This window comes from Trachemys scripta, chromosome 1 (assembly GCF_013100865.1).
Source record: "Trachemys scripta elegans isolate TJP31775 chromosome 1, CAS_Tse_1.0, whole genome shotgun sequence".
In the NCBI taxonomy this organism is placed as follows: Eukaryota; Metazoa; Chordata; order Testudines; family Emydidae; genus Trachemys; species Trachemys scripta.
The window spans coordinates 206695027-206767115 of record NC_048298.1 but is presented as its reverse complement, the minus strand read 5'-3'; the positions used below and the strand labels follow the sequence as shown (position 1 = coordinate 206767115).

General features: G+C 44.9%; 1 protein-coding gene across 1 annotated transcript; it reads left to right on the top strand.

Moving 5' to 3' along the window:
• The first annotated feature begins 30856 nt into the window (after positions 1–30856).
• On the top strand, positions 30857–70825 carry LOC117868782 (organic solute transporter subunit alpha-like). The gene is made up of 8 exons (XM_034755015.1): positions 30857–31477; positions 51266–51417; positions 51543–51616; positions 59727–59885; positions 61800–61911; positions 62569–62715; positions 66278–66383; positions 70025–70825. Exons 1-8 carry the CDS (start codon positions 31411–31413, stop codon positions 70210–70212), a joined length of 1005 nt encoding a protein of 334 aa, XP_034610906.1. The 5' UTR covers positions 30857–31410; the 3' UTR covers positions 70213–70825.
• Positions 70826–72089: the final 1264 nt, after the last annotated feature.

The following is a 72089-nucleotide window of genomic DNA, read 5'->3' as shown; positions in this document are numbered from 1 at the left end:
CAAATATTTAATAGTGGCCTCTTCAATCTAGCATTGAAAAGTATAACATAGTCCAGTGGCTGGAAGGTGAAGCTGGACAAAATCAGATTGCTGGAAGTAAGGCATACGTTTTTAACAGTGACAGTAAGGAACCTTTGGAACAATTTACCAAGGGTCATGGTGGATTCTCCATCATTGACCATTTTTAAATGAAGATTGGATGTTTTTCTAAAAGATCTGCACTAGGAATTATTTTGGGGGAAGCTCTGTGGCCTGTGTAATACAAGAGGTCCGATAGATGATCATAATGGTCTCTTCTGACCTTGGAACCTATGAATCTATCAATTCCCTGCTGCCCAGGAGGAGATCTTGAACTGGACAAATTTGTCCTGAAAGCGAGACTAAAAGAAACACAGAAGTTTAATCATATCCAGTTCCAGGGTTAAGCAGCGTTTCAGTGAAAGGACGGAGGAACTGTACTCCTGAGCAGGGCTCAGACTGGCTTTGCAGATGCTGAAAGTAAACTCCACATCCTGGATGTACTTTCTCCCTGAGAGCCTGTTCCTGCAGATCTTACTCAGGCAAAAATCCTGTGGAATTGAATGAGCTCACACCTCCTTTCCATTGCTACAACACCAGTAGTGTGAAAAAGGAGTAAGCTTGGAAAGACATAAATGTGATTTGCAGTTTTCCTGTAGCCATGTTGGTCTCACAATACTAGATAGGGTGGGTGAGGTAGTACTTTTTATTAGACCAACTTCCGTTGGTGAGAGAGACTTTTGAGCTTGCACAACTGACCTGAAGAAGAGTTCTGCGAAGCTTGAAAGCATGTCTCTCTCACCAACAGAAGTTGGTCCAATAAAAGATATTATCTCACCCACCTTGTCTCTCATAAATGTGGCTTGGAAAAATATCTTTCCACTAAACCTTGGGCAGCAGCAGCGTGATCATCATCAGCCATCTTTTATAACCAGAGTCAAACAAACACCACTTACCTCCTTTCTTGAGTTCAAGCAAGGCTCACTTCAGCTCGCTATTCTGCCCGCACAATGTCCAGACACTGCAGAGGGAGCACCACAGAGCATATTTCCCTGCTTTATCCCCCACCATGCCATCATTTCAGATTGCTTTGTGGTTTTGATGGGGTTTAGTAGGTGTATCCCTGTAATCAATGAGTGCACTGCTGCACATGCTACCTGAGACAAAAGGAACCTTTCTAGCTTGTTACTCAGGGAGCTGTAACTAGAAATCAGCCCCAGATTTGGGGTTAGTGATTAGTGTAAAATGCATCACATGCATCGGCAGTAGAAATGCTCTCCCTAGTTTGTAGCTTGCACGTAATTTGAACCCTACCCATATACTCCCATTAAAATATCTGAACATTATATCCAGAATGCAGAGTAGGGCTAGGATTTATTACCATGGGAGGGTTACTCTTTCTCAAAATAGTGAGCCCAACCTTTGTTCAAAGTGCAGGCCCACGCCCAGAACATGTAACTTTCAAAGTATGTCAAATATGAAAATCAGCTATTTGCCCTTTCCCAAGAGCAGTCTATTTAAATTGTGGAAGTTCAGGAATAGGATGACCAGATGTCCCGATTTTATAGGGATAGTCCCGATTTTTGGGTCTTTTTCTTATATAGGCTCCTATTACCCCCAACCCCCATCCCAATTTTTCACACTTGCTGTCTGGTCACCCTATTTGGGAAGTACTAGTGTGGCTGCATTCTGCACATTGGACAACTGATGTTTATGGCTAGTAAAACCTAGTAGGGGGTGGCTGAGTCCTCTGGCCTGGTGTTGGAAACTGATTACTTCCTTGTGGAAGGGAAGGTGCCAGCATCCCCAAGTAAGTAGTCATCAGTTCCTTGTTCAAGAAACCAGGTCTTAGGGCTGGTCCACACTAACCCCCCACTTCGAACTAAGATACGCAACATCAGCTACGTGAATAACGTAGCTGAAGTCGAAGTACCATAGTTTGAACTTACCGCGGGTCCAGATTTGGCAGGCAGGCTCCCCCGTCGACTGCGCGTACTCCTCTCGCAGAGCAGGAGTACCGGCGTCGACGGCAAGCACTTCCGGGATTGATCCGGGATCGATTTATTGCGTCTAGACAAGACACGATAAATCAATCCCAGAAGATCGATTGCTTACCACCGGACCCGGAGGTCAGTATAGATGTACCCTAAGTTAAAACAGTTTAGCTACAAGCCAAGGTCTATAAAGCCCTGTTTAGTTTTGGTGCTGGCTCCCTAAGGATCCTGCATACAACAGTCTTTCTAAACCGTCTTCACCAAGCAGCTGTTCACAAGACTGCGCGTTTCAGTCCCACAAATGATTGGGGTGTGTGTATTGAAAGAGAATGTTGAATTAAAATTTTTAACTAAAATCAACAAAATTAACATATGTGAACTGCGGAACTAAAATGCTTTAAAGTAAAACAGAATTTAAAGGCCAGCCCAGATATTCATGTAGGAGACAATAGCAGTTCCATTTATTCCACTTCAAATGCCTGTCATTTTTGGCAGGTCTTCTCTAATTTAATCAATGCATAATCTTCAATGTTAAGGGACTCTGAGTACTAATGCTGCTAACAGTATAATGTCAGGGTTCCCTAGGCAGTGTTTCTCAACAACCAGTCCATGGACTGGCGCTGGTCCCTGGGAGATCCCTGACAGTTTAGGAAGGCAGCAAGCTGGTCCCTGGTATTAAAAAGGTTGAGAAAGACTTCCCTAGACAGAGCTACATTAGGAGAGAAGGTGGCATCTTTGTGGCATATTTACTGAAACCACCAGAAATGAATTGCCATTTATATCTTTGTGGGGGAGACCAGAGGAAAATGAAACCTGTAAATGTAGAAGCTGTACATGATGCACTAGCTCTATTTATTTTTCAAAGAGTTGGTATTAGTCTAATCTTTTAGTTATTAGGTAATGAATTTTTGCATCTCTTCTTGCCTTTCACGCCGTCTAGACTGATTTGTAGCTGCAGGGTCTGGCATCTAAGTGTGCAAGAAGTGATCTGATCTGAGCCCATCCCTTAACCAGCATCAACCCAGGATCACATACTGGCATTGTCTCTTGGAGATGGTGTAAATAACGTTTCAAGTAGTATACTTCAGAATAAATTATAAAGCCAACTTTCCCCACCTGGGAACCAAATCTAAAAAAAACTATTTCCTGTAAACTGTATGTCCAACACATTTCTTGGGGAAAACATATATTAGCCTGTGAGGGATACAAGTTCATTTGAATAGCTATAGAAAATCCATGTCTACTTCTTGCCACAAAGAAACATTCATTTATTAATAGCACATTCTATTTGCAAAGCTTTGCAAACATTGATGAATTGAACCTTGCAATACCTCTGCAGTGTAGGCAAGTATTATTGGAAACTGAGGCACAACGAAATTACATGACTTGTGCAAGGTTAGGTAGGAAGTCATTTGGCAGAACCAGGAACACAACATAAATATTCTGACACTTAGGCCTGCACTGTAACCACAAGAGCATCCTTCATCTCCTAATACTTGCAGATACAGTAGAGACACAGGACTGGAGTCTATAACCGAGAGCTTCTTTCCCAACAGAAAGTTACTGACTGACAAGTCATCTAATAACACATTACTTTATTTCTTAAATTATTTTTATTGATTTTCATAAAAAAGACAATGAAAAGTATAAGACGATAAATGACTTACAGCTTCTGTGTTTCCAACTACTACATGCTTCAGTTAGCAGCCAAAGAAAGAACAACTTATCACTTTAGAGAGCAATTACTGTATATGAATTTGAAGAAATTGGGACCCCATTTCTAGATGCATATGGATGCTATGATAAGGTTTCCACCCCACATAGGCCTAGAGGGCTAGATCATGATGAGGGTATGCCCCGAGCCACTGAGAGAGAGACAGGGCATCAGTATGAGCAACTGATGGAACGGGGCACCATACGGAGCAAAAGCTAATTCCCAGACCCAACCATGAGGCGGTACACCTGTGGTGAATGGGACCCCTTCACAGATACAAATAGTGAGATGGCTCAAAGAATGCCAAACTGCTAGTCCACCTAACCCCTCTGCTTTTCCCCTCCTGCTAGTCCCCTCCTCTCCATATTCGTGTATGTCTTTTCCTATTTTATTACCATTGCCTGCATCCTAACATGTCTATTGTAGTATTGTCTGTTCTTGCTGCTTTGACTAGCTGTAAAATTGCTTACTTCTATAATTTTACAGCAAATACTTAAAGGCACACAGCTTGACTGTGTAATACTGAGAACACAGTAATAACTAATTTCCTCCTCCTCCCCACCCTGGCCATGTATTGTTTTTTAAAAGTACAGGATGATCCGAGTCATCTGGAGCATGGATCCTTCATTAGCTCTGCAAAACAGCCTAGGCTGCTTCTCTGAGGTTTAAAATCCTGATGTGGAATAACAGCTTCCTTTGGAAATCCAGCTGTTTAGGCTTTTTCTAACAGGGAAGCAGCTCCCATATGCCCTTTGTCAGTAACAGCTGGAGCCTAATGCCTTCCTTTGGGACTTTCCATGGCAGTCAGACTATGTGATTAGCTTTTGCATGAGGAGCTGGGCTGCGAATGGGCTTGCTTAGAAAGTTATTCTCTTATCAAAGGTTTCAGAGTAGCAGCCGTGTTAGTCTGTATCCGCAAAAAGAACAGGAGTACTTGTGGCACCTTAGAGACTAACAAATTTATTAGAGCATAAGCTTTCGTGGACTACAGCCCACACGAAAGCTTATGCTCTAATAAATTTGTTAGTCTCTAAGGTGCCACAAGTACTCCTGTTCTCTTATCAAAGGCTTTGCTGTGTCCTGAGCAATTTAAATTTAGTCAGTGGCTTTGTTGCCCAAGTTTAACCGTTACCTGGTGTTCCCCCTCCCCCAATGTTCCTTTCACTCTATGCATCTGAAGAAGTGAGGTTTTTACCCATGAAAGCTTATGCCCAAATAAATCTGTTAGTCTTTACGGTGCCACCAGACTCCTTGTTGTTTTTCCTGACACTGTAGTATCTGTTCAGAAATAAAAAGGGTGTGTGTGCAAGTCTGACCAACAGCCCCATGAGTGCTGAAGGGGGGCCTACCCAAAACCAAGCAAAGCAATCCCCCTGAGCAGCTAGATGGGCACCAGATCACCGAGACAGAAGATCTGGGGTTAGGTCCTAGCTCTACCACTGATTTACTGTGTGTTCTTGGGCAAGTCATTTCACCTCGCTGAGCCTCTGTTTCCTGACTTCTTCAGTGAGGATGAGAACACCAGCCACCTCTGTCAAGCACTAAGGAAGGTTATTAGCCAGGAACCTAATCAAATGGCCCTGCTTAAATCAGAACTTCACAGAGGGCTTTGTAACTCACCTTAGCTGCTTGGGGACTCATTCATAAGGCATTTTAACAGTGCTGCTCAGAGCCTTGGCCAGCTGCTTGATCAGCTTTGGAGCCCGCTACTGGAATCCGCTGTCCCCACACAGAACCTTTGGCTCCAAGAGCTGTGAATGACACACAGCTGTCAAGTGCAGGCAATGTTTAAAACATTTTACCCTGGTCTTAGTCTCTGTTTTTTTTCCCCCCGGACTGGCAGAAGTGCCACCAAACCCAGCCAATCACCTTCCTCTGCAGCATGGGGCAGGGGTCACTAGCTGGAGGATTCTCTGCTACTTGAAGTCTCTAAACCACAGGATTTGGGGACTTCAACAACAGAGTCAAAGGAAAGGGGTTGGGTCAACTTTTGTGGCCTGCATCATGCGGGAGGTCAGACTAGATGATCATAATGGTCCCTTCTGACCTTAAAGTCTATGAGTCTATAAATCATACTCTCTGATGTGTGTACACAATTTGCACTGAGGACAATGAGAGTTGTGGGTAGAGCTACACAAATCTTCCCCATTATATTCAATACAGCATTTTGTGACTTTTCATAAAAAAATTTTTTAAGGCCGGGGGGACATAAAAATGACCACACTAGGTCAGACCAATGGGCCATCTCGCCCAGTATCCTGTCTTCTGACAGTGGCCAGTGCCAGATGCTTCAGAGGAAATAACAGAACTGGGCAGTTGACTGATACATCCCCTGTCCTTTAGATCATCTCTAGTCTGCCCTCCTGTAGAACACAGACCATAGAATTTCATCTAGCCTGTTACCCTTGTAGTGAGTCCAACAACTTGTTTAACTAAACTTCTAGAAAGGCATCCAGTCTTGATTAGAAGACTTTGGCCTGGTCCACACTAACCCCCCACTTCGGACTAAGGTACGCAAATTCAGCTATGTTAATAACGTAGCTGAATTCGAAGTACCTTAGTCCGAACTTACCGCGGGTCCAGACGCGGCAGGGAGGCTCCCCCGTCGATGCCGCGTACTCCTCTCGCCGAGCTGGAGTACCGGCGTCGACGGCGAGCACTTCCGGGATTGATCCCAGAACATCGATTGCCTGCCGCCGGACCCGGAGGTAAGTGTAGACGTACCCTTTGAGTTGGAGAATCCACCCTTTCCCTTGGTAGTTTGTTCCAGTAATTAATCATCCGCACTGTTACTAATTTGAATTTGTCTGGCTTTAACTTCCAGTCATTGGTTCTTTTTTTGCCTTTTTCTGCTAGATCGCTTGCTGCTGTTCCTGTTGGTTCAGATTGTGTATGAATTGCAAGCCATAGATTTATAAATGAATTGTATTTGAGCTAACTCAAAAATCCACTGTTCACTTCAAACTCATACATTGTCTGTGGGTTTTAAATATGTTGCCAAAATAGTTAAATTTCTCATGCACTTAAAGACAGTTTCAGGCTTGGAGATGAATAAATCAAACTCTAATAATGTTTTATAAGTGGGAATTGTCTTTATTTGTTATCTATTGGTCACTACAGGGGGAAAAATCCTTAAGACGATTATATCTTTTCCAAATGTTGCATAGGAAGTCAGTTAATTTCACTTTGCCGGGGTGGTAGTCAAAAAAAGGAAACCCACAGTTAAACTCCCCCAAACAACCTGGACTCCGCTCCAGCCCACCGACCACCTTCCATCCTGTGTGATGGCTACATCTTGCTTGTACAATGGACAAAGTGGGTTTGATAAGGACTCTCAGAAGTTCACAGCCCGTGGCTACAGGCACATTAAATCCACCAAAATCAACTTTGCGTGGAGTTGGCAGGCAGATTCTGAGGGATGTGGCTTTGGTTTTGTGTGTATGTATCTAAGACTTTGTCAATGCAGGGGTTTTTAGCTACTGAAGTTCTTTTGCTGATGTAGTTACACTAGGGGCTAAAACACCAGTGTTGACAAGTCCTATTATACTTAAGTATATGTGACTCTTCTGCTCCATACTGATGTGTCAAATACCTAATGTTTGGTCTGGCTGTCCTTGAGAGGATCGTCGTTCTAGATGTGGTAGCTACATGCTTGGTTTATCTGTTTTTCCCCCCTTAAATTGTATTAGAAGTTGCACTCAGATGTGTTCTCTCTCCCCCTCCCCCTGGGCGGGGGGCAGCGGGAGCTGAAAAGCCATACCTGTCTTGCTGAAATCCTTGGGAAGATAGAACATTCATTTAATGAGTTACCTCTCAAGGGCGCTGAGTGCTGAGGAGGCAGCAGACTTAGCCCCTAATCAGAGTGAGCTTGACAACAACTGTTTCAGCCAATTAAGGAGCAATGCTAAGGGCTTTGGAAGAGAGTTCGATTTTGTCCTTAGCCAGGAAGAGAGTGGCTGTAATGCAGGGTCTTGAAAGTGCAGGGCAGGGAGGGAGGAGCAGATATGAACAGTTACTCAGCAGCTGGAGAGGAATCTCTGGGAAAGAACATTTAAAAAAATTAAACTCCATATTCCCTCCAGACATATTTGTCCTACTGCTCATCCCCCCTGCTCCACTGAAAAAAGTCTCCTCGCTGTGAGAGGCACTGCAATCCAAGTATGTGTTACTCCTGGGGAAATTCTGTTCCAAAAATAAAAAAAATTCTGCGTCCAAAAATAAATAAATCTGCACATAATATTTTTAAATTCTGCATATTTTATTTGTCAAAATAACACAATATAATCACACCAGTTTCAATTATTTTGGTAATTTATTTGAAAATATGTGTCAGCAAGTATATCTGTAACAATACAGACAACAAAACAGATTCCCCCAGGAGTTAAAGAACCCCCGGTGACAACCCAGTTCCTTTTTCTCTGTTATGCTTTTGTCAGCCTCCTCAGTTTGGGTGTGCCACATGTGCCAGCTGGTCACATCTTGAGGGAAAACTCTGACCCTCTGGTCTATTCTTTTAGTCTATTCTCATTTTTCTGCCCTGCACCCGTGTCGTCAGATGCTACCGGTTTGGTGCTCTGCTCTGTTCAATGTTGATAACAGTCGGCTGCATGCGTGTGTTCCCTCTGTGTGCTGCCCCGGCTCTGCAGATCGCTGGCACAGCAGACCCTGAGAGAACCCCCAATGACCACAGACTTCGATAAGCTACAAAGGCACCCGGCCAGGTTTATTGTCAAATGAAACACAGTAATAGTTCCCCGCAGACTCTATCTATAGGACATGCTATGAATATGTGCCCCTTGACAATGGACCGGCTCAGTCAGTGGCAGGACTCTCCACTGCCCCCTAGGCCAGACAAAAACGTCCACTCAGGGATGCTTTCTTATACCCAGGTACAAACAGGTTACACATCATTGAACGCACTGAGGTACAGCCCCTCTATGCATTAGGGCAGGGGTCGGCAACCTTTGTCATGCGGCTCGCCAGGGTAAGCACCCTGGCGGGCCGGGCCAGTTTATTTACCTGCTGACGCGGCAGATTCAGCTGATTGCGGATCCCACTGCCCGCGGTTCACTGTCCCGGGCCAATGGGGGTGGCGGGAAGTGATGCAGGCGAGGGATGTGCTGGTCACCACTTCCTGCCGTCCCCATTGGCCCGGGACGGCGAACCGCGGCCAGTGGGGGCCGCGATCGTCCGAACCTGCCGCGTCAGCAGGTAAATAAAGTGGCCCAGCCCGCCAGGGTGCTTACCTTGACGAGCCACATGCCAAATGTTGCCAACCCCTGGTACAAGTTGGTTCAACCAAATAAATCTATTCATCATGCTGTCTATCCATCATATTGTCCTTTTATACTGTCTTTAGGCTGGGTCTGCCTGTTCCTTGATACCTGTGTGGGATGTGTTCGTACCTGGCTGTTCTGGTTCTGTCCTGGCACACGTTCTTTTAGCAGCCTTCCTCTTGCCAACTTCTGTGAGCAGGGCTTGCCTCTGGCTCACAGCCTAACTTTGATTTATGTTAGCAACATCTTGACCATTACTTCAGTTCAGGCCTCATACCTGGCCTCTGATACCAAGGGTTTATGTCTCAGGGCCTCATCTTACTACATTCCCCCACTTTTTGTCTTTTTATGGGGAGGATGTTTACCCGTCGTCCCGGAAAAGCATAATACATGGACTGAAGATAACCCAGTGGGCTAAATACTGTTATGTGGTCACCTCATTTCACCATCCATATACTCATGCCCCATCTTTTCCTTAGTCTGCACATTCCCTTGTACAACTGGTAGACAGATTTTATTATCCAATTCTTTCAAGTCCCTTATGGTGGGCCTGGGAATGTTAGGCCCGGGACCATGACTGAGGAATGTAGTACTATGATTGAGTCTTAGAGGCACTCCCAGATAATTAATATATATGAATAATATGGATACGGCATATATATTTGTAGTGTATATGGGTATATATGTATAGTATATATGTGTACATATGACACCACCTTATGTCCAAGCATAACTATGTTTTTCCAATCTGGTGTTATAGTTTGGCCCTTGTGGTACTGCAGACAGCAACCCACTTTTATTAGGGCAATTACAGTTACCATCTGTATCATTATTAGTAGTAGGCTGAGAGTTTTGAAATACTGGGATAGGGATTGTAATAATGTGTCCCACAGTGCTATGTATATGAGAAGTAAAACAGAAATTTGGATTACTGACACTACCACTGAGGCCTTTAAATATAAATATATGGTAATTATTTACTACCCAGTACTGTACATTCATGTTATGGGTCACCGTTACTGCTGTTTGTCACCCTCTGGTAAGCTTTGCTGGGCAGGAAACAGGAATGTCTAGCTTCTCTCTTCCATGGATTGCATTGCCCCGTCATACACTAGTAGTTGACATAGATCCAGCTGTTTTTATGAATGTTGTTTTCCAGATAACTTACTGAATGGACAGTAAACAATGTATCAAATATTGCTGTGTCAGGCTGTAGTATTGATATCCAGATACTGAGGAAGATTGTTTTGAATAACATGTGTCTTAGTTAGGATGCAGTGTCAGTAACCCACATTATGACAGGTACTAACACGGAATTTGTTTACCCAACTGTAGTTACCGTGTAACTTAATTTCTTTACCCATTTGTTTTTTCCTTGCCTTCATGTTGTTTGCTGCCATTCATTTGCTGATTTTTACCTGTGTGTTAGTTAAACAGTTTAGCAAGGTTATGTACATTGCAAATGTTGTACAGCAATAATACAATACAGCAATAGTACAGCACTAATACAGTTGTTTTTACACAGTAACGAAGTTGAAATTAAATGACAGTTTATCCAGGTCCAGCTAGTGGTTTTTAGCTGATTGTTAAATTAATTGTCCATAGATGGTAGATAGAGGTGTATTTGACCAGTCTCTTATTTATGCAATAATTCATTTTTCTTTTCTTGATGCTTGGGGGTTTCTTCACTGTATACAGATATCTTCTGGTGTCTTTGTGGTATGATAGCTTCTGGTGTCTTTGTTCTTAAGTTAGTTAATATAATAAAGTTGTTTTTGTTTGTTTGTTTTTACATTTCTCTTGTTTTTAGTAACCCAAATTTAATACACAGATTAATTTAGTGTTTACAATGTAATAGGGACCAAGTCTTTTATACACAAGCTATACTTTTGCAATTGTACAGACATTCATTTTCACTTGAGGTGCATTACTAATATTTTATACTGAATGTAATGCTTAACGGCTAAAATAGATGCTCACAATCTTCCATGAGAAGGTGTATTGCTTTCCCTTGCTGAACACTTTGTTTCAGAAAAAGAGTTAGTAACATAATTTTAACAAGCTTTCTAGAGTTACTTTGCTTATGATACCAACTTCACTCTTGTTAACTGTTTAGAAGCACAAACTTTAACAACCACTGCTTCCCATTAACATAACATAACAAAATAAAAGTGTATAAAATTAAACCAACTATAAAATTAAACCAAAATAAATTTTAAATACAGGTCCATGCAAATACTTTGAGGGTATTAAACATTCATGATGCTTTGTTTTGTGTGGGAGCCAAAGGTGGAAACCTGTTGAAATTGTTTGGTTAGCTTTATGAATAAATTGTTAATTTAAAAAATTTTTGCTATCACATTCTTATAACTATATTTAGAAGTGCAAACAAGTTTAAAAAAAAACAACAAGTTTATAAAAACCCAAATAAATTGACATTTTGTTAATATTATCTTTCCTTAATGTTGAAGTTTTCCCTTAAATTTTTTCTTTGAATAACAAATAAAAACAAAACTGTGATTAATAAAAGAGAATTATTTTTGTTTGCAATCTTATTATTTGTTGAGGCAGAAATATATGTACATATATTTATAACTGAGACCTTGTTGAACTTTGAAAAAAAATGGTAATAATAATAATATGATGGTTATACCCCAACCATAATCTTAAAATAGTGTGGTACCACATATACATATATTTTTAAAAGGGTATAAAATTGACTTTTGTTGCAACAAAATAAAAATAATAAAAAATAGTCACGTGACACACAACATACAACACAGGACAACACACATGACATACAGGACAAATTTACAATTAAAAAGAAATGGCGCCAGAATTCTATTCAAAACTATACAAAATAAGGCAAACAAAAACAAAACATTAAAAGGGTTAAACATTTGAATAAACAATTATTACCTTATTTAAAACTTTTAACAAAAATTGATAAAAATATATTAATATTTGCCAAATTCCTTGTATTAATTTCTTAACAAGGAATTTTGCATTACTTTATAATTAACATTATTTTAAAACTCTGCTATATGGAAATAAGAAAAGCCCACGTTTCAAGTATTAGTGAGTGGTTAGGATTAGAAGCAGAGTGTGCATCTATCTTCAAGAAAGTTAGGAATAATTCCAGCTGTTGCATTCCTGAAGGGTTAAAATAATTAATTTACTGGATTTATTTAAAGTAAAGTTTTTACCTTGTTTTCTTTTTGTTTCTTGTTTTGTTCTGTTTTCAATTGCTTTATCTTTTGGAGGTTTCTGTAAAAACTATAACTTTTAACTTTTAAACAAAGAGAGAGCCGAAGTGAGGAGAGGTGGGGGATAAAGGGGGGGGAGAGGTGAAGAGCAACCTAGGAAGGTAGCGAGACCTGAGCCAAGAGAGATTAACTGTATTAAGGTATTTGAAAGTATAGGGAGCAGTCGCGAGTTTAGCAAACTGAGAAAGCATATAAAGGAAAAAACATATTTGTAAAAATATTTGAGAAAGAAGGTTATATTTTTAGATATGAGCGCAGAATGTAGTTCCGTAGGTCAAAGCAGTTGGGAACCTGCACAGTTGGGAACTGCGCCCCTAGTTTTTATCCTGGCTTTGAGAGGAGAATGGCGGTAGTTACCTGCTCTTGTAAAATCTGAATTTGTTCCCTCTGTGTCTGTTGCTTTTGTCTGCATGCCAAATGGATGGCACGAGTGCCTTTTTTTACTGTAGTTAACTGTTTTTGGGCAACTCCATGTGTTAATGCATCACTTCTAGGTGTTAATCTGCTTAATTTTGGTTTTTTACTTTGAAATTCTTTTTTATTCACTCCCCTGCAATCAAGTCACAGCTCCTGTCTTCTAATGTGTTCTGTTTCATTTTTTTTCCTTCATGTGATTTACCAATTCAGTGAAAGTATTGTGTGCTACTTTTTCCATCTGTGCACTTACTTGTCCCATTCTGACAGGCACCAGTCTAGGTTTAATCGGAACCTGGCTTTTATCATAAGTTAGTGGTTGGACTGCAGTGGACCCCGTTTCATCTTTTAATTTTACTAGGGCCACCTTTTCCCACTTCGGGACCCATTCTTTAGGCATAGGGTAGCTACCTGAAGCCTGCTGTTTCATAGAATAGAATATCAGGGTTGGAAGAGACCTCATGAGGTTATCTAGTCTAACCTCCTGCTCAAAGCAGGACCAATCCCCAGACAGATTTTTGCCCCAGATCCCTAAATGGCCCCCTCACGGACTGAACTCACAACCCTGGGTTTAGCAGGCCAATGCTCAAACCACTGAGCTATCCCTCCCCCAATATTTATCACAGGGGACTGCACATGTATTTTTTGTAAGTTCCTTGCAGCTGTTTCCAATGGTTTATTCTGTTCCTGTGCTGGTTGTCTCTGGGCTGCTTGCCACCCTGCAAGGTGGGTGGGAGCATTCCAGGGCTGTGTAGCTTCTTTTGATTCATTTAACTCTTTCTTTGTTACCATTACTTGCTCTGCCAATTTTGTGGTGTGCTGTTTTAACCATTTAACAGGCATGGTTATAGTTTACATTTAAAGACACAGTCTCTGCCCTAGCCTTACAAATTACATTACATGTTTCTTCCCCATTATATTTTTTAAACTCTATGGGGATTTGCAGGGAGGGGCTAAGGGGTTCCCTAGCTCGTCGTTTTCTGTCATGTTAGATCACATATCAGGTGATCTTGGTTATGGCAGAGAGAGCAAAAGCTGCCATTAAATCCAGAGCTGAAGATTGTTTTGACTTTCTCACTCACAAAATGGCAAATCAATTTTGTTAAACACTGGGGCATTCTTTTATTTGCCCCCACACACACTAAAAAAAAACAAAAAACAGTCAAATCTCAATATAAGGTTGAAGAATAAACAAGCCAAATCAAACCAAACAACTTTCTGAGTTACATATTAACCAGTGTTTGAGTAAATGATTGTCTTGACTGATCCTTTAAAAGTAATTCTTGAGCAATTGGAAATGATACAATGACACTAAGGAAATCCACAGCATTTCACACTGGACTAGAGGAGCTGGCAGGGACATTTATAAAATTCAGATCCAAAATTGGCAGTAAGGTCGGTAATCCGTGATCAGCAACTTATGATAGGTCAGAGGAAGTGATGTTTTTCTTCAGTCCCTGTGGTAAAGTACACGTTGTTACTCCTGGGGGAATTCTGTGTCACCGTTCAATGCAGAATTTGCACAGAATTAATATATTAATGAGCTGCACCCTGTGGGCCACTGGTTTCTGGGAGGGGAGACTGAGGGTAAGGGGCAGGTTGCCGGGGGGAGCATGCCTTGAGCTGTTCCAGGGATGGCCAAACCTTTAAATTCTGCTCCGCCCCACCCCACTATCAGCAGGTACGGGTCATCTCTGCCCAGCAAGACAGTAAAGAAGCTGTATGGAGCGGAGCCTGTGGCTGGGCTTTGCAGGGTTGGGGGTGCAGTCACCTGGGCTGGGGGTCGTCCCATTGCTGGGCTCAGGGGACTGTGTGTGGATGTCTGGACCCATTGCTGGGCTCTGGGGGAAAATGGGCACAGTATCTGGGTTGGGGGGAGCCTATGCAGCCCCTTCCACCACCACCCAAATATCCTCTTCCAGTACAAACAGACCTCTCCAGCACCCCCCAAATATTCCCTCCCAGTTCGCACACACCTCCAACACCCTCCAAATACCTCCTCCAAGAGCCCAAATATCCCCTCCCAGTACATACACCCCTTCAGAACTCCCAACTGTACCCAAAAGATCCCCCATTCCTCTCCCCACAGCAGTGCCCTCCTATTTGGGAACTTGAAATATGGTAACCCTATGCGGTGTAGTAAGTTGAGGCCCTGAGACATAAACCTTTGGTATCAGAGGCCCGGTATGAGGCCTGAACTGAAGTAATGGTCAAGATGTTGCTAACATAAAGCAAAGTTAGGCTGTGAGCCAGAGGCAAGCCCTACTCACAGAAGTTGGCAAGAGGAAGGCTGCTAAAAGAACGTGTGGCAGGATGGCACCAGAACAGCCAGATACGAACACATCCCACACCGCTAACAAGGAACAGGCAGACCCAGCCTAAAGACAGTATAAAAGGACAATATGATGGATAGACTAGACTTATTTGGTTGAACCAACCTGTACCAGGAGAAAGGCAACATCCTAATGCATCGAGGGGCTGTACCTCAGTGTGTTCAATGATGTGTAACTTGTTTGTACCTGGGTATAAGAATGCATCCCTGAGTGGACGTTTTTGTCTGGCCTAGGGGGCAGTGGAGAGTCCTGCCACTGACTGAGCCGGTCCATTGTCAAGGGGCACATATTCATAGTATGTCCTGTAGAGTCTGCGGGGAACTATTACTGTGGTTAGTTTGACAATAAAGCTGGCCGGGTGCCTTTGTACCTTATCGGAGTCTGTGGTCATTGGAGGTTCTCTCGGGGTCTGGTGTGCCGGCGATCTGCAGAGCCGGGGCAGCACACAGGTATCACACACCAAATGCATGGACATTGCATGGACACTGCCTGAGGTGGAGTGTGACCAACCAGGTGTGGCCAAGTGATCTCTAGTCGCAGGCCATAAGGAGCAGGTCCTTAAAAGGGGAAGGGGACATGTGCTCAGGAGTGCACTCACAAGCTTGTACCTCCCGTGAAGGTCCTTCGCCCGGACTGCCTGGCCAGTGGTTCTCTGCATTCCATTCCATCGTGCCTTGGGAAGACTTACCTTCATCACACCGTCCATCACTGCGCTATGGGACACTTACCTTCAAGGATCCTAACATCTCCAGTGCCGTGCCTGTCTTAGGAGCATGAGTATGCGAGTGTGAGTGTGACCCCCCACTTCTTTTGAGCTTAGCTATCAGTACAATAAATGTGCTGCTTTCTGCCAAACTCTGGTGGGTCATTAGTCCTCCCTAAGCTTACTAGCTGGCCCAATTTTGGGTAACATTAATGGTGGAGAATGCGGGCAGCTTAGTGGAGGATTTGACCCAAGAGTAGGGGTCCCCTCGTGGCCCCCGGTGGTCTCTTGAGTGGGTCCGGCTCGAGGCTGCGTGAAAATGTGGTAGGCTAGCAATCCACTGCAGGGAGAAAAGGACGCCACTGTTGAGTGCTGGTGTAGGGCAAGGAAGAGAATTAGATGTAAAGCCCCTGGTGCCCCCTAATAGCTTCTTGAGAGGGTCCGATTCGAGCCTGTGTAGAAGGTGGTAGGCTAGTGACCCACTGCAGGAAGAAAAGGACGCCACTGCTAAGTATGCCACTGTGGGGCGAGGGGAAGAAAAAGGCGAAGCAGCCCAAGCAAGAATAGACCCCCCACTTGGGGAGTGCTGCCGCCGCCTGGGCGGTTGTTAGAATGGCTCCAAAAGAAAGGGGCAGACCCCTGTATGCCAGGGGTGGTTCCACCTGGGAGTACAATTCCTGACTTGGAGAAGGAACGGGGTATGTGGAAGGCATAGGCTCTGACTGCTAGTGCCCAGGCATCTTCCCTCTCTGTAGCCGCAGTACAGGTGGGATTTTGAAAAAAAAAAGTGTGAAAATTATGTGATACAGATAACATTATGGGATGGAGTTGGAGACAGTTGCATACTGGGAAGTTGACCCCACGTTCCCAGTCACCCTGCACGACTTGTTTTGGCCCCATCGTGCATTGCCAAAACTTCCCAAAAGACAAATGTTGGCGAGTTGCACACCTAGCCATGGTGCACCATGCTCTGTGTTGGTACAAGCACTTCTGGTGAGTACATGCACTCCCAACACAGGCTACCAGGTCTGCATATGCACTACCTATGTACTAGCTGTGGTGGCTGTATCCAACATAACTTTAGTCAACATAAGTCTCTAGTGTAGACATGGTCTTAGTTTGTAAGGTCTTTGATAATTTCCTGAAATCTAGATCTTCAGTTGAACATGCTTCCTATAATGTGGTTTCTGCCTCCCGTCTACCCTCTTGTGGCCAGAGGTCACTCTATGGCCCCCTGCCTCTGTTTTCCTCCTTCTTCAGGGCTCCTTAAACACACTCAACATAGTGCAGAGGAAATTAAAACATTCCCCACTTGGGGTCCAATTTATTCTGTCCTCAAGTACATGCCGGCCTTCCAGCTCTCAACCCCCATTCAGTATCTCTCTCCCCTTAGTTGGAGGGGGTTTTCAGCCCTCTGTCTCAGAGCTAGGTCACAGTTCAATGTCTCTGCAGGAGCCAAACTTGCTCCCTAAAGCTGCTGCTTCAAGCCAGTACTAGCTCCTCAAGCTCCTGCTGCCTGACCATCTCCCCCTCACTACAGCTACCCGCTGCTCTTTTAGGGGAACAGCTACTCTCACAGGTGTACCTCCTATGGTAATCAGGGTTGGTTAGTACCCATCCCTCCACCAAGGCAAGCCACCCTGTTACACTGCCTTTTTACATTGCTATTATGCCTGGATGATTCCATTGCAGTGTTGGGATTCAATTTACCTTATTAGCACTTGTGCAGTATAAGACACAAATGTGTAACGAGATCACCATACTTTGGGAAGAATCTGCGTGACACAGATGTGCAGATAAGTTCACGACGGATAGGTCCATCAATGGCCATTAGCCAGGATGGGCAGGGATGGTGTCCCTAGCCTCTGTTTGCCAGAAGCTGGGAATGGGCAATGGAGGATGGATCACTTGCTGATTACCTGTTCTGTTCATTCCCTCTAAGGCACCTGGCATTGGCCACTGTCAGAAGACAGGATACTGGGCTGGATGGACCTTTGCTCTGACCCAGTATGGCCTTTCTTATTTTCTTATGACATTGAATAGGGCCAAGGTCGCAGCTTGTTTATTGCTTCCACACACCTGTTGCCAAGATGGCTCTGCAAAGCTTCCACCGCTTCCCCATACCCTAACGCTATCACAAGGGCAAGAGTTTCCTTTTATTTAAGGTTACTTCATAAATCTGGGGGAAAGGAGAGGAATGGGCACTAATGCAGAAATCCTCTTGGAAGCTGTTGTTTTTTAGAGTCTACCTTTTACAAACTTCAGTTAGGCTGGGTCAGGATTTTCTCAATACTTACTTTGTGCCAGGACTTGCCAGGGCTGAGCCCCGGCACCTCTGGGCTGGCAGTTCATAGCCCCGGCACCTCTAGGCTGGCTGCATCAGTTATGAATGTAAAAAAAATTGCTTGAGCCCCAGCACCTCTTTCATTACAAATTAAGCACTGGACAAGTGACAATATCTCAGGATAGCTAATTTGCTAATTCTTATGCATGGGCCAATCACATTTGTACATCTTAATGAGGCAGGAAAGGCTCTAATGCAATACATTTGCCATATGCTGTAATATTTTTTTTTGTCTGTTCCACATGGGTATTGGAATCAGCTTCATGTGCTAACACGGACACAACCAACCATAAAACTTCGACCCATGTGGGTTGTCCCAGTAACTGTTAAAAACTTTCTTTTTAAATATGATAAAAATAATATAAAATATACATGTGTACTCCAACTCCTCCACTGGGCACCATTATTTGAATCTGAATGAAATCAAACAAGAAACAATGTTCTTGTCTAATTCAAGCAAGGAATTCACATAAGTGGGATTTTTCATCCATATGTTCAGTGAATGCAGGGTGTTGGCACACATCCTGGGAACAGATGGGCCCTTATTGACTCTTCTTAGAAAGAGCTTTCAAAAGCCCAAGGCCAGCTTTCCATGTCAGCAAACACACAATTGCACTTTCAGTCATGTTTGAACACATGTGATTGTCTTAAAATTTCCTGATGACAACTTCAGTAAAAAGGTCTGCTGGGGCTGCTGATGTAGCCTGGGAGGGAAAGCAGGATGTTTTAGTGGTTATTTTCCCCCCAGCTGGGCAATTACGACTTCAGGGTGTGCTGGCATCTTTCCTCTAGAAAAGAGAGACTTGGATGGCTAGGATTTCTTCGATGTCTGAAACTTTGGGAAGTCTATAAATACAGCTAAGATACACGTGCCTCCTGCCCCGATGTCACAAAATTCCCACCAAATACAAAAGGGGCCAAGTCCTTCCATTACATTTAAATGGTGATGAGTACTGAAAAACGGTGTGAACAATAATAGTGAAGATTCAGTGAAAGAGAATTGTTTTGGTTCATCAGCACCATACGTACCTTTCTATTGATAACAGAATTGATCATCAATAACAGTAATCACTGACTTGTGGGCTCTACTGTCTTGCTCCCAGGTGCATCTTCTCATCCAAGTGTCTTGCCTGACATATCAGTCTTATCAGTAGTTCAGCGTCCAGGCCACATTGATTGTGGTTCTTTTCTGTGTGCATACCTTAATTGGTGGCACTTTGGATCCTGGGTCAAGTTGTCCAATTCATTCTGTCCTCCATGGAACAGGAAATCCCATGAAGCTGCAGGGGCTAGAGCTATCTCTGGAGAGGCCTTGGGTGCACAGATTCCAGGGACCCTACCTCTTCCCTCTACCAAGCCACTGCTCCTGAAATACTTCCTCAAGGAGAGGCGGCAGGTTCTACAGTTTTCAGAATGGAGAGAGGTAAATAGTGGTGTCCCCCAGGGGTCTGTTCTGGGACCAGTCCTATTCAACATATTCATAAGTGATCTGGAAAAAGGGGTAAACAGTGAGGTGGCAAAATTTACAGATGATACAAAATTACTAAAGATAGTTAAGACCCAGGCAGACTACGAAGAGCTACGAAAGGATCTCTCAAAACTGGGTGACTGGGCAACAAAATGGCAGATGAAATTTAATGTTGATAAATGCAAAGTAAAGCACACTGGAAGGCATAATCCCAACTACACATGTAAAATGATGGGGTCTAAATTAGCTGTGTGACAAAATTCCTCCTCTATCTTGGTGGGTCCTGCGTTTATTGGCGGATTTTCTTGCCTCAGAGATTCACCATGTGGGTTGGGGAACAGCCCAGAGACCTTCCCCTCTGGAAGAACCCACAGTCCAGGTCAATTGGGAGGTTTGGGGGGAACCCGGGCCCGCCCTCTACTCTGGGTTCCAGCCCAGGGCCCTGTGGACTGCAGCTGTCTATAGTACCTCCTGTAACAGCTGCATGATAGATAGCTACAACTCCCTGGGCTACTTCCCCATGGCCTCCTCCAAACACCTTCCTTATTCTCACCACAGTACCTTCCTCCTGGTGTCTGATAATGCTTGTGCTCCTCAGTCCTCCAGCCGCACACCCTCTCACTCTCAGCTCCTTGCACCTCTCACTCTCAGCTCCTCACACTCACACCACAATCTGAAGTGAGCTTCTTTTAAAACCCAGGTGCCTTGATTAGCCTGCCTTAATTGATTCTAGCAGCTTCTTCTTAATTGGCTCCAGGTGTCCTAATTAGCCTGCCTGCCTTAATTGGTTCTAGCAGGTTCCTGATTACTCTAGTGCAGCCCCTTCTCTGGTCACTCAGGGAACAGAAAACTACTCATCCAGTGACCGGTTTATTTGCCCTCTACCAGACTCCTGTACCCCACTGCTCTGGGTCTGTCACAGCTGTTACCACTCAAAAAAGAGATCTTGGAGTCATTGTGGATAGTTCTCTGAAAACATCCACTCAATGCACAGCAGCAGCCAAAAAAGTGCACATAATGCTGGGAATAATTAAGAAAGGGATAGATAATTATCTATTATAATAGGACAGAAAATATCATGTTGCCGCTATATAAATCCATGATATGCCCACATCTGGAATACTGTGTGCGGATGTGGTCACCCCATCTCAAAAAAGATATATTGGAGTTGGAAAAGGTTCAGAAAAGGGCAACAAAAATGATTATGGGTATGGAACGGCTTCCGTATGAGGAGAGATTAATAAGACTGGGACTTTTCAGCTTGGAAAAGAGACGGCTAAGGGGAGATATGATTGAAGTCTATACAATCATGACTGGTGTAGAGAAAGTAGATAAGGAAGTCTTGATTACTACTTCTCATAACACAAGAACTAGGGATCACCAAATGAAATTAATAGGCAGCAGGTTTAAAACAAACAAAATGAAGTTGTTCTTCACACAGTCGACCTGTGGAACTCCTTGCCAGAGGATGTTGTGATGGCCAAGACCATAACAGGATTAAAAAAAGAGCTAGATAAATTCATGGAGGATAGATCCATCAATAGCTATTAGCCAGGATGGGCAGGAATGATGTCCCTAGCCTCTGTTTGCCAGAAGTTGGGAATGAGCGACAGGGGATGGATCACTTGATGATTACCTGTTCTGTTCATTCCCTCTGGGACACCTGGCATTGGCCACTGTCAGAAGACAGGCTACGGGGCTAGATGAACCTTTGGTCTGACCCAGTAGGGCCATTCTTATGTTCTTATGTACAGTGCCGAGAGGGTGCCACAAAGGAAATGACTCTGCCTCAGGCTATGTTAATGTTTTTGTGGATTTCCTGCATGATGTTGGCTGTTTGGTAGGAAGGATATGCTTCCTCTCTGAATCTTCCTCCAGCACCTCACCTCATCCAAGATAACTGTTCCAATGCATGAGTCTTGACTATGGGTAGTCCCCTTTGAGTCCAGGGAAAGTGTCTCTGAGGCAGCTAGGTAGGGAGACATTCGCCCTGTCAAAGTGGAGCAGCCCTCTGTACAAACACATAGGATTAATTCTTGCTTTGATATTTCAGCTTTCTTTCTTGTCCCCTGCGCCATCTCTAGTCATCACTTCCCTTTCTGCTTGCATTCAAGTTGGTTCGTCCAATTTTGCACAACATTTCTCTAGCCTCCCTCACTGTACAGCATTTTGAGATAATTTGTTTGAAGGACGTTATGCATTAGTACGTTGAATTGTATGGTAGGGTAAAAAGCTAATTACAAACAAAGGATTTTCCATAGTGCACGAGAATATTGATCCTTCCAGTGTGGTTTCCTGCTTCTGATGGTGGCTGATAGGATATTTGAAAGGAGGCAACAAAACAAACCAACCGATAATGCCCTTGGCCAATTGCATGACACTGAATACTAGAGAAAAATGTTCTCCTTGACCTTTGCAGCAATCTGTGTATTGTTTGAAGCATAAGATTTTATTACACCACTTAAGGATGTGGAACAATAAATTTTATTATCAGTTATAAAACTACCCAGCCAGTTTTAAAATTCAAGCTAAATATTTAACTCCAAGATCTCCTGTGACAATGAATAAATTACTGGACAGGCTCTGCACTGTGTGAATAAATATTTTCTTTTCTTTCTTTTAAATGTCTTTGTCATTTAATTTCATTGAATGACCATCAGTTCTCATATTTTTTAAAACAACCAAATCCATCAACATGATTGAGGTTGTCCTTTTTAACTGACTATGAATTGTTATTTTCTGCTACACAGGTAGCACAAAGGGAGTGGAAACTGCTCGGATCCCCTCTTTCTAGGAATTTCCCTAGTATGAGGGAGTCTCTAGTGGGTTTAAAGCCACAACTCCAGCANTCTTTCTTGATGTTTTTCTGTTTGCTGTATAGGATGCTGATCAGGTGGTTCCTCAGTTTCTTTGATAATGTATGGCATAATCTCTCACTGTGGTCTGTGCAGTATGTAGATAGCAATGGATTTTTCACCTTCAGTCCATTTGGTATGATGTCCATCCGTTTGCATTTGGAAAGGAAGATGATCTCTGTCTGTATTTGTGCAAGTTTCTTCATGAGGTTGATAGATTTCCATTCCATACGGCTAAATGCAGTGCCTTGCATGGTGTCAAGTATCAGAGGGGTAGCCGTGTTAGTCTGAATCTGTAAAAAGCAACAGAGGGTCCTGTGGCACCTTTGAGACTAACAGAAGTACTGGGAGCATAAGCTTTCATGGGTAAGAACCTCACTTCTTCAGATGCACTTCTTCTTGCATCTGAAGAAGTGAGGTTCTTACCCACGAAAGCTTATGCTCCCAGTACTTCTGTTAGTCTCAAAGGTGCCACAGGACCCTCTGTTGCTTTTTACAGATTCAGACTAACACGGCTACCCCTCTGATACTTAACTCCAGCATAGAGGCTGTGTCTGGGTCAGGGAGGGGCTATGGCTAGAGTGTACTGCACCTCAGCTATCTTCAGATGAGAGATGGTTGCTTGGGGAATGTTGCCAGCTGGTGTAGGTTAGAGCAGTCCTCAGGCTGCTCTAACATGGACTGGGGGTGGAGACTCAGGAAACTCTAACCAGTTCCTTGGCAACTCCCTTTCCCCACTGCATTGATCAGATCTTGCTCAAGAAGAAAAGTTGGGCCTATATCTTCAGAAAGGCCATTGGTTTGTTTTGTACCTGTGGCTGCATGTTTGTCAATAGGGGGCTCATCTGAACTCGGTGGCTCCTGCAAATTTCTATCCAATGATAATTGTGAAAAGAATAAAGTGAAAATGCTGGTTTTTTTTGTTCAAAAGTGAAATAGTTTTAAAGGTAATAATAAATGGTGCTAGTGTAACACCAACAGACACCAGTCAGTGGCGGGTGGGATTGAACCTGGGGCCTCTGGAGCTTAGTGCATAAGCCTCTACTGCATGAGCTAAAAGCCAATGGGTTGGTAGCTAAGGCTGTAGAGCAAACTCATTAATCTCGCACTAACTGGTCTCGGTGCCACTCAATGGGACAGAGCACCACACCCAGCAGGTGTGTGGGTTACACTAGCAGGTGCCTGATGGAAGTTTTGCCTGTACAAGAGCTTCAGCATTTGTCAGAATAATGAATCCAAATTTAAAGAAAAAAATAATTGCATGATTAATTGTGCTGTTAAACAACAATAGAATACCATTTATTTTAAATATTTTTGGATGTTTACTACATTTTCAAATATATTAATTTTAATTACAACACAGAATACAAAGTGTACAGTGCTCACTTTATATTTATTTTTATTACAAATATTTGCACTGTAAAAAATAATATATTTTTCAATTCACCCCATACAAGTACTGTAGTGCAATCTTTTTATCATGAAAGTTGAACTTACAAATGTAGAATTATGTAAAAAAAACCCTGCATTCAAAAATAAAACAATGTAAATCTTTTGAACCTACAAGTCCACTCAGTCCTACTTCTTGGTCAGCCAATCACTCAGACAAACAAGGTTGGTTACAATTTGCAGGAGATAATACTGGCCGTTTCTTGTTTACAATGTCACCTGAAAGTGAGAACAGGCGTTTGCATGGTACTTTTGTAGCTGGCGTTGCAAGATATTTATGTGCCAGATGCGCTAAAGATTCATATGTTCCTTCATGCTTCAACCACCATTCCAAAAGACATGGTTCCATGCTGATGATAGGCTCTGCTTGAAAACGGTCTAAAGCAGTGTGGACCAACGCATGTTCATTTTCATTATCTGAGTCGGATGCCACCAGCATCTTTTTTGGTGATTCAGGTTCTGTAGTTTCCGCATCAGAGTGTTGCTCTTTTAAGACTTCTGAAAGCATGCTCCACACCTTGTCCCTCTCAGATTTTGGAAGGCACTTCAGATTCTTAAACCTTGGGTCGAGTGCTGTAGCTGTCTTTAGAAATCTCACACTGGTACCTTCTTTGCATTTTGTCAAATCTGCAGTGAAAGTGTTCTTAAATTGGACAACATGTGCTGGGTCATTATCTGAGATTGCTATAACATGAAATATATGCAGAATGCAAGTAAAACAGAGCAGGAGACATACAATTCTCCCCCCCAAGGAGTACAGTCACAAATTTAATTGATACATTTTTTTAACGAGCATCATCAGCATGGAAGCATGTCATCTGGAATGGTGGCTGAAGCATAAAGCGGCACACGAATGTTTAGCATATCTGGCATATAAATACCTTGCAACACAGGCTACAAAAGTGCCATGTGAACGCCTGTTCTCACTTTCAGGTGGCATTGTAAATAAGAAGCAGGCAGCAGTATCTCCTGTCAATGTAAACAAATTCATTTGTCTTAGTGATTGGCAGAATAAGAAGTAGGACTGAGTGGACTTGTAGGCTCTAAAGTTTTACACTGTTTTGTTTTTGAGTGCATGTAGCATGGCGGGCACTCACTGCCGTGGTGCCCCCTGCTGGTCAGTCTGGGAATTAGCTCTTTCCAGCCTCAGAGCACCTTCTGCTGGCCAGAGTCTCCCTACCGGTACTTGCTTCCTGGTCTCCACCACCATACTCCAGGCCCTGCATCCCTCCCGGCCTGCGGTGACCCTTATCTTGGGGTGCTGCCCCCCAGCAGTGCACCCACACTCTGCATCTCCCCGCCCAGGGGAACCCCTTCCCCCATGCCCACCTTGCCACGGTGGCTACTGCCAGTCATCATCTAGCCCCCTTTCTCTGGGGCAACCTGCAGTCTGTAATGGCCACTCATCATTGGCAAGGCGGTTAGACCTAGGGGCAGCTCTAGGCACCAGCAAAGCAAGCACGTGCTTGGGGCAGCCCATTTGCAGGGGTGGCAGGGATCCAGCATGGGAGCTAAGAACCAACAGGGGGCCCTGGGAGCTGTAGTTCCTTGGTTAGCTCCCTGCCTATAGAGCCAGCCCTGGAGCAGGGAAAGAACTACATTTCCCAGCATTCCCTTGGCCACTACCAACAGGAAAGAGGGGGAGGGAGTGAGGAAGCTGAGACCTCATGCTGCAGCCTGCTATGAATGGAGAGCTGCACTGGGAAGGGTAGGGATACCATATTTTAACTTTCAAAAAAATAGGACACTTCATGGGGAGGGAGGGTAGCCCCACCCGCCCACCAACCACTCCCTCCGACTGCCCCCCACAGAAACCCCAACCCATCCAACCACCCCGTTCCCTGTCCCCTGACCACCCCCTCCCGGGACCCCTGCCTCAACTGCCCCCCAGGACCCTACCCCCTATCTAAGCCTCCCTTCTCCTTGTCCCTAACTGCCCACTCCTGAGACCCCCCCCAAACTTCCCCCCCAGAACCCCACCCCCTACCTGTCCCCTGACAAACCCCTGGGACTCCCATGCCTATCCAACTGCTGCCTGTCCCCTGACTGCCCCCCTCCAAACCCCGAACCCATCTAACCCCCCACCCTTGGCCCTGCCCCTGCCTGCCCCCCCTGAACCTTCGCCCCATCCAACCCCCCCTGCTCCCTGTCCCTTGACTGCCCCTATGGAACCCCCTACACCTTCTCCAACCCCCTTACTGTGCTACTCAGACCAGCGTGTCTGGCTTTGCGCAGCGCCAGACACGCTGCTGCATACATGCTGTTGTGCTCCCCTGCAGAGCCACAGCCCCCCACCCAGCACCTGCCTTCCAGATTTGAACACCTCAAAATTCAGGAGTGTTCAAGCTCAGTTTGGGCAGCTGTTACTTCATTTCTCCCAAATCAAATATACTGATCCACTGTAACTTGCTGTAGAAAAAATAGGATAAAATTGAGCAAGAAATGCTTCCCAGTGGTTATTAGGACTGGAATTGCTATTTTCAACAGCCATTGCTTTTTTGTGTGTTTAAAAGGAAGACAGTGATATTGCATTGGCAAATTCCCCCTAGAAAGAAAGAGTGGAACAAAAGAATAATAACAGCACCTCAACTTTTCCTCATTTATGTAGGACAGTCTTATAACATGCATCCAGATATCCTCCAATCACACAAGCTGAAAATTGTTCTGCTTTACTGCAGTTCTGTAACCTTATGGGAACCAATCCTGACTGTGTTCTGTGCACATCTAAAATTCCTGCTGAGTGACCTGCCCTGGGAGCAAGTTACCAGTGACCCAGGGCTGCGGCGGAAGGAGGGTGCAGGTGGGGGGTGAGAGCCCAGAGCTGGGGCAGCAGGGGGGTGTGGGAGGGGAAAGAGCCCAGGGTTGGGGCAGCAGGGGGGTGCAGCGAGAAGCCCAGGGCTGGGCCGAGGGGCAGCCAACATTTTTTTTGCTTGGTGTGGCAAAAAACCTAGAGCCGGCCCTGATTAGACCTGCTGCCTTTCCCTGCAGCCCCAGTACTGCCTTAGGCCTTCTGGCCAGGCCTTAGCTCCCCAGCTCAGCCTGCCCCTTCCCCAGCACTGCTCTGTCAAAGGTACCCTGTCTCTCCCAGGCAGCCAAGTCTTTCTCACTCCAGGGCTGGAGTGAGACTCTCATGGCTCCTTACTCACAGCCCCCTATCAGGGCCAGCTGTGCCCTGATTGAGCTGGCCACACCTATGGCCAGCTACTCAGCCAGCCTCCCTCAGCTGCTCTCACTCCTTTTATCCCAGGAGCAGGGTAACCGCTCTGCTGCAGTGCGGTTATGTAACCAAAAAAAAAAAAAATCTGCATTTGTAAGTTACACTTTGTGATAAAGAGATTGCAGTTCAGTATTTGTCTGAGATGGATTGTGTCAAGGCTGCTTCCCCACTCTGAACTTTAGGGTAGAAATGTGGGGGCCTGCATGAAATTTCTAAGTTTAACTACCAGCTTAGATCTGGTCCGCTGCCACCACTCCCAAAGTGCTAATTCCCTTCCCTGGGTAGCCTTGAGAGACTCTTCACCAATTCCCTGGTGAATACAGATCCAAACCCCTTGGATCTTAAAACAAGGAGAAATTAACCAACCCCCTCCTTTCTCCCACCAACTCCTGGTGGATCAAGATCCAAACCCCTTGGATATAAAAACAAGGAAAAAATCAATCAGGTTCTTAAAAAGAAGGCATTTAATTAAAGAAAAAGGTAAAAATCATCTCTGTAAAATCAGGATGGAAAATAACTTTACAGGGTAATCAAACTTAAAGAGCCCAGAGGAATCCCCTCTAGCCTTAGGTTCAAAGTACAGCAAACAGAGGTAAACACCCTAGTAAAAGGTACATTTACAAGTTGAGAAAACAAATATAAAAACTAACATGCCTTGCCTGGCTGTTTACTTACACATTTGAAATATGAGAGACTTGTTCAGAAAGATTTGGAGAGCCTGGATTGATGTCTGGTCCCTCTTAGTCCCAAGAGTGAACAACCACCAAAACAAAGAGCACAAACAAAAGCCTTCCCCCCACCAAGTTTTGAAAGTATCTTGTCCCCTTATTGGTCCTTTGGGTCAGGTGTCAGCCAGGTTACCTGAGCTTCTTAACCCTTTACAGGTAAAAGGATTTTGTAGTCTCTGGCCAGGAGGGATTTTATAGGATTGTACACAGGAGGGCTGTTACCCTTCCCTTTATAGTTATGACAGATTGAAAAATACTATTTCTTTTGTTTGTCATTTTTACAGTGCAAGTATTTGTAAATAAAAATAATAATATAAAGTGAGCACTGTGCACTTTGTATTCTGTGTTGTAATTGAAAACAATATTGAAAATGTAGAAAAACATTCAAAATATTTAATACATTTTAATTGGTATTCTATTGTTTAACAGTGCGATTAATTGCAATTCATTTTTTTAATCGCGATTAATTTTTTTGAGTTAATTGCGTGAGTTAACTGTGATTAATTGACAGCCCTAGAAAAAATATATAGGCACATCACTACTGTCACAGTAACACAGCCAGCCTCCTATATGTCCCTTTTCCGGTGTCTGAGGGCACCCTCCAGGACACTGGTTCTTAACCTTTACTGCAGCCTGCACCCCTTTGGTTCTCCAAATATGTTCTTGCACCCCTTAAACCTAAAAAAATATGTTCTCGCACCTCTTAAACCTAGATATATTTTTTGTTTGTATATTATGGTAATTGTTAAAAAATGTATAATGTTAATAAATACATAGGTTTGATGAAACAAAGTAATTGTACTTACGTGCCTGTGCTTAATTTGTATTTTCAATGATTTACCTTCTAAAAAAATCTGGCATGTCTCGCACCCCCAGAAATGGCATCTCACACGCCCAGGGGGTGCGTGCACCCCAGGTTAAGAACCACTGCTCTAGGATCCCAGGCCTTGAGCTGTTTCCTTTCTTGGGGTGGAATCACATAGTTCTCCCACTCTTAGACTGGGTTGTCTTGACTCAGTAGCTGCAGATCTGTTTAGGAGTTTGTGACCAGTTTTCTTAAAACAAAGTATTATTTAATCTTAACTGTAGGAGCAAACAATAACAAGAGAGAAAGGATTTTGAAACTACAAAAGACCTACATGCACAGCTATCTTACCTAGAATCTTAGGCAGGCCTATCTTTCCTCAGACCCTAACCTCTGGAGTCTGGGTTTTCCTTATATTTCTCCTCTTCTATCCTGGAGGGACTGTCCTAAATCCAGCCACAGTTCTTCCCTTTCTCATCTCACACACTTGGACCTGCTGCCCAAAACCTGTCTGGAGAGTTCTGCAGTAGGCTGAGCCAGATTTCCAAAACAAATGGTTCTTGCATTTTCTCTCAAGTGTTTTCCAAGATGGATATGTCTGGTTTCACTTCCACCTTCCTGTGTGCATTGCCTGACAATCCTATTACACAACTAGCATAACTACTGCTGGAAAGAGCAAGATAAAATGCCTCCTAACCTGAAGGTGTAAGACATTGATTAAGTGTGTGCCACATCCCCTTCTAGTGGCTGGTTCTCTAGAGGATAAAAAACTAGTATTGCTACTAGTGACAATTACCCCTTTAGCTCAAGTTTTAGAGATCTGTGATGAAGAGCCCACGGTCATGAATACCCAGAAAAGGGGGTGCTAGTAGAGCTGAGTGGAAAATCAGAATTTCCATCCTGTAGAAAGTTCTGATGTTCAACATTTGCTTTTGTCCTGAATCAGAATGAAAAAAATGAAGTATCAACATTTTTCTATTAATGAAAAGTTTCAAAAATGTTTCATTTGGGAAAGGCTGAAATATTTCACTTCAGCATTTCTGATAAAAAATAAAATGTTGACATTTCTGAATCAAAATGTTTCATTTTGGTTTGTTGAACAGACCATAAATGCTTCATTTTTGAGTCAATTTCAGCCTTAAACTATGTTTCCCTGTTGTGATGCATTGCCTTGGGGGTGTTGTACCTCAGATTATCCCCTATGGGCCAGATTCCTTGGCCAGACTACATCTCCCACAGAAGTGTAGTTGATGGTAAACTTGGGTAAACAGAGTAGACCCACTTCTCATTTAGGGAATATGGAGTATCCTTTAGGCTAGTTTACCCATTTTCTTTTTTTACCACTACACCACTGATCTTCCATCGTGCACCTGTAGTTATGGGACTTTTATGATGTATCATGCTCAGTGGACTGTATTGCACCATGAGAAATGTACTCTTGCCAGGGAGCTCAGCCCATAGGAGAAAACATGAGCCCAAACTACAGCTTCCATAGAGCAATGTGTCACTATTAGGGAAATGCAGTTTAATGTTGAACTGGCTCCAAACAAAGAGCCCTGGCTTTCAACAATCCCAAATATTCAGAATCAGGTGAAACCAACCCAAAAGGAAATATTTCCATTTTGTTTTCCAAATAGAAAATCAAAATGGCAGCATAATTGACATTCTCCTGTGGAAAATGTCAATTTTGTGCAAAATGAGTTTTCCTTTGGAAAATATTTCCAACAAAAATTCCCAACCAGCTCTACCTGCTACAGAGATCAAATTGAAAAATTCTGCTATTTTGTGTTGTATTTTTGAAGTTTATAAATCTGCCTTCATTGTAATGTAACTCTCTCTCTTTAACTCTCTCCCCTTCATTGTAATGTAACTCTCTCTCTCCCCTTCCCTTCCCTTTTTATGCAAAAAGTAGTTTTGGTTTATATGGCAAGAACTTGCAAAACTGGATCAAAATGGTGTGGTTGGTTGTTTAAGAGCTGAGTAAAATCCAGCTCTCCTGTTAAATCGTTTTTAAACATGAGGTAAAAAGTTTAATTTTCACTTGCTTCTCCTCCCCATTTTTGGTTCCTTTAGGGGTGAAGTCTATGGTAGTTTTCCACTTTAATAGGACCATGATTTGGTCCGAAATGTATCCATTGGTCTCCCCCGCCCCTAACTTTACACAGAGAGGTAAATGCGGAGTGCAGTACATATGCCTCTTGCTCATAGGTTTAAACTGTTTCTCTCAAAGCCTTGCAAAAGTGACTATCGCTAACATTTCAGGTGGTGTGTGGGAGGTGCTGCCTGGTGCTGGGGTGTGTGTGAAGAAGAGGGTGAAATTCTGAAGCTTGGAACTTGTATTGTAAGTATTAACGCTGTATGCCTTAGGGAGCTCTGTCTTTATGTGTCCTGTGGAGCAGGGACATCTTTACTGTATGTCTTTAACGGCACCTAGCAAATAAATAACACAACAGTAGAGGGGACACGGACACAAGTGTGGAACCTCCCTGCCGACGGGAGGGATGTTGCTAATGCACAAGGCAAGAGTGTAAATTGTGTGTGTGCACTGCCACCCAGTCACCCTGTGGTTTCCTTGGGGGATCTTTCACTGGCGCCTCATTCTGCAGCTGTGTTTGAACGGAGAGAGAAAGAGCTGGGATTCGGACTGTCAAGCATTTACCCAATCGAAAGGTGGTTGGGAAGAAATTTACATTTGGCAACAAGTCTCGGCGCCTTACTGGAAAAGCGCAGAAGAAGTAGCAGCGCTTTGTAACTCAGCCAACACTGAAAAGGAAACAACGCCTCAGGGACAGCACCAGGAGACAAAGCTTACCAGAAGCTAAAGAAATGGAGAATGGGACGGATCCCGTCTGCATTGCAAATGAGCCTCCGTTCTCTCACAAAATTATCGGAAGTAAGTTTTGCTGCTGCTTTAAAAACTGTGTGTGTGTGTGTGCGCGCGCGGGGAGGGGGAAAGAAATCTTCCTGGAAAATCCCCTTAGTTGAAAACGTGTCTGGACTGAAAGCCCCGTTTTCTCGTTCCAGACTATGTGCATCTAAATACCCGGTCACTAGTTTCCCGTTTTATTTTAGTGATCTGTAACATGAGGAAGCTGGGTTAGTGTTTGAAAGAGATTCCAGTAACTAAAAACGCTAAAAAATGGACCCACTATTAAAGTGTGTGATAATTATTAATATTTGGAGGTAATTTTTTTAGTACAAAGTAGTTCACCAGAGTAACAGAAATGTAATGGCCATGCTAAGTATAATCTGTGCTGTATTGTAATTTTGATGCTATACAAGTAAAACATTAAGGGCCTGATCCTGCGGAGATTTATTACCAGACCAAGTGCTTATATTATGGTGAGTTACATAAGAACAGCCATACTGGATCAAACCAAAGATCCATCTAGCCCAGTATCCGGTCTTCTGACAGTGGCCAATGCCAGGTGTCCCAGAGGGAATTAACAGAACAGGTAATCATCAAGTGATCCATTCCCTGTCACTCATTCCCAGCTTCTGGCAAACAGAGGCTAGGGACACCTAGAATCATAGAAGATTAGGGTTGGAAGGGACCTCAGGTGGTCATCTAGTCCAACCCCCTGCTCAAAGCAGGACCAACACCAACTATATCATCCCAGCCAGGGCTTTGTCAAGCCGGCCTTAAAAACCTCTAAGGATGGAGATTCCACCACCTCCCTAGGCAACCCATTCCAGTGCTTCACCACCCTTCTAGTGAAATAGTGTTTCCTAATATCTAACCTAGGCCTCCCCCACTGCAACTTGAGACCAGTGGTTTCCCCAGGAATTGAAATTAGGGGTGGTGTCCAAATTTACCCGGGGGTGGGGGGGCTGTCAGGACCGAAGAGATATGAATAAAGTAAATGTTTTGTTAGGATAATGCAAATTTAACATAAGGATAATGCAAGTTACACCAAAACACATAACAGGTCTAGATTTCTAAAAAAATATAATTAAAAAAAATGTATTTAATTTAAATTGACTTTTGGAAAGTAAGCCATCATGGGATAAGAGGGAAGTCCTCTCATGGATCAGTAACTGGTTGAAAGATGGGAAACAAAGGATAGGAATAAATTATCAGTTTTCAGAATGGAGAGAGATAAAAGGTGGTATCCCTGAGGGGTTGATACTGGGACCATTACTGTTCAACATACTCATAAATGATCTGGAAAAATGAGTAAACAGTGAGGTGGCAAAATTTGCAGATGATACAAAACTATTCGAGATAGTTAAGTCCCAGGCAGACTGTGAAGAGTTACAAAGGGATCTCACAAAACTGAGTGACTGGGCAACAAAAATGGCGGATGAAATTCAACGTTGATAAATGCAAAGTAATGCACATTGGAAAACAATCTCAATTATATATACAAAATGAAGGAGTCTGAATTAGTTGTTAACACTCAAGAAAGAGATCTTGGAGTCATTGTGGATAGTTCCCTGAAAACATCCACTCAATGTGCAGCGGCAGTCAATGATTCCCAACATTCTGTTTGCTTTTTTAAAAAGAACAGAAGTACTTGTGGCACCTTAGAGACTAACAAATTTATTTGAGCATAAGCTTTCGTGGGCTACAGCCCACTTCTTTGGATGTAGCCCACGAAAGCTTATGCTCAAATAAATTTGTTAGTCTCTAAGCTGCTACAAGTACTCCTGTTCTTTTTGGGGATACAGACTAACACGGCTGCTATTCTGAAACCTTTGCTTTTTTTAAGAAAGGGATAGATAATAAGACAGAAAATATCATATTGCCTCTGTATAAATCCATGGTACGTGTACACCTTGAATACTGTGTGCAGATCTGGTCACCCCATCCCAAAAAAGATATATTGGAAATGGAAAAGGTACAGAGATGGGCAACTAAAATGATTAGGGGTATGAAAACAGGAGGAAAAAATAAAATGACTGGGAATTTTCAGCTTAGAAAAGAGACGACTAAGAGGGGATATGATAGAGGTCTATAAAATCTTGACTGGTGTGAAGAAAGTGAATAAGGAAATGTTATTTAATCCTTCACATAACACAAGAACTAGCAGTCACCCAATGAAATTAATAGGCAGCAGGTTTAAAAAAAAAAAAGGAAGTACTTCTTCACACAACATAAAGTCAACCCGTGGAACTCTTTGCCAGGGGATGCTGTGAAGACCAAAACTATAACAGGATTAAAAAAAGAACTAGATAAATTCCTGGAGAATAGGTCCATCAGTGGCTATTAGCCAGAATGGGGAGGGATGCAACACCATGCTCTGAGTGTCCCTAGCCTGTTTGCCAGAAGCTGGGAATGGGCAACAGGGGATGGATCACTATTCCCTCTGAAGCACCTGGCCTTGACTGCTGTTGGAAGACAGGATACTGGGCTATATGGACCATTGGTCTGACCCAGTATGATCATTCTTATGTAAAAATTAATTATAATAATAAAAATGTTTAGTACAGAAACTTCCCAACATAATGACCTCTCAAGATAGCAACAATGTGAGATAACAACCTTGGCAAATAATGCATTTAAAAAATCTTGGCCTACTGGGAAACATATTTATATAAGTTTCCATTCCCAGTCACAAATCTAGCATTCTGGAGCAAAGTCACTAAAAGATAGTCTAACAAACAAATGTTTCTTTAACGTGCTCCTCACTTTTCCCTCCACTGCACCCCACTCACCGGGGTTGTCCTTGGTCAGTGGAGACTCAGAGTTCAGAGATGCTTTCACGTGAGTACACCTCCCAGGTGGGGGGGCCAGAAGACACCTTGCTCATTCCTCCAGCTGCTCACTGTTCGCTCTGGCCACGGCTGTTCGTTGTGCCACCGTTCACTCCACCACTCTGTTGTCAATGGTCCTGAGCAGTCACCTTCTGCTGCCACCTGTCACTGTGACCTCTGCTAGTTGGTCTCTTGAGGTTCCACCCAGCTCTCAGTGATTTCAGCTGAGCTCTCAGTGGGGGAACCTCACTGCTAGTGCAGTCTGGGCTGTCTTTTGCACAAAAACACTGTACCCACAGGAACACTGTCTCCACAGCAGGACTAAGCACTTAGACCTGATTATCAGTGATTTCAGCTGCAGTGGTCACTTAACAGAACAAAAGACTATCTATGGAGCCTAATCAGCTCTGTCTTTAAACAGTGGAGAGGGACAGGTCCCCACCCTCTCTCTTGATGCCCTCAATCAGCACAGGCTAAGTACACTTCTACTGCCCTTTACTCATACAATAAGAACAACAACATTTCATTACCCCCCCCCACCCCGCATTCAAGTGATTTGTAACCCAACCACAGCCAAAATCTATCACTTGGGCAACACAGCTGTGTTTGCTGGATATCTAGGTAGATTAGGTGTGAATGTAAATACAATCTGGTCCTGAAGCCTTTCCCCCTACATCATCATTAGGTGTCAGGGAGAGTTCATTTAGACTTTGCTTACAAATCATCATTTGAAATTATTAGGTTGGCCAACATCACCAAAATGAATGCACTGACATTGTCATAAAAAACAGCAGCTATATAAGGAAGCTGGTCTATGTTCATACTTTTCAAATCTATTATACTTTCAGATACACATATTTTATCATACACTGTATATGCTTTTAAAGTGTGTATTAATGTTTCAATTTCAATTCAAATTTCCAAACAGTCATTAAATTGGCATGTTTCAGAGTAGCAGACGTGTTAGTCTGTATCCACAAAAAGAACAGGAGTACTTGTGGCACCTTAGAAACGAACAAATGTATTTGAGCATAAGCTTTCATGGGCCCACTTCATCGGATGGCATAGAATGGAACATATAGTGAGGAGATATATATACATACAGAAAACATGCAAAGGTGGGAGTTGCCCAACCAACTCTAAGAGGTTAATTAATTAAGATGCGCTATTGTCAGCAGGAGAAAAAAAACGTTTGTAGTGATAATCAAGATAGCCCATTTAAGACAGTTTGACAAGAAGGTGTGAGGATACTTAACATGGGGAAATAGATTCAATGTGTGTAATGGCTCAACCATTCCCAGTCTCTATTTAAGTCTAAGCTGATTGTATCTAGTTTGCATATTAATTCAAGTTCAGCAGTTTCCAGTTGGAGTCTGTTTTTGAAGCTTTTCTGTTGCAAAATTGCCACCTTTAAATCTGTTACTGAATGGCCAGAGAGGTTGAAGTGTTCTCCTACTGGTTTTTGAATGTTATGATTCCTGATGTCAGATTGGTATCCATTTATTCTTTTGTGAAGAGACTGTCCAGTTTGGCCAATGTACATGGCAGAGGGGCATTGCTGGCACATGATGGCATATATCACGTTGGTAGATGTGCAGGTGAATGAGCCCCTGATGGCATGGCTGATGTGATTGGGTCCTATTATGGTGTCACTTGAATAGATATGTGGACAGAGTTGGCATCAGGCTTTGTTGCAAGGATAGGTTCCTGGGTTAGTGTTTTTGTTCTGTGGTGTGTGGTTGCTGGTGAGTATTTGCTTCAGGTTGGGGAGCTGTCTGTAAGCAAGGACAGGCCTGTCTCCCAAGATCTGTGAGAGTGAGGGATCATCTTTCAGGATAGGTTGTAGATCTTTGATGATGCGCTGGAGAGGTTTTAGTTGGGGGCTGAAGGTGACAGCTAGTGGCATTCTGTTATTTTCTATGTTGGGCCTGTCTTGTAGTAGGTGACTTCTGGGTACTCTTCTGGCTCTGTCAATCTGTTTTTTCACTTCAGCAGATGGGTATTGTAGTTTTAAGAATGCTTGATAGAGATCTTGTAGGTGTTTGTCTCTGTCTGAGGGATTTGAGCAAATGCGGTTGTATCTTAGAGCTTGGCTGTAGACAATGGATCGTGTGGTGTGTCCTGAATGGAAGCTGGAGGCATATAGGTAAGTATAGCGGTCAGTATGTTTCCGGTATAGGGTGGTGTTTATGTGACCATCGCTTATTATCACAGTAGTGTCAAGGAAATGGACCGCTTGTGTGGATTGGTCTAGGCTGAGGTTGATGGTGGGATGGAAATTGTTGAAATCATGGTGGAATTACTCAAGGGCTTCTTTTCCATGGGTCCAGATGATGAAGATGTCATCAATGTAGCACAAGTAGAGTAGGGGCATTAGGGGATGAGAGCTAACTTGTTCTAAGTCAGCCATAAAAATGTTGGCATACTATGGGGCCATGCGGGTACCCATAGCAGTGCCGCTGACTTGAAGGTATATATTATCCCCAAATGTGAAATAGTTGTGGGTGAGGACAAAGTTGCAAAGTTCAGCCACCAGGTTTGAAAGCTTGTAACTAGTTCACAAAACTGGGGGGGGTGAATTCAGGGGGGTGTAGGGAAATCACTGCTTGAGACCATTGCTCCTTGTTCTGTCATCTGCCACCACTGAGAACAGCCGAGCTCCATCCTCTTTGGAACCCCCCTTCAGGTAGTTGAAGGCTGCTATTAAATTCCCCCCAACTCTTCTCTTCTGCAGACTAAATAACCCCAGTTCCTTCAGCCTCACCTCGTAAGTCATGTGCCCCAGCCCCCTGATCATTTTTGTTGCCCTCCGCTGGACTCTCTCGAATTTGTCCACATCCTTTTTGTAGTGGGACGCTCAAAACTGGATGCAATACTCCAGATGTGGCCTCATCAGTGCCAAATAGTGGGGAATAACCACTTCCCTTGATCTGCTGGCAATGCTCCTACTAATGCAACCCAATATGCCATTAATCTTCTTGGCAACAAGTGCACACTACTGACTCATATCCAGCTTCTCATCCACTATAATCCCCACATCCTTTTCTGCAGAACTGCTGCTTAGCCAGTCAGTCCCCAGCTGACTGATGGACCTATCCTCCATGCCATTACAATAGCCATTACTGATGGACCTATCCTCCATCAATTTATCTAGTTATTTTTTTAACCCTGTTATAGTCTCGGACTTCACAACATTCTCTGGCAAGGAGTTCCACAGGTTGACCGTGCGTTGTATTAAAAAATACTTTTGTTTGTTTTAAACCTGCCGCCTATTAATTTCATTTGGTGACCCCTAGTTCTTGTGTTATGAGAAGGAGTAAATAACACTTCCTTATTTACTTTCTCCACATTAGTTATGATTTTATAGCCTCTATCATATCCCGCCTTAGTCATCTCTTTTCCAAGCTGAAAGGTCCCAGTTTTATTGATCTCTCCTGATATGGCAGTCATTCCGTACCCCTAATCATTTTTGTTGCCCTTTCTGGAACCTTTTCCAATTCCAATATATCTGTTTTGAGATGTGGTGACCACATCTGCATGAGTATTCAAGATGTGGGTGTACCATGGATTTATATAGAGGCAATATGATATTTTCTGTCTTATTATCTATCCCTTTCTTAATGATTCCCTTAATGAGTTGTCTGTCACTTGTAAATTTACTCAGGAAGTTCAGGAGGGGACTCCAATACAATGAATCATCTCTCAGCTGGCATTATTGCATGATGATTTCCAGGCTGTCCAAGATAGTGGGAAAAATCCACTGCTAAATTGAGGCAACATTAACTTTCTATTTAATAGAATGGGGAGGGGGAGAATAGATTCAGCAATGACTGGTACACCCAGAAAAAAGCCTGAAAAAAGAGCTAATGCTTTGTCACCTGCAGTTTATAGACCATTTATAAGAAGAGGAGTATACCTTATTTTGGTGTCTCTGTGACTGGGATGGGGGAGCTGGGCAGAGGTGCTATGTTTCTGGGTCCAGATGCCCTTTCCTTCTTCCCAAGAAGAGCAGAGTAAACAGTCACACAGAATCTGTGCAGCAACCATCAAGAGAATGATGCAGCAGCTTCTTCCTTGCTATGCCCACGTATGCTCTTCCATGTAAACTCAATGCAATCAGGGCTTCCTGGACTGAGGGGTGGGAAGGAATCAGAGTTGGGGAGCAGCTCTGCTGATCAAAAAGTCTGCTGGAAGCAGCATTAACTCCTTTTTATTTTTAATCAATAGGGAATATTGACAATAGGGAAATGTGTAGCCACAGGGAGTCTCCTAATGTTGCACGACTCCTCCTGTGCAGCTAGGGGACTGAGAATAGAGAGGCACGTGGAGGGAAAGTCCCATGGGGTTGTGCTAAACTCTCCCTGTAAGTCCTTGGGGGTCTGTATTGTCATGCCACTTCCTTCCTGTCTCCTAAGGCCATGCCTTCTCTAGGAAAAAAGTGTTTTTAAAACGTTAGCTAACTTGTTAATCTGCCTAGTCTAGAGCAGGATTTTAACATATGTTAAAAGTACAATTTACCCTATCAATTTACCCTGTTGGGGAGGGATAGCTCAGTGGTTTGAGCATTGGCCTATTAAACCTAGGGTTATGAGTTCAATCCTTGAAGGAGTCATTTAGGGATCTGTGGGAAAAATCTGTCTGGGGGTTGGACTAGATGACCTCTTGAGGTCCCTTCCAACCTTGATATTCTACACTAGATTTGTTTTACATATGTTCAAAATATCCCTTTGTTTCTAGTGAACACAAGGGCTGTGTGGTCACAGCCCTCTCCCCTGAGTGGTACATGTATCTGCATCTCTCCAACTTCATGACATTTTTGGAGAGCCCTCCCACCCCCATAGATTTTACAATGGGAAAGGAGAAGTGAGTTCCTTATCTCTTAATGAGTGTCAGAATGGAGCATGGTGGGACATCAACCCTGACCTGGGAGTATGTCTACTCTGCAAAAAACCAACCCCCCGCTCCCCTCCCAAAAGTCCTTCTGCAGCAAGTCTCAGAGTCTGTGTCAACGGACTGAGGATCCCAGGGCTCATACTACAGGGCTAAAAGTAGCATTGTAGACACTCCTGCTTGGGCTGGAGCTGAAGCTCTGAGAACCATTGCACCCCCACCACCACAGGGGTTCAGAGCCCCACCTCCACCCTGAGTAGGAATGGCTTTACAGCTATTCTTAGCCCCACCATAGCACAAGCCCCACCAGCCTGAGTCAGTTGACAAAGTTGATGTGCTGCTGCAGGGTTTTTGTTTTTGGTAGTGTAAACATACTCCTTGTGTCCCATGTTACTGAGAGCTCCTTACATCAAGTAGTATGGCCTTGTATACACATACATTGGCACTGGCTTCCACTAAAAGTGTATTGTACAATTATTTGATTTAAAGAGGTGCAAAGCCCTATGTGGACACGCTATAAGCTGCCCAGTGGATAGAGCAGGATCTTGCCTGTGGTTGTACTAGCAGTTCCAGTAATCGAGTATAGATCCAGGGGTCAAACCAAAGGTCAGAAGCCAATGGGTAAGCCAAGGGATGTAGCCAGGAGTCAGAAACCAGAATGGAACAGGTACAGGCTGAGGTTGGAGCAGGAGTAGGCTTTAAGCAGAAGTGAGAGCAAGTTAAGCACCGCTGTATGCACCGAACAGCCGCTGATGTGAGACTTGGCAACACAAGGGGGAAAAAAGTGGCACTGCCTTTCAGAACAAGCCCAAAACTAGCGCAGCCCATTTCAGAGGGAGGAGTGTGGGGACAGTGCTTAAATGAAAGAGTTGCCAGGACTCAGGAGTACTGGAAGCTCCCGAGAAGTGTGTGGGGGCCACCAGCACCTGAATGGTGGTCCTGCCTCTTCCTCGAGGTCCCACCCCGCCCCACCTCTTCTCCCGAGGCCCCATGCCCACTCCGCCTCTCCTCCTGAGGCTCCCCAACCTGCCACTTGCTCCTCTCTGCCTCCTACCCCCTTAAGGCAGGAAAAAAGTGATGGGGCCATGGCCCCGTGGTCTCCCCATTCCAGCGCCCTTGCGGGGTTCAGCCCCAGCACAAAGTAAGCACAGCTGGGCGGCCAGAGAGCGGCGGCTGCTGGCCGGGTGCCCAGCTCTGAAGGCAGCACCGCCGCCAGGAGCAGCGCAGAAGTATGAGTGGCATGGAAGTCCACTATTACAAAAAAGCAACCTCCAAATAAAACAAGCCCCAAAATCTGCAGCCTGCGGCTCTAAAAAAAAAAAAATTACAGCGGACTTGGCAATGCTCCTCTGCCCAATCAAAATGAAACCGTATGGAGGGAGCTCATTGGGTCCAACTGAGCTTGCTGGGTTGCCTAGCAACCAGGCTGGGAGCCAGCATAAAGACAAACACTTAAAGACAATTTAACCTGGTTTGTGGTGCTTTAGCTTAAGTCAGAAAGGAATTGATTTAATTGATACAAGCCCGTTTTCAAATGGGTTAAGAGGCTCCAAACAAGTATCTTTTGCAGCAGTTTAACCAAAGTGGTTTTAAATCTGAGTTCATTTTGACCAGTGCAACTTACTATGTACACAAAGCCTGAGTTTTGATAGTCAGTACAAAACTATGGGATTTAGACCATGTCAGCACAATAGCATTGAAGCCACAACAGCCCAGGCAGCAGCACAAGCTAGTCCTGCCCGCCCAGCACCCTGGGTTCATACAAGAGTAGCCACCAGCTATGCTTCCATGGCTTCACTGCTATTGTCACTTGAGCTAGCTAGATCAAAGCTAACTTGGGCAAGGGAGTACAGACACTATTTCCAACTTTTGAGGTTGTATCATGAGTCTTGTGATATTTGGCATTTTTCGTATTGCCCCGTCTCTGGAATCATGTGACTGTGAGACTCTCACCTTTCATTAAAAAAAAGGAAGTTTCTAGCATGATAGTGGTAGAGGAAAGTGTAAACGCATGCATCCTAAAGTCTTCAAAACTAGAAAGCAAATAAAATCAACCCTCCATTTATTATTTTTTAAAATTCCATGATTTTTAAGTCAGTCTCATGAGTTTTTGTTTCCTGACTCCTGAGTTTTGCATGCTTGGGATTGGCAACACTAACTCCTGTCCCACAGTGCACTGGGGTCACTATAAAACCTGAGGTGGATCCAGAGAAGGGGTGCATGTATTTCATATCTTTGTTGTCCAAATCCCACTCAGGAATCTGGAGGTGATGTTCCTGCACCCTGGGTATTGTATGACAGTTCATGTACCTTTTACTAGAAGGGCTCTCAATCTTCATCTCTTGTCTAGTACTCTTATTCGCATCATTGTCTTGGAGGGCCTGTAACACGGCTTCTGTGGTCAAGGCTCAGCTGTCAAGATAGTATCCTAAACATAGGCTAGGAGAGGGGCAGCCTTGATACAGGGCAAGGGGAAGTGGGTGCTTTGTGTGCTGGCTGTAGTGGGGGATGAGTGAGGCTCAGTCCAGCTGGCCTGAGGGAACTAGAGCTGGAGGGGAAAGCCGCTCTCACTCACATTCTGCTATTTATGTTATTCTTGTAAAAAGATAAGACAAAAATGACACGAAAGTGACATTGAACGTGTGACTTGGAGGGATGTGGGAGTCAAGCGTGAGGGTTTTCAGGGTACGTCTACATTTAAGCTAGGAGGTGTGATTCCCAGCTCATGTAAATGTAGTCATGCTCAAGCTAGCACCTAAAAGAAGCAGTGTGTCCAGGATGACATGGGTGGCCACTTAAACTAGTGCAATCCTGCCCAGCCCCTGGGTACGTCCCTAGCTGGCGAGCCCAGCCTGCTGCAGACACACTGCTAGTTTTAGGTGCTAGCTTGAGCAAAGCTAGCGTGGGTTTGTCTGCGCGAGCTGGGAACCACACCTCCTAAGTCACATGTAGCCATTCCCTAAGAGTGTTAACAAAAGGCCCTTGCTGCTAATAAAATTTGACTGCTAGTCAATGATAGAGGAGTGCTAAGCTGAGCAGTTTGGTGAATAAAGGCCGCCATCTTGACAAATTGCATTTTCTTATTATTTTTTTCAACATACAACATAACCCAATAGTGAGCACATCTTAAATCATGTCAGTGTGGTTACACATAGTCCAGCATCGGATTATCCCCTACCACTGAACTGGCACAGCATTAGAAAGAGGGTAGTTCTAGAGTGTGTGAAGGCAGTGAGCCAGGATGTTAGGGCTGGCAAAAGAAAACATGCCTTATTTCTTCCTACTGGAGGATCGCAGGGTCTGAGGGTCTGCAGACTCAGGGTTGGTCTATGCTAGAAAATGATATTGACCCAGCTACATCCCTCAGGGGTATTAAAAATCCACACTCCTGAACAACATAGTTAAGCCAAGTTAAGTCCCAGTGTAGACAGCGCTAGGTTGATGGAAGAATTCTTCCATGGAATTAGCTACCATCTCTGGGGCAGGTGGATTACCTGTGCCGACAGGAAAACTCCTCCCGTCGGCATAAGTAGCATCTACAGGGAAGCACTACAGCAGCTCTGCCACTGTAGCATTTCAGGTGTGGACACACTCTCAGCTAAATTACCCAGCAACCTTAAGAATGTACAAGTCAGTGCATGGCTCTTCACAACACAGATGACCTCTGCCCGGATGTTGCAATGGTCACCAGTTCCAGATTGGAATCATCAGTGTGTTTGGAGTAAGGATTTAAAACTGAAAACTGTGGAAGCCGTTACTACAGTCAGCAGTGAATTGAGAAAGTAAATAATCTTTTCCTACTGCCCATTGCACAACATTTTGCTGTACCCATTATGAAGCGCTCAGACACAAGATTCTTAGGGTTTAGAAAAAGCAGAGATATTTATGTAGATAATGAGAACATCCACAGGACTGAAATGTTTGCTTTAACACGGGATGGGATCCCTCGTATGTCAGGACATAAGACTAACTGATGGGGTTAGAAGGAAACTTCCTCTTTGGGCAGTTTATTCCACAGTTGTCTAGTGTGTAGTTTCTGCTCCTGAAGCATGTAGTACTAGCCGCTGTCAGAGAGAGAGGAGCAGAAGTTAGATGGGCCACCACTTTGGTCTGGCATAGCATTTCCTGTCTCTTCTGGAACACAAGACAACTGAAATATTTCCTGTAAAAGCACAGTGTCTGGATTTCATGGTATTGTTTACAGCTGTTGTCTGTGGATTCCCTCACTTATTCATTACTTACACTTAATCTAGTCATGTACACAGTGAGTAACTGTAGGCTGCTATGCTGTTTCACCAGCCAGGAAAGGGAAGCAAATGCCCTGGCCAAGTCCTTGTTAAGTAAGGTCCTTTCATCAGATCATGGTTTATCATGTATAACAAAGGATAAACAACTCAACAGAAAATACTGGACACAATCCACAGCCAGGACTTACCTGTGTTCCTATCTTCAGCTTCCTTACACACCCTGCACAGCCATTTGATAAAAAGGGATCCCTTAATGCTTTCTAGGCTGCTGCTTGACCTGTTCCCAGTGGTTGTTCTGCAAACTTACAATGATGCAGACAACTGCATGAAACAGAATGGTGAATGAAAGATGGAATTATGTTTTAGTTCTGTCCTGCATAAACCAGACTGTACGCCGCATATGACTGTGGGCCTGCTCACTGATATTTTTGTCAAACTCCAGGACAACTGGGAATCCCGCCTTTGTAGACTGCGGCAACGACTGTGTTTGAAAGCAAAAGCTGATGTTTTTTTTTAAAATGTACCTACATTTATTAATCATTTATGCAGTGGCAAAACTGTGCATTAGGCTGTATAGAACAAATAAAAAGCAAGGCCCTTGCCCAAAGGATCTTACCTCTAATCTTACACAAAATGTGTTCAGTGATGATACTAGGGGGATTGGGGAGACAAAGGCTACACAGATAAGATGCTCTGGTAAGCTATAAATGCTGCTTGATGAGTCCAATGTTTAAAAATAAAATTTTGATGAAAACCAGATCAGGTTTGTTCCAGTGGTTCTTTCTTTTTCATACGTGTACACAGTGCCTAAGAGATCAGTGACTGGGACTTTCAAGCACAAAATATTTGCAGTACAAATAAAGAACAATAAGTGAGATCAGACTGAATTCAGGTTAGGAACAGGCATTTCACACTGCTCTACTAAAGGCCAAGGAAGAAGTGGAATTGTTTATGGTGTTTAATGGGAAGAGGAAAACTCAGGCTGAATGTCAGGAAAATTGCCTAATGAGATCAAATAGAGTGTGAAATTCTGAGCCAGGGATTCAGAAGACTACAATGGCAGATGCACTCAGGCAACCTTCTAAGTAAATTGCTGTGCAGCAGGGGAACATAACTGACTAGTTTAACGGGTCTGGCTTGGATCAACCAAGTCTGAGACTCAGGGGCCTCCCAATGGCTAGAAATGTACATAACTTCCAGTTTCTGAAGCTTAGTAAAGCCTTTGTCCATTGTTATATTTTAACACACAAGGAGTTATGGGGCAGGAAAGACAGTTTTTGTTTTATTGAATCAAGGTGAACGTTCCCTGCCGAAAGGTCAGGCTATCTCATATGCTGCAAAAGCAGCAAAAGCAGGAGTTTCACAAATTGGTGTTTGGTGCAAAAACATTCAAACCTTGTAAACTAATTACTGAGTGCTTCCTATCCATGGCAAACAGTTTTGCTGCTGCCTTACAGACCAGAAAACAAGGCTAGCCGTTACCTACCAATGGAGAAACCACAGATAGTCAGTCAGCAAACTTCTGAGGAGAGCTGCAGCTCCCTTTAACACCTGTGGGGAATTGTGGATGCTTAGCACCCATCTGGAGTGGGTCCTGTGTAAAGGAAAGTGAGACTTTGCTAACTGTTATGGGCAGTGTTAGCTGTTTTCCAGTTGCACTAAATAATGCACTGGTGTCATTCGACTGACTTCAGTGCTGTTCTAACTGAGTTACAGGTGTTACATGAGAAAAAACTCAAGCCCTTGGTGTCCCAATCTAATAATGTCCCAGGCTTAAAGAAAAAATCTTTGCAGCTTTTGAATATACTGACCAGAAATGAATACGAGACACGGTGCTGTCCAGCACATCTCACTCCCTGCAGTAGTAAAAAGGCAGAGTGAGAGAATCAGTCCTTTGCCAAGTGCTGCTAACCAATCAGCCTTTGTTGAAGGCCTGACAATGGGTTCCGGGCCTTGATGAAACTAGTTGCCATGATGCTGGCTTTACTGCCTCTCGCCCCTGGGGAGGGGGAAGGGCGAGATGACAGCATGGTCACTCCTTACTGTTTGCAGCCAGGATAGTGTTTGGATCATGGAATGGAAGGGGGACAACTACTGAGAGAGAAAGTGAAGCAATCCTGATAAACCTCACCTAGCTTCTTTGACCCAAATCCTAAATTTTGCTCCCTGTCACATTGGGGTAGATTCAAAGTATTTCCACTTACGTCTACAGCCTTGTCTACACAAGAAAGTAAAGGCACTTTTTTTTAGCTGAGTTATCTTAAAATGACAGGGAAGTCCCCTTAGCACTTGTGTAGACACCATTTAACACCTTCTCAAACATTCTGTAGCCTAGAGCAAAGCAGTACCAGTGAGCCTTGATAGATGAATGGGTTCCTATTTGAATGGGATGTGGTGTCATTGAATTTTTTCATCTATCTCAGGCAGCACCTTTCTTTGAGAGAGTATATCTCTTAGGCCAGGGCTACATATGTCGACTCAAGTGACGTTGGCGTACAGTTGCCGGAGTTAGTACTTTGCTTGTGCGCATGCATACTTGGCACCTTGTGTCAGCAGTGCACGTACTCACCAGAAGTGCTTGAGTCGATGCAGAGTGCAGTGCACCATGGTTAGGTATCCCATTGTGCAACTTGACCCTGTCCAGTGCACTGTGTTTTTGGAAGTTTTGGCAATGCACGATGGGACTGAAACGAGTCGTGTAGGGTGACTGGGAATATGGGGTCAACTTCTGAGTTTGCAACTATCTCCATCCCACAATGTTATCTGTATCCCATAATTTTTGTGCCTTTTTTTCAAAATCCCACAAACCCGCACAGCCCTCCTTGCTATCTGCCATCTCTGACAGAAGCATGGAGCCTGCACAGCTCTGCATTGTTGTCATGAGCATTGCAAGCACAGGGCACACGATCCTGGAGCGTTTGCAGAGCTGCAAGAAGAACTGAATGAGTGGCAACATAACAATTTCTTGGAGGACAGAGTGCTGTGGAACATAGGAAGAGCCATTTCAAGGTTGTGGCTGGCATTCATGGAGCAGCTGCACATGGTGGAGCACCACTTCTGGGCCTGAGAAACAAGCACGGAGTGGTGGGATTGCATCGTAATGCAGGTGTGGGATGATGAGCATTGGTGGCAGAACTTTCAGATTCTCAAAGCCACATTCCTGGATCTGTGTGCCGAGCTTGCCCCAGCCCTCCTGTGCAGGGACACCAAAATGAGAGGTGCACTGAGAGTGGAGAAGCGAGTGGTGATCGCACTAGGCAAATTTGCAACTCTGGATTGCTGCCGGTCAATGGTAAATCAGTTTGGAAGTGGGAAATCCACAGCGGGGACCATTGTCATGCAAGCATGCAGGGCTATTTATCACCTCCTGCTATGCAGGACTGTGATTCTGGACAATGTGCAGGACATAATGGATGGATTTGCAGCAGTGGGGTTCCCAAACTGCAGAGGCGTGATAGACGGCACACGCATCCCTATTTTGGCACAGACCACCTTGCCACTGAGTACATCACCAGAAAGGGCTACTTTTCTATAGTTACACATCATTGTTGGATCACTGGGGATACGTCACCAACATCAATGTTAGATAGTCAGGGAAGGTGCATAACACTCACATCTTTAAGAACACAGGATGTTCAGAAAACTACAAGCAGGGACTTTCTTTCCTGACTGGCAGATTAACATTGGGAACGCTGAAATGCCAGTAGTGATCCCGGGGGAGGCAGCATATCCCTGGCTCATGAAACCACCTTGCCAGGACCAAACAACAATTCAACTATAGGCTCAGCAGGTGCAGAATGACAGTTGAATTTGCTTTTGGTCATTTGAAGGGCTGCTGGCATTGTTTATTCACCAGAATGGAGCTCAGTGAGAAAAATACCCCAATGGTTTATAGCTGCCTGCTGTGTCCTGCATAATATCTGTGAAGCAAAGCGGGGAAAAGTTTCCGCTGGAGTGGAGGGCGGAGGTGAAGCAGCTGTCTGCTGAATTTGAACAGCCAGATACAAGGACTATTAGAAGAGCTCAACATGGAGCTATATAGCTCTGGGCGACTCTGAAAGACCATTTTAACAGTGAGCCAGAGAAGTGTGTGGTGTTGTAGTGGCTCTCCCTGGCCCTCCTCTTTTGTGGCCTAGTAGGAATCATTTGGTGATCGCCAGACATGCAGGAATATAACATAGTCAATGCACCTCTTAATTTTGTTTGTGAATGATCCTATGAGTTATGTGACATGGTTACTCTCAGAACTGCTGAGCACTCATTGGTATATATTTTGACCCAATAAAGCTGAATGAGTTCCAAATACTGTCATTTTATTCTGTAATAAAATCAGTGCAAAATAACCTGTGCAATTTTAAAACAAATACATTAAAAACGTAATAAAGTTTAATAAATTTTAATTTATAATAATAAAGAGAGCAGAGCTTATGAAGAGGAAAGAACATTCATGTCCATTTCAGCTACACATACACCAACCGTGGCTTTCACAGGTCAGTTTAGGGGAAGCTGTGATTGCCTTTAATGTGGAGTGGTAGGGGTAGTGCAGAAACCCCAGATGCCACATGGAATATTGATATAGATTTAGGGAGCCTGCAGCATCTGTGTTTGCTTCCTGAGAAGCCCCATTATGTCCTGGTGCAGCTCCCTCAGCTTTTCCTGCTGAGACTCCTGGGCCTCTCTCCTCTCTGCTCTTACCTTCTCCAGGCTGCCTGCGGTGTTCATCCTCCAGGCCCTGTGCTCACAGTCTGATCCAGCACTGGCTTGCAGGATGCCCTGGAACACGTCCTCCCAAGTCCTCTTCTTTCCTCCTTATCTGGCTCAGGCATTCAGCAGGTGGGGGGAGGGGACCCTGAAGGCTGCAGTGGCAGCAGCTGAAGATAACACACGTACTAGTGTCAGCATATTCACTGCAGAATGAGAAACTGAAGATGCTGAATACTCTCCCCTTGCTCCCCACAAGTTTTAAGCACGACCTTCTCACTTCTGCTTGGGATTGCTTGTGCACGGCACCAGTCACAGCACCAGCCATGGTGAGTACTGAGTATGGCCCCCTGGGGGGAGGGGAAATGAGAAAGGAATTGCTCAGCTGTATGATTCTAGTAGTATAGGGCAAGTATAGAATACTGGCGCCGTTTTCCACAGGCGGTGGTGATTTTACTCCTGAAGGTCTCAAAGACTGCTGCTGGTGTCCCGAAGCCGCCCAGGCCCGTACGCTGCTAGCCTGCATACTGCAATGGGGCCTGCTGAAGTTATGGCTGAGTGGTGTGGGAGTGTCCTACCGTGGATAATAAATAAAGCAGCCCTCCCTAAAAACCATGGGCAGAGGATTGCAGAGTAACTCCATGAAAGTTTCATCAAGACCTCTCAGGAGGATTTAAGGGACATCCCTGTTTGTCCATAAACAAACTGCTCTGCATGCCATCCTCCCCCCCACTTCACCCCTGCCTAACTGTAAAGGGGACTGGAAAGCAGAGTTGTACCACTGCCTCTTCTAGCACAAGTAACTTGATGAAAAGTCAAAAGATGTGTCCTGCTACTCTGGGGGTCCGTCCCTGTCATTGAAAACTTATCTACACAGTTACCCGAGGTTCCTTCCCCTGCATCACGCTTGCCCTTGCTCTACTGGTGGGACTGGCTATACTGCAGTGGAGTTAAAAATGGATCCTGGCTCACTGCGCAGCTGGCTCCCCGGTCACCTGTCCCCCATACTCCTCCTTGTCCTCTTCCACCAGCTCCTCCTCCTCCTTGCTGTTCATGGAAGGGGCTTATTTGGGCTTCTTGGAGGTATCCACAGTGCTGTGGGATGTGGTAGTAGGGTCTCTGCCGAGGATAGCATGCAGCTCTTTGTAAAAGCAGCAGGTCTGAGGTTTGGCACCAGCTCGCTGGCCTCTCTGGTCTTTTTGTATACTGGCCACAGCTTGTTGGCTTTCACGTGGCCCTGCTGCTGGTCCCCAGTGTAGCCCTTCTCCTGCATCACCCCAGCAATCTGCTCGTATATGTCGATGTTTCTATGGCTGGACTGGATCTGTGCCTTCAGAGCCTCTTTTCCACAGACCAACAGATGCAATATCTCCTGTCTATTGCAGGCAGGGGCACATCTGGAGCGTGCAGCCAGCGCGGTCAGCTGGGAAGTTGCACACAGCAATGGAGAGCTGCTAGGTGTGCTCATCAAGCTGGACAATCAGGAAAAGGAATTTCAAAAATGGTGGGGTTTTAAAGGGAGGGGAGGGCTTTTGGGCTCCGTGACCCCTAAGCAGTGGAACTGCCACTGTGGGTTATTGTGGGACAGCTGCTGGAGGGTCGACATAAGTAATGCAGTATCTATACTTACCCTGTATTGACCTAAATACATTCACTGTGACTCTATGCTGCTCAGGGAGGTGGTGTTACTATCTCAGCATAGCGGTGGGAGACCAAATAAGTGTAGACACATGCACAACTAGGTTGACGTAAAGTGCCTTTTGTCGACCTAACCAAGTAGTGTAGACCGGCCTTACACTGAGCCAGAGGTAAATATTAATGTCAGTACCCAGTGCCAAGGAGGAGAAGCACAATGATAATCAGGGACGGCTCTATGTTTTTTGCTGCCCCAAGCATGGCAGTCAGGCGGCCTTCAGCGGCACGCCCGCGGGCGGTCATGCGGATTCAGTGGCGTTTCTGTGGGTGATCTGCCGGTCCCGCGCCTTTGGCATACCCGCCGCCGAATTGCCGCCGAAGCTGCGGGACTGGTGGACCTCCCGCAGGCATGCCACCAAAGACTGCCTGTCTGCTGCCCTCACAGTGACCAGCAGGCTGCCCCCCGCAGCTTGCCGCCCCAGGCACATGCTTGCTGCGCTGGTGCCTGAAGCCGCCCCTGATGATAATTTAACCTGGCCAGAAACAGGCAGTTGTATCCCAAGCCCCTGGGAATCTATGATTAACGCATTCCTTGTGCAGATAAAACTCCCACACAGACCCACAGGGATTTTGAATGCCCAAGGCATGCAGGAATAGCCCCTTAAACTCATTGTTAAGGTAAGGAACTAATATTGAATAAATGTGGCTTTGCTTATGGTCCAGCTGGAGTGAGTACATCTCCCAGAATATTTGGTGTTATTTATTTAGATTCATACAAGAGTACTTGTCCTAGAACCTCGTCCCAACATGCATTTCTGATCCTTCCTGCATGAGAACCAACATGGATTAATGCTCAAGGAATGTCTCTATTGCAGGCATGTCAAAGTCCGTGTTCAGGAATCTGAAGGGGATTTTTGCAGGATGTCACACAAAAACAGAGATACGTTCTTTCTACTGTGATAAACTCAGGACAAACGGCTGCGGGAGGAGAGGGGGTGGGTAAAAAGCAGTCCCGGAAGGTTAAAAGGCCCTCCTCCCTTTCAAACTGGGTCTGGGTGACTACAGATCAATCAGGTTCAGCTGAGAAGGGGTTACCAGAGTTCAATTAGGATCAGCTGAGAGGGAGTTACCTGAGGTCAATTAGGAACAGCTGATTCCAACTAAGGGCTGTCTGAGATTTTTTTTTAAACCTTCCCCTGTTGGAGGGTGTTGGGGGAGAGAAGGACAGGGCTGTCCTTAGGCTTTATGAGGCCCTAAACACTACACTTTGCTGCTGGAGCTACATATGTATGCACTAAGATGAATATGGAGCCTGAGGCCCAGATCCTGCAAAGACTTGCTCATGAGCTTAACCTGATGCACTGCGAGGCATCCCATTGAAGTCAATGTCACTGTGTCAAGTTAAGAAAGCCTTTGCAGGAGTGGGACCTAAAACTTCTTTCTGAGGCACTTTCTTGCATTGAACATGTTACACTCCTAAAATAAAATGTGTCTTTTTTTCTTTTTTGCAGGCCTTGATCTAACAGGTATATTTCTCTTTGCCATCTTGACTCTAATGACACTAATAGCCAACCTGGTGTTTGTAGAGGAAGTGTTCTATATCTACAAGAAAACCCCCTCCTCTAAAAGGACGATTTTTATTTGGATAAATGCAGCAGCTCCGGTAAGAGGGGGGGAGAAAGAAATTCAATTGAATATCGAAAAGACCCTTTCTCTAAAGATGCTGTAGTTAATGCACAAACCTCTTTTATCTCTGCCCCTCTGACACCCTCCTGTCTTTCTGTCTAGGTGATAGCTACTACATCATGCACTGGGATGTGGATTCCTCGCTCAACAATGTTTACAGATTTCACTGCAGCAGTGTATGTATTCTTGTTTCTCTGAACCCTGAATTTCCTGCCTTTAAACAGCCTCTAGCACTAGGTAAACATAGTCATTTTGTAAATTTAATAATGGATTTTTAGTTTGACATGAAATCTCTTGGCAGTTGTTTTATCAGGGAGGGAAAAAATAAAAAAAATGAATTCCCAGTACTACAGCCCCCTTAGTGTGGGAACTGCAGAATGAAAGAAAATAATTGATCCCTTTGATTGGCAGCAGCGTTGAAATAATAGAGTCGTTCCTGTATCTCTCTCAGTGCCATGTAGAATGAGACTCTATGACTTTTCACTGTGCTTTCATTAATGATGCACTGTATGGGCCTTTTATTAATGATGGCAAGTGAATCTTCAATGAGTATATCAATGAGAAAATGTTCCATACATGTCCTGATAAAATCTTTGTGTGAGGGTTTGACAGCTCTGACATGTAAAGGGGAGGATGAAGAATTGTGGTCTCTGCTTCCTAGAGGTAATGGTGCAACCCTCTAATTTTAAGGCAGAGGTTGAAAGGTTGAAGGCTACAGTGTGGGATTTTCAAAGCTGTCTAAGTGATTTAGGAGCACAGTTCCATTGGCAAGTCAATGGGAATTGTGCTCCTAAATCACATAAATGTTTTTGTAAATCTCCCCTTTAACTCCTTGTGACTTCTGGCTGCATTAACTAAGAGTCTGAGATGGAATAAAACAACATGGAGCAATGCTAATTAGTCAAGTTGCTTTTATTTGGATGGTAAATGCAAATTCTCACTGGCTTAATCTGTGTCTGAGATAAAACCATGCAAATCTCTGCCATATTATTAGATTCCCAACTTTGTCTAACTGTAGAAGTATGCGTGATGCTAAAAATATGTATAAAAAGAAAACAAAATCATAGAATGGCGATAACTGGGTGTGACGAAGTGGGAATATTCTTAATGTTTTTTCCGAATACTGTGTGGGTGCCTCAGTTTTCCCTATGCATGGGATAAGAGTGTGTGATTGTTGCAGAGCCTAAGGCCGTGGTCAGGGCCGGCTCTGACTTTTTTGCCGCCCTAAGGCCTGCAGTTGCCAGCTTCCAGATTGCAATAGCCACCCGCTTCTCCACTGGCAGGGCAGCTCTCAATCTCGTGTCCTTGCGCCGCAGGATGGGGGCAAGCTCCTCACACAGTCCCATGAAAGTGGCTTTTCTCATCCGAAAGTTCTGCAGCCACTGCTCGTCATCCCAGACTTCCATGACGATGTGATCCCATCACTCGGTGCTTGTTTCCCGAGCCCAAAAGTGGCGTTCCATGGTGCTTAGCATGTCCGTGAATGCCACAAGCAATTTCGTGTCGTACGCATTACACGGCTCGATAGCATCGTCGGACTCCTCACTCTCACTGTCACTTTGGATCTTAAGGAATAGTTCAACAACCAAACGTGACGTGCTGGCGAGATAAGTCAGCATATGCCTCAGCAGTTCGGGCTCCATTTCCCGCAGACAGATCGTGCTGCAAAGAAACCCTTGAAAGATGGTGCCAAAGGTGAACGGAAACAAAGGGATTTCTGGGATGCGAAGTGATGCATCACGGGGTGTTGGGACAGGACCCAGAATGCCCCACCCCCATGCCCCCTTCCCACAATCCACGGCACCAGAATGGGAAAAGGTGCTCTGTGGGATAGCTGCCCATAATGCACCGCTCCCAATAGCGCTGCAATTGCCGCAAATGTGGCCACGACAGTGCGCTGGGCAGCTGTCAGTGTGGATAGACTGCAGCGCTTTCCCTACTCAGCTGCACGAAGTCAGGTTTAACTCACAGCGCTGTACATCTGCAAGTGTAGCCAGGCCTAAGAAGACCAGTGTGATGCTCAGGGCCGGCTCCAGCATTTTTGCCGCTGGTGCCTGGAGCTGGCCCTGGTGATGTTCTTTGCACAGAGAATGGCCGACACCCTGTCTCCTGGCAACTGATGGCCTGGCCCCTCTCTTGCAAGTGCCAACTGAAGGTGTTGGAGAACAAAGAGATCAGGTGGCCTCCTGGCCTCGGAAAGAGACAGGGGAGAGGCTGGAGGGGATTTCAGTTTGGAGCTGGCTGGGGAAAAGGAGGGAGACCCAGGGCCGGGGTCTAGGCTTCCTGCCCCCCAAGATGGACCTGACTGAGGTGGTCCTGTTGTCTGTACCTACAAGCTCCGTTTTGGACTGTGTTCCTGTCATCTAATAAACCTTCTGTTTTACTGGCTGGCTGAGAGTCACAGTGAATCGCAGGAAGTGGGGGGTGCAAGGCCCTGACTCCCCCACATGCCGTGACACTGGGTCAGACCAAAGGTCCATCTAGCCCAGTATCCTGTCTCCCGACAGTGGCCAATGACAGGTGCCCCAGAGGGAATGAACAGAACAGGTAATCATCAAGTGATCCATCCCCTGTCGCCCATTCCCAGATTCTGGCAACAGAGGCTAGAGACACCATCCCTGCCCATCAAATCATAGGCCAATCATAGGCTATATATTTAAAATGAAAACTGTGAAGGCTGAATGTGATTTGCCTACAAGGTTCTGACTGTGTGAGTACCAAGGATGACGGCACTGGTGAGAGCTCAGCCAACAAGTAGGCCTGGTCTACACTATGACTTGAATTCGGATTTAGCAGCGTTAAATCAAATTAACCCTGCACCCGTCCACACAATGGAGCCATTTATTTCGAAATAAAGGGCTCTTAAAATCGATTTCTGTACTCCACCCCGACGAGCGGAGTAGCGCCAAAATCGATTTTGTCATTTCAAATTAGGGTTAGTGTGGCCGCAATTCGATGGTATTGGCCTCCGGGAGCTGTCCCAGAGTGCACCATTGTGACCGCTCTGGACAGCAATCTGAACTCGCATGCACTGGCCAGGTAGACAGGAAAAGCCCCAGGAAAATTTGAATTTCATTTCCTGTTTGCCCAGCATGGAGAGCACAGGTGACCACAGATAGCTAATCAGCACAGGTAACCATGCAGGCCGATAATCGAAAAAGAGCACCAGCATGGACCGTACGGGAGGTACTGGATCTGATCGCTATATGGGGAGAGGATTCAGTGCTAGCAGAACTTCGTTCGAAAAGACGAAATGCCAAAACTTTTGAAAAAATCTCCAAGGGCATGATGGAGAGAGGCCACAATAGGGACTCAGATCAGTGCCGCGTGAAAGTCAAGGAGCTCAGACAAGCCTATCAAAAAACAAAGGAGGCAAACGGTCGCTCCGGGTCAGAGCCGCGGACATGCCGCTTCTACGACGAGCTGCATGCAGTTCTAGGGGGGGCCGCCACCACTACCCCACCTCTGACCGTGGATTCCGGGTCAGGGATAGTCTCATCAGCTACACCTGAGGATTCTGTGGATGGGGAGGAGGAGGAGGAGGAGGACGAGCTTGCGGAGAGCACCCAGCACTCCGTTCTCCCCAACAGCCAAAATCTTTTTCTCAGCCTGACTGAAGTACCCTCCCAACCCTCCCAAGCTAGTATCCAAGACCATGACCCCATGGAAGGGACCTCAGGTGAGTTTACCTTTTAAAATATAAAACTTGTTTTAAAAGCAAGCGTTTTTTAATGATTACTTTGCCCTGAGGACTTGGGATGCATTCGCAGCCAGTACAGCTACTGGAAAAGTCTGTTAACGTGTCTGGGGATGGAGCGGAAATCCTCCAGGGACATCTCCATGAAGCTCTTCTGGAGGTACTCCAAAAGCCTTGCCACAAGGTTTCTGGGCAGTGCAGCCTTATTCTGTCCTCCATGGTAGGACACTTGACCACGCCATGCTTGCAGCAAGTAATCTGGTATCATTGCCTGACAAAGCCTGGCAGTGTATGGTCCCGGTGTTTGCTGGCATTCAAGCAACATCCGTTCTTTATCTTGCTGTGTAATCCACAGGAGAGTGATATCGCTCATGGTAACCTGGTTGAAATACGGGAACTTAATTAAGGAGACAGAGGTGGCCATTCCTACTGGGCTGTTTGCCTGTGGCTGAAAAGAAATCCTTCCCTGCAGTTAGCCAAGCGCAGGGGGGGGGGGAATTGGCCCTGAGCTTTTCGCGTTTGGCTAGCAGGGATCTTCCCTGTTACCAGCCACGCGGCGGGGGAGGGGTACAGCGATCATCCCAGAGAATTCATGGCGGGAGGGGAAGCGGGGGGGTTAGTTTGGTTTCTGCAGGGATCTTCCCTGATACCTGCCACGCAGTGGGGGGAGGGATAAAGCGATCATCCCAGAGAATTGGATGGGGGGGAGTTAGTTTGTTTTCTGCTGCTGAAGGTTAACAGGAAAACCGCAGCAGTCAACGGGCTTTGCTTGGTATGTGGGAAAGGAGGGCGCAGAAGCCGAAAGACAATGGCTTACCATGGCTGCATGCAAACTGAATTCTGTTGCCCGGACCTGCGTCTGTGATCTCTAACACCAAAGCCACAGGCACTCAATATTAAGATGGAAAATGCGGCCTTGTACTGAAATCACATGTGCTATGTAATGTGAATAGTGTTTTTCACCATGAAAGAGTATAAGCATTGTTCTGTAAAATGTATCATTTTAAAAACTTCTCTCCTTTTTTTCAACCCTCCCTCCAGCAGCTGCAAATTTTTCAAGCCTCCCTCCTCCGTCCCGAAGGCTATCTCAGATAAGGCGGCGTAGAAAGAGGACGCGAGACGACATGTTCACGGAAATAATGGAATGCACCCGCAATGAAAGAGCTCATTAGAATGAGTGGAAGGATACTGTATCTAAATTTAGGAAAGATGCCAGTGAACGTGAGGTCATGAGGAACGCTCGAGATGAGAGGTGACAGGCTGCAATGCTGGGGCTGCTGCGTGAGCAAACGGACATGCTCCGTCGTCTGGTGGAGCTTCAGGAACGGCAGCAGGATGACAGAGTGCCGCTGCAGCCGCTGTATAACCTCCCTCCCCCCTCACCATGTTCCATATCCTCCTCATACAGACGTGTAAGAATGCTGGGGGGAGGCTCCGTGCACCCTCCCACTCCACCCCAGTGGACAGCCCAACCAAAAGGCTGTCATTATATTGAATTTGTTCAGTGGCCTTTTACTTCCCTCCTATCCTCCTCCCAAACCTCACCAAGATTACCTTGTTGGTTCTCTCCCTATGTTTATAATCACTTAATAAAGAATACATGATTTTTAAATGATAGTGACTTTATTTCCTTTGAAAGAAAGCTGGGGGAACGGGGAGGGTGGGTTCCTTACAGAGAATGAATGAGTCAATAAAGGGGGCGGGTTTTCATGAAGGAGAAACAAACAGAAATTTCACACTGTAGCCTGGCCAGTCATGAAACTGGTTTTCAAAGCTTCTCTGATGCACAGCGCTTCCTGGTGTGCTCTTCTAATCGCCCTGGTGTCTGGTTGCGCATAATCAGCAGCCAGGCGATTTGCCTCAGCCTCCCACCCTGCCATAAAGGTCTCCCTCTTACTTTCACAGAGATTGTGGAGCAGACAGCAAGCAGAAATAACAATGGGGAGATTTCTTTGGCTGAGGTCAGAGCGAGTCAGTAGCGATCGCCAGCGACCTTTTAAACGGCCAAATGCACATTCTACCACCATTCTGCACTTGCTTAGCCTGTAGTTAAACATCTCCTGACTCCTGTCCAGGCTGCCTGTGTATGGCTTCATGAGCCATGGCATTAAGGGGTAGGCTGGGTCCCCAAGAATAACTATTGGCATTTCAACATCCCCAACGGTTATTTTCTGGTCCGGGAAATAAGTCCCTTGCTGCAGCCCTTTAAACAGAGTAGTGTTCCTGAAGACTCGAGCATCATGAACCCTTCCCGGCCAGCCCACGTTGATGTTGGTGAAATGTCCCTTGTGATCCACAAGTGCTTGCAGCACCATTGAAAAGTACCCCTTGCGGTTTATGTACTGGGTACCCTGGTGCTCCGGTGCCAAGATAGGGATGTGGGTTCCATCTGTCGCCCCACCACAGTTAGGGAATCCCATTGCAGCAAAGCCATCCACTATGACCTGCACATCTCCCAGAGTCACTAGCTTTCGTAGCAGCACCTCAGTGATTGCTTTGGCTACTTGCATCACAGCAGCCCCCACAGTAGATTTGCCCCCTCCAAATTGATTCCTGACTGACCAGTAGCTGTCTGGCGTTGCAAGCTTCCACAGGGCTATTGCCACTCGCTTCTCAACTGTGAGGGCTGCTCTCATCTTGGTATTCTGGCGCTACAGAGCAGGGGAAAGCAAGTCACAAAGTTCCAAGAAAGTGCCCTTACGCATGCGAAAGTTTCGCAGCCACTGGGAATCATCCCACACCTGCAACACTATGCGGTCCCACCAGTCTGTGCTTGTTTCCCGGGCCCAGAATCGGCGTTCCACGGCTATAACCTGCCCCATTAACAGCATGATCTCCAAAGCACTGGGTCCCGCGGTTCGATAGAATTCCATGTCCATATCCTCATCACTTTCGCCGCCGTGCTGCCGTAGCCTGCTCCTCGCCGCCTGGTTTTCCAGGTTCTTGTTCAGCATAAACTGCACGATAAGGCTCGAGGTATTTACAATGTTCATGACTGCTGTCTTGAGCTGAGCGGGCTCCATGCTTGCCGTGGTATGGCATCTGCACTGTTTACCCAGGAAAAAGGCGCGAAACGGTTGTGTCAAGGATGTATCCCCACTTTGAACTTTAGGGTACAAATGTGGGGGCCTGCATGAAGACTTCTAAGCTTAACTACCAGCTTAGATCTGGTCTGCTGCCACCATTCCCAAAGCTAATTCCCTTCCCTGGGAAGCCTTGAGAAATCTTTCACCAATTCCCTGGTAAATACAGATCCAAACCCCTTAGATCTTAAAACTAGGAGAAATTAACCATCCTCCCTCTTTCCTTCCTCCAACTCCTGGTGAATACAGATCCAACCCCCTTGGATCTAAAAACAAGGAAAAATCAATCAGGTTCTTAAAAAAGAAGGCCTTTAATTAAAGAAAAAAGTAAAAATCATCTCTGTAAAATCAGTATGGAAAATAACTTTACAGGGTAATCAGACTTAAAGAGCTCAGAGGACTCCCCTCTAGCCTTAGGTTCAAAGTACAGCAAACAAAGATAAACACTCTAGTAAAAGGTACATTTACAAGTTGAGAAAACAAAGGAAAACTAATACGCCTTGCCTGGCTGTTTACTTATAAGTTTGAAATATGAGAGACTTGTTTAGAAAGATGTGGAGAACCTGGATTGATGTCTGGTCCCTCTCAGTCCCAAGAGCGAACGAACTCCCAAACAAAGAGCACAAACAAAAGCCTTTCCCGCCCCCAAGATTTGAAAGTATCTTGTCCCCTTATTGGTCCTTTGGGTCAGATGCCAGCCAGGTTACCTGAGCTTCTTAACCCTTTACAGGGAAAAGGATTTTGGAGTCTCTGGCCAGGAGGGATTTTATAGTACTGTACACAGGACAGCTGTTACACCCTTCCCTTTATAGTTATGACAGGTTGTCTGCCGTGACTTCCTGGAGAGAGGGGAGGATATACCCAGAACCACCCGCGACAATGTTTTTGGCCTCATCAGGCATTGGGATCTCAACCCAGAATTCCAATTGGCGGAGGAGACTGCGGGAACTATGGGATAGCTATGGGATAGCTACCCACAGTGCAACACTCCGGAAATCGACGCTAGCCCCGGTACATGGACGCACACCGCCGAATTAATGTGCTTAGTGTGGTTGCATACATTCGACTTTATACAATCTGTTTTCCAAATTCGAATTATATAAATTCGGATTAATCCCGTAGTGTAGACATACCTGTAGAGAAATAGTACAAAAAGCAGAGGCAGCATCGTCTAATGGATAGAGCACTAGGGTGGGAGCCAGGAGCTCCTGCATTCTAATGCTGACTCTCCCGCCTACATGCTATGTGGCCTTAGGTAAATCAATTAGTTGCTCTATGTCTCGATTTCCTTCTCTGAAAAATGAAATTAATACTTAACTCAGCCTACCCTTATAAAGTAATGTTTCTATGCAGTTAGCGCTAAATATTACTATTACTAACAGACTTTAGGAAATGTCAAGCATTGCAAATTCCTGTAGTAGGATGGTTAAGGATACATGTCTATGCTGGTATACAAAGAGCACATGCACTATGTGTATATTTAACCTGATATTTTTTCTCTTGTAGTTTTTTTGCCATTGTGATCCACAAGTTCTTGCTGATGATGATTGAAGAGTGTGGAGGTCAAAAGTTATTTCTCAGGAGATTTGAAAATGATCGTTTCAAGATCAGCACAGGTCCCTGCTGTTGCTGTTGCCTTTGCCTCCCTTATGTACACATCACTAGGTGAGTTTCACTTGAGAGCTCTCCAGCTAGAGTACTGGTGTCAGAAACCAGCAACTTAGCAGAGCCACACATACAATACTGGGTCTTCCCGCTCCAGAGAAAACTTGCACCCGGCACATTTTGTTTGCGTTACCTCTGTATCTCATGCTGTCTATTTTAAGGTGTATTATCATTATGGGGCCACATCAAAATTGACTCTTTTAGCTTGCATCATGTGGCTATCCTCCACTGTTTTGGGGTGGAAGGGCTTGGAGTTGGGGACCAGACAGTCTCTGTAGCATCATTCTTGGTCAACCCAGCGGACATTCAGCCTTTCAGTGAAAATGAGGCTGTTGCTGGAGTCATACTGCCAGTGGATGGAAGGATGGCTGTCTTCGTAGGATGGCTCCTACCTCTGTAGACCTGTGTTGGGCTCCTTCTCATCGGTACCTAGGGTTGGGAGGCCTTGCCTTCTACCTACTCTTGAGCTCTCTAAGCTTCTTCCAGGACAGAGGATGACTTCTTGAAAATTTCATCCTCCTCTGCAGGTGTCTCTTGTTTGGTTGAACTTAGCTTTTTTAAAATTTTTTATAAGAAATAAGGATGGTAGATAGGACAGGCTAGTGCAGATAAGAGTGATAAGGGTCAGGAACAGGGGAAGGTACAGTAACAGGTTTCTATCAGCAACAATTGCTCTGTTGTCACACAATTCTCCAAATGCTTGAAAGGGCAAATGCACTAATCGGGTGACCTGTCTCAGCCCATTTCACACTTGTTTGTACCGTTTATAGTTCTATAATTATTTGCGGGAGTAAAATTACCACTGTAATGATGTAATTATGGCTGTATTAATTGAGCAATTATAATAAATCAAGGTTCATTAATATATCACATTACACATTAAATGGCAGCTGGCTGGCTGCTGAGCCTTCATTAGGTAGAGTCTGAGAGGCCAAGGGCACAACAGCGAAGACCGAAATAACCAGAGAGCGAGAGCTGGGAAATAGATGAGGAATAATAAAGTTGACAAAGAAAAGGGGAGCAGGAGCTGGACCTTGCCCAGTGTGCACTTAGATAGTTCAGCTATATCAGCTTTCATGTATCTGAGTGACAAGTGTCTTCCCCTCCCCCCCCCCCTTTCCTTATGGTATTTTTAAAACAGCATTAAAATCTGAAGGATGTTTTTTGGGTCTGTGATTATGACTCACTGAAGAGAGGGAAGCGTGCACCAGCTGTCCTGCTGGGGCTAGGAAGTGTAGTGGTCAAAGGTGGATGATTTCCTCTGACCTAGGAGGAAAAGTGGATGCTGTTAAACAGTGTTCATGGTGGAATACTCCGGAAAATGCTGATCCTCTCTCCTGATCTTGCAAACCCCCTGCTTTCCTGGACTACCACAAGATTGGGGGTTCGCTAATCAGGAAGGGTGGAATCAGGAAGAAGCCACCATATGTGACATGGTTTTTCTACACAAGGATTAAAGATCTATGGTAACTTGCCATTAAGTTTAATGCTGGTAGTGAAGCACCAACTTGCCCACTGTAGCAGAAGGTTGGGATAGTATGGCTGCAGTGGAGGAGCTAATGGCATATTTCAGGTGCTAGGTATTTTGCCATTGGCTCCCCAGTAGACTCTAATACATCGCCTTTTGCACAGCTCCATTAGTTATTTAACTGCTGCTGCAGAACCAGCAATGGAGCAAAAAACATTATGTTGTACCTGTTCTGCTACGTTCGTGTCTACATCTTTCAATATGCTGTGAAAAAGTAGAGAATTCTAGACAAGCTATTTAGGTTCTAGAAGATGTTCCTTGCCAGATTTCAGCCATGTACAGTACATATGGAAAATGTGGGGCCTCTACTATTAAACATTAACTAGTGAAGTGTTGTTAAGCTTATTAACAAGGTATTGAGCAGTGGTGGTTTTTTGACTTGTCAGACGAACCCTGTTTCTGCTGAAGTTGGGGACCTTTCAGCTTGCTTTCCTTCGACCTGTGCTAATGTTTCTGTCAATAGTGCTTTGGACCAATGGAAACTACAGCCCTTTTGATGTAAGTAAATATTCTAATCAGCCATTGCTCACCAAGCTTTTACACTTTGGCTTGACAATTAGTATCTAAAAGGCCAGGTTCATGTACCAACCAACATCCTATAAACAGTAGACCCAATTCACCATTCCGCTGCATATTGTGCTGTCATTTATACTTGTGCGAACTCAGTGTAAAGTAGCATTGTACATTCACCTTGCACGGCTGCCGGTTGTCATGCAACAAGATAACGCTCACAACATCATGTGACTCCTTGTTGTTTTTGTAAAATATCTTTGAGGCTCCTGGGGGAGACAATTTGTCTTTCAGAAGAAGCCTTTGGTGGGTCATTCTGGGTTTGATCCTGCAAGATCCTGAGCACCGCAATTCCCATTGGTGTTGCTGGGCGGGGGACGGTGCTCAGGTCCTGGAAGAATCTAGCTCTTTGTCACCTTCCCAGGTCCTAACAGTTTTGCAAGCCACTGGCTGCTTGGTGAGCAAGAACTGCATTCCATATTATCCCTTCTGTTGGCAGTGTCCTCAGAGCAGTTTCCAGTGCAAATCCCAGGAGCCTCTGCTGTTGATTTCAGCTTTCATAAAAATAGAAACAAGCGTTTTATTTTTTGCATGTTTTCACAGCTGCCGAGTCTTATCCATATGCCTGTTTAACTTGCTTTTTAGTTAACCCCTAATGGAGCTGCAATATGGATTAACTGCTCTGTTGGTGTCCTTACAATCATTGCTCTGTGGCCAATTGGAATCATGTTTCAACAAGTTCGAGTTCTTCTTAACTGTAAGAAGATCATCCCTAAGTTTGCACTTTATGAGGTAAGAATCTTCACATTTCAGTTCAGAATTTGCATTGCTATTGATATAGAATAACCCAAGTCCTGGGCAGAATTTGGTACGGCTTATTGCTTCTCAGTTCAAAGACTGTAATTTAAAACTTACTGTACAAAGACACACCCTTTGATTGGTTAAAGATGTAGTTTCTCTTTGAAGCGTTGTTCTTGTTCATGCTCAACTTGTATTAACTTGCATCTGGTGTTTGTATAATGCTGGAGAATTGAGAAATATTTATAATCCATTCTTCCTTGGGCTGTGGGGAAAAAATAGCACATAGCTGAGCTCTCTTTTCTCAGCATAAAGGAAGCCTCATATAGTAGATGGTGTATCCTGTAATACAATGTTAAAATTCTAGTGTGTACTTTAAAAGATGGGAAGGGTTCTGGAACTGGGGTGGGGGGTTCTTCTGGTTTCAATTGTTGCAACATGCTGCTGTTTCTGTGATGTTAGTTATTTTTCTTGGCCAGTCTACAAATGAGGATAAGACAATAATAAAAACATTGGTAGGAAACCACTGAATAATAGAGTGGGGCCAGATATGGGCCAGATTTAGTTCTATCCATTTTCAATATTAAAGAAACCCGTGAAAGATACCTCCATCCTCAAGGACTGAGGCAGTATCCTCTTATTTGGGCCCTGCCATCTGTGGGCATCCCTAGGAGGTGGTGCTGTAAGGCCTTGTTTGTGTTACGTTTTAGTCATCAGTGAAAAACCTTAGTGTAAATGCAATGGCCAGAACTGTAAACCATGACTCACACCTGGGCAGTTTACCTCACTAAGTTGCCCTAGTGCAAGTCACACTAAGTTGTAACTTTAGTGCCCTCATGGCCAAAATGGAGTCTGGTCTGTAGGCAGCTCTGGCTAAGAAAAGGCGCACGCAGGAACGCAGCAGGGAAAGTCCCTTCCGCCCCAGGGGGACGTTGTTCCACACCCCACGATGTGAACACATGCACATCGGAATAGTACAATGAATACAGGAGAGGAAATATTTATTTACAGAGGGATGAATGGAGAACAACAACAGGAGGGAAGATGGGGCAGTGGTAAAACAGAGTTACATCTACCACGAGGCCCCACAGGCCCAGCAGTACCACAGTCTGAAAGGGCAGACACTGAGCACTACGTCTGCACTCAGAGATCAGGAGTCCCGGGCAGAGTTCCAGTCTGGCAGTGAGTCTTGGGTGCTCCTGGTCATCTTGGGCACCAGTAAACTTTCCCCAACAAACCCTTCCAGTGCCCTCTTCTGCCACTCTCTGCAAACCCAGACAGAGCGGCAACCTCCCCACTTAGCTAGCTACCGCCTCTCCCCTTATTCCCAATGCAAAGTCACAAGACCCAGTACTCACAGCCCCATACAGCTCTGGGCAACAGTGATCCTCAGTCCAGCTCCTGTTTCTCAGATTCCACCCTGGCATGGTGCTCCTCCTGGCTCCTGTCCTGGGGTGTCCCTGATCGGCTGCTCTGTCCCTCCCAGGCTTCAGGCAGGTTCTTGGCTGCTTCACTGTGTGAGGGCCCACTTGCTGCAGCCCTTCTATCTGGAGCTACAGACACACATGCACCCTGTCGTTTCCCCTCTCTCCATGCCCACCCCCTCAAAACAGAACTTCCTCTTCCTGGAAAAATCAACACTTCCTCCCCTCAGGACACAGATTTAAAAGGGCCATTCTCTCTAAACCGCAAAGGGGTTACGCACTGGTACAGTGTCTACACTAGGGGTATACACTCAGTATAGAGAAGGCTTAGGCCAGTGTACAGCAGGCTGCGTAGTCTCTCTGGCCACATGCTGTCAATGAGGAGGTGCAGCCTGTGTCCATGAGGCACTCACAAGTAGTCAGTACATGTCAGTACATGCCCTGAAGGAACAGGTAGGAGGCAGGCAGCAGCTGGATGCCATCCAGCAACACATATCAGATATTGCTGTTTGTCTGGCAGGATGGAGATGGCAAAGTTTTTTTGGATCTGGGACCAGTACAGCTTTAAATTCACTCTGGTTTTTGGGATTTGCACCATCTAACACAGTACAAAAGCAGCATGTAGTTTTTACTGGCTCTTGCTCTCAGGTATAGATCTATATATGATAGTTTTTAGGCTAGTTCCCCCAACCCTATTTAATTGAAGTCAGCCTGTACATTTACTTCAACATGGAATTAAACAAGATTTCAAGCTAGTGAGCCACTGATACTCCATATGTGTCCCGTAAATATTTTGGATGCCCACCAAGATATATGGCTAAGAGCAGCACAGACTAAGAGGTGTCACACCCTAGAGCACTCTCTCTATTCTGAGATCACATGCATTTGTTTGTTTTTAAAAATTACTTCATTGGGTGATTCATCCTGATGATCTGGATCTGAAATCTGTTCTGCATGATCACAGCTGGCCTTCGCATCTGATCCTACAACACTTACTTTCAGTAGTTAGACTTACTACCACAAGTAGTCCCATTAAACTCAAGGCACTATTCACAGAAGTGAATATTACACCTCGTATGAAGTGCATAAAGATGCAGATAGGCACCTAATAGGGTTTTCAAAAGCACCTAAGCAGGCCAGGTGCCTACAATAGCTTCAATCGGAGTTAGGCACCTAGGCCCAGATTTTAAATGTGTTGTCCATTGACTGTCAATGGGATTTAGACTTGTGTGTGTCTAAATCCCTTTTGAAATGAGAGCTAGGCTCCTAAATCAATTAGATTTTGCAACATTGAGCACAGCAGTGCCTAAATACCTTTAAAAATCTGGGCCCTAATCTGTTTAGGCATGTCTGTGAATCCCACCGGGCACCTATCTGCATCTTTATGCACGTATACAACTTTATAAAACTGGTCCACAGAATTTAGTCCAAACTTACTCCCTTCCCGACGTATTGGCTTTACTGGTTACTCAAACTACAACAATGCACACACATCACCCTGCCCTTTCTTCCCCAGCTTGGCTTTCCTAGGGTTCCACTGCAAAGACATCTCTGTCCTAGAATCTAGTTTCTTCTGCACCAAAAGCCACTTCCCTTATAACTAGGGGACAGTTTAAGAGTCACCCCTGCCACAGTGAGTTAGCAGGAATCAGTCAGCGTCTCTCTGCTCTCTCTCTGTGTGTGTGTGTGTGTCTGTGTTTGTGTTTTCCAACACCTCATACCAGAGTAGGGCAACAGAAGAATCTTGCCCCCTTGTTACAGGTGGGTACAAATTAATAATTACAGGGCTGGTAAGACTCCATTTTTCTTATGTTTTATTCTGATATGAAGCAGTAAATATTGATTGTTACCCCAAATGGAAGCCTCACAGCCATTGCATCTTTGGACCGAAGAGCTGGGGTCAAGCCTTTTTTACAGCTAGGAAGTTTGATTTAATTTTCAAGCTGTGAGCCATATTGCCTTCACCAAAAGATTTATTCTGCAGGGGAGGCAGGCTTAGGGTAGGAGATGAGGAGAGAGACAAGGTGGAAGAGGATTTTTATATTCTTCATGAAAGCAAGATCACTGTGCTGAGATACAGCCCTTCTGTAGTACTGAAGTATCAATCTCCTTTTCTTTGTTTCTTTTCACAGTTTGTCCTCATTCTGAGCCAACTCCAGGGAGCCATCATCAATATCCTGGCTCTGCAAGGAATTATTCCCTGTGCACCACCTCTGGCTTCTTTCGCAAGAGGAGCGTGTAGGTTCTTTTGGAGGGCTGTAGAGTGGGGGAGGGTTATTTCTTTAAATGTATAAAGGCCTGGAAATCAGTGTTGCCAACGCTTTCGATTTTAATGTGTGTCTTGTGACATTTTGGCATTTCCCTTAAATATCTGTTTCCTGGCATCTTGCAGTTACATGAGCATTTCAACTTTCCCAGAAAAATTTTTCTATCTCTCCTGGTTACAGAGATAAGTGATAATGACTCAGAAACCAGATGTCAAAGAAAAAAAAATCCAACACATATCAGGATTAAAAATCATGAGATTAAAAAAAAAAACTTTCTCATGTTTTTTTGGGGCCCATCTTCTGATTTTTGAATGCTTGAGGTTGGCAATACTGTACGTTTTGAAAAATGACTAGTGATTTTGAGTGCCTAACTTGAGATGTGTTAAAGCGTCTGATCTCATAAAGTACTAAACATCAAGACTTTGAAAATTAGGCCCCTTCAAAGGTTTCTGAAGTTGGACACCCACAAATCTATTGGGAGGTAAAGTATGTATTTACTAAAGTGCTTTCATGAGCAACAAAGCACTTTACAGAGATATGAACTCCAAAACAGTGAGAATTAAGGAGCTGATCCTACAAGGTATTGTGTGTGCCATCGTGCCCCCCCACTCCCATCTTCCCCCCACAATTCTCATTTCTTTTCTTTCTGTGGGGAGATAAATCATTTAGGCTGTCAGCATGTTAAACTCGGCTGGGAGGCTGGAAAGAGATGAGATGGGCATTGTTAGGCTGGAAAGTGTTAATGGTTGCCATCAGCGGGTTCTTTGATCTATAGACAATTACCGAGGCACTTGAAGCTGTGACTCTGCTAACCAGATGCCAGGGGCGTGGTGTGTCCCCCATTTTCCCCCTTTTGTTTTTTTACCATTTTATGCTCTTTGATGCCTAGAATATTCCTGAAATTTTGGAATTGATCAGATGTGGTGTTCAAAAGTTACCATAGTACAGACAAATACCACTCAGTTGAGTGTTAGGCCATGTCTACACTATGGGCGCTACAGCAGCACCGCTATGGTGCTGCAGCCTCATAGTGTAGACCAGTGGTGCCCAAACTTTTCCTGTCATCCATCTCCCACCCCACCCCGGTAATGGAATCTGTCCACACCCCTCCCCACTCCATTACTGCACAATTGGTTCAGCAAAGGAGCTGGGGCTGAAGGTGGAGCTGGGGGCAGAACTGGGGATGGGGGGAAGAGCTGGGTTAGAGGTGGATGTGGCCTCAGGGCAGAGAACGAATGATGGCAGAGCTGGGCTGGGGCTAGAGCATGGGGTGGAGTGGAGCTGCGGCTGGCACTGGAGATGGCCTGGGGGTGGAGCAGGACTGGGGTGGCTCTCCCTCCCTGCCCCCCACGGGGGCTGGCTTGGGCCTGCCACTCACCCCTCTAAACGTTCCTCTGTGCCCCCCTAGGGGGGCCAGTGTGACGGACTTTCCCAGGGTGCAACCTGGAACTGGAGTATCACTGAGCCTTCTGTATCACCAGCCTGGGCTTCCTCACTCACTGTGATGCTGGGACAAGCTGCAGACCCCTCCAGATCCTGCACTGTCACAGACATTCACAGACAGAGACACCCCATCTGCTGTTACATGAATGCTTCTCCTAGCCACTCATGGACTGACAATACAGTGGCTCCAGCCAGTCCCTCTACTAGCTCCCCAGCCTAGGACCCAAGAGCTGTACCATCTTGCTCTGGTCAAAAGCCTGACCAGTGTAAGTTTATTTCCCAGTCCACCCCTCTATCAATGTGGAGAGGACAATGTACCAACCCCTGTTCCTGAGCGGATTTCCCTTTTGCACTTCAAACAACGCACTGTTTTAGGTAAAAAATATAAAACAGATTTATTAACTACAGAAAGAGAGATTGGAAGTGCTTGTAAGTGATAACGTACAAATCAAAATTGGTTACCTAAGGGGAAAAAAAACAAAATTGCAGGCTAAGTTCTATACACTAGACCGGATTTGAATCAATCAGTGTCTCACCCTGATGGTACAAACAGTCCACTAATCTTCCATACACAGGCTAGAAATCCCTTCAGACTGGGACCACATCCCCAGTTCAGTCTTTGTTCCTAAGGTGTTTCCATGTGTTTGTTGTAGGAGGAGTGAGGCCCAGTGATGATGTCACTTCCCCCTTGTATAGCTTCTTCCATGTGGAGGGAAATTCTTTGTTCCAAGCAAAATCCCAGCACAGTTTGTACAGTAAAGTACAGGCACAAGATGGAGTCCAGTGTCACATGATATAGTCATATGCCCTTGCATGTGTGGATGAGTCATAGCAGGGGCCATTACCCATATTCTGGCTAGAATGTTCACAGGAAAGTCCATCGGGAAAGCTTTTCCCATGGCCCATTGTGTTTATTGATGGGCCCTTACCTTGAATAGTCCATTCACAATGTATTGGCTAGATTGGATGTAAACTACTTTATGGGTGTTACCTAGGAGTAACCACATTTGAAATACTAGCCCATAGTCAATATTCATAACTTCAGATACGAAAATGATACATGCATACAAATAGGGTAATCATAATCAGCAAACCATACCTTTTCCATTGACACCTTACATGACATATTTTGTACAAGATTTGTTGCAATTATATAACACTGGTGAATATGGGGGCACCAAGGTGGTATTTTGGAGTACAAAATGTCACAGCGTGCCCCATAGCGTCCACTGGTGTAGATGCTTCCTACAATGATAGAAAAGGATTTTCTATTGCTGTCGGTCATCTACCTGCCTCAATGGTGATAGCTAGATCGATGGAAGAATTGTTCCAATAACAAGACTGCATCTACTTCAGGGGCTAAGTTGGCATAGCTAGGGCGCTTGGGGCTGTAGATTTTTCACATCCCTGAGCTCCATAGCTAAGTGTAAACCAGGCTTTAGACCTTCTTCACTCCCATCTCCCAACAGTGTAAACCCTGAACCAAGGCTCCCAGCTGCAACTCCACCCAGAAATGGGAGGCAGTAGCACCAGTCTCATCCTTGGAAGGAGCCAGAAACAAGGAACCTTCCCCCCACCCTCCCCAAGCCAACACTTGCTAGGGAGCGGGGAGGCCTGGGCATCCAGGAGGTGTGCTGATTCAACACATCCCAAGGCAATTTTTGCCTACAGAGCTTCTGTGGATCTTTGGCAGCTTAGACTGCAAGTCCTGGTTACCCTCTGCAGGAGTGTACCCACCTGGGCTACAACAGCCACTTGCTGGCTTAGGAGGAAGCTGCTTCCCTTGCATAGGTGCTGACTCCATGAGTGCTCCAGGGCTAAAGCATCCTCGGGGAAAAAAAAGTGGGTGCTCTGCACCCACCAGCCACAGCTGTTTGGTGGCGCCGCTGATCAGCTGTTTGGCAGCTGTGGGGAGGCTCTCAGGGGAGGGCAGACAGCAGCAGGCGGGCAGGGACCCCCAGGGGAGGGGTTGAAGCGGGGGCAGGAAGAGGCAGAGCAAGGATGGGGTCTCAGGGGAAGGGGTGAAGTGGGGGCAGGGCCTCGGGGCAGAATAGGGGTGGAGCACCCCCAGGGAAAAATAAAAGCCAGTGCCTATGCCCTTTGGGCAAATGGGGATGAGTTAAACCTACTGTTCTTCCCCAATTCTGACATGATTTCCTTTTTTGCCAGATATGAATCAACAGCTTCTCATAATGGAAATGTTTCTGATAACACTGATCTCAAGGGTGGTGTATAGGAAAAGATATGATGATCTGGAACTTCCAGGGTGCACTGACCAGGAAACTAGCGACAACAAACAGAACACCAAGATCAATCTAAATGGCAAAGTTATTGAAGATGGAACCCACAATGTTTAGAAGATGGATGGATGTGCTGTCTTGTGAGAGCTGGGACAATACTTGTAGCCCAACTCAGCTTGTCCATGGCAAGATCCTGACTAATGTATATGCTTTACTTGAGGAGACATCCATTGCAACTTTTATATCCTTATACTGCAAACAGCAGATATTCAAACAGGGAACAGCTTCTGGTATAAATTCATGTGACCTGGACAGAAAGGTCCAAAAAGTGGGAGGATAAACTTCCTTATTTTCAGAGAGATATACACAGAGTGAGAGATTTCAGTGTCCATATAATTTCATGCAGTTGTCAGACAGTTTGGGTCCCATCAGCTTGTTTGAACCCTGCAGTGTAAATGTGAAGTGATATAATATTGTATTGCACACATTACAGTGTTTATACAATGCAGCAACACTGGAGACTCACTCTCTTTTTTGTTCTTTCCTCATTTCATGTAGCCACCTCTGTGTTTGGAGCTCGCTCCCTGGTCCAACACCTCAGGTGCCCACCCTCTCTTTATTCAAATCCCTCTTCAAAACTCTCACTCTTCTCACCAAGCCCGAAACAGCTAACATACCTCAGTAAATATATCCTCTCAAACCCCACCACATCCTGCATGCAATATCCACCTCAACAGATGATAAGCTCTTTGGGTGAGGGCTGTCACTTTTTCCTGTCTTTTTTTTATACCAGTGATCCTCAATCTTTCCAAAAAAGCAACAGAGGGTCTGTTAGTCTTAAAGGTGCCACAGGACCCTCTGTTGCTTTTTACAGATTCAGACTAACACGGCTACCCCTCTGATACTTCAATCTTTCAAGACTACTGTACCCCTTTCAGGAGTCTGATTTGTCTTGCATATCCCAAGTTTCATCTCACTTAAAATTATTTGCTTGCGATACTAGACATACAAATACAGAAGTGTAACAGCACACTATTACTGAAAAATTGCTTACTTTCTCATTTGTCTGTATAAAATTTAAGTTTGGACTGACCTTGCTATTGCTTTTTATGTAGCCAGTTGTAAAACTAGGCAAATACCTGGATGATTTGATGTACCTCTTGCAAAACCTCTGTGTACCCTCAGGGGTAAGCGTGTCCCTGGTTGAGAACCACTGTTTTATACCAGTAAGCACACAGTAACCATTCATGACTATTTAATAATAGCTACCAATAGTCCTCCCCATGGGAGGCAGTGTGATCCAATGGATCAGACATGGGACTGGGAGGCAGGAGAGGTGGGTTATGTTCTGTGCTCTGCCACTGACCTGCTGTGCCTTAGTGTCCCCATCTGTAAAATGGGGATAATGATACTTAACTATCTTTGTGAAGCGCTTTGAGATAATGTATACAATTTTTTTCTATAAGGCTAAGTATTTTTATTAAAAGGAATCATTTTCAAAGAATTGCTCCCCTCTCGCCCCCCAATCCTGAGCCATCCTGAAGCCCACTAGGGACAGGGGTTCTCAAACTTGTTTTGCTGGGCCCCCCTTTGAAAATATTTCAAGCTCTGATGTCCCTCCCCCCCATACCATGCCACCCTTATTTCTGCACTGCTGCTTACTTCAGAGCAAGGCACCTTGCCAGCAGATGCCACCCTCATGACCCACCACAATAGTCTTGTGACCCCCTTTTGGGTCGGGACCCCCAGTTTAAGAAACACTGCACTAAGACTTAGACTGTTTTTAGACTTGTTGGTACAAATACTGCCATCATTGACACCCATTGGTTAGCCTCATTTCAATGAATTTCCATCTATTGTAAGGGGTCCCTGGAAATCCAGTGTTCTTGGAGGAGGCTAATTGCTCCATTTTGGTTCGATATAACTTCCATGTAATGTTTAGTAAGCTGTCAGGAGTTGAGTGTGTTGAGTGTGTTCTGGCTTCTCTAGTTCAC

What these genes read in the sequence shown, in the direction of transcription:
- LOC117868782 (XM_034755015.1), top strand. Translation starts at nt 31,411, where the DNA reads ATGGAGAATGGGACGGATCCCGTCTGCATTGCAAATGAGCCTCCGTTC. An exon ending in CCTTATGTACACATCACTAG is followed by an intron (nt 59,886 to 61,799) that starts GTGAGTTTCACT and finishes TTGACTTGTCAG; the next exon opens with ACGAACCCTGTTTCTGCTGA. An exon ending in TTCTTTCGCAAGAGGAGCGT is followed by an intron (nt 66,384 to 70,024) that starts GTAGGTTCTTTT and finishes CTTTTTTGCCAG; the next exon opens with ATATGAATCAACAGCTTCTC.